Here is a 72089-nt window from a genome sequence, read left to right as displayed (position 1 = left end):
AAGCTCCATCATCATATTTTAAAGATTTCAAAAAAATAATACTTTGTTTTATATGGAATCAGAAAAAACCTCAAATAGCCAAAACATTACTCAGCCATAAAAACAAAGCAGGAGGAATCACGCTACCAGACCTGAGACTGTACTATAAATCCATAGTGATCAAAACAGCATGGTATTGGCACAAAAACAGAAAAGTAGATGTCTGGAACAGAATAGAGAACCAAGAGATGAATCCAGCTTCTTACTGTTATTTGATCTTTGACAAGCCAATTAAAAACATTCAGTGGGGAAAAGATTCTCTATTTAACAAATGGTGCTGGGTAAACTGGCTGGCAACCTGTAGAAGATTGAAACTAGACCCACACCTTTCACCATTAACTAAGATAGACTCTCACTGGATAAAAGATTTAAATTTAAGACATGAAACTATAAAAATATTTGAAGAAAGTGCAGGGAAAACTCTTGAAGGAATAGGCCTGGGTGAATATTTTATGAGGAGGACTCCCCAGGCAATTGAAGCAGTATCAAAAATACACTACTGGGACCTGATCAAACTAAAAAGCTTCTGCACAGCCAAGAACATAGTAGGTAAAGTAAGCAGACAGCCCTCAGAATGGGAGAAAATATTTGCAGGTTATACCTCCGATAAAGGTCAAATAACCAGAATCCACAGAGAACTCAAATGTATTAGCAAGAAAAGAACACGTGATCCCATCTCAGGCTGGGCAAGGAACTTGAAGAGAAACTTCTCTAAAGATAGACGCACCACCTACAAACACATGAAAAAAAGCTCATCATCCTTAATCATCAGAGAAATGCAAATCAAAACTACTTTGAGATATCACCTAAGCTCAGTAAGAGTAACCCACATAACAAAATCCCAAAACCAGAGATGTTGGCATGGATGTGGAGAAAAGGGCACACTTCTACACTGCTGGTGGGAATGCACATTAATACGTTCCTTCTGGAAGGATGTTTGGAGAATACTTAGAGACCTAAAAATAGACCTGCCATTCGATCCTATAATTCCTTTACTAGTTTATACCCAGAAGACCAAAAATCACAATATAACAAAGACGTCTGTACCAGAATGTTTATTGCAGCCCTATTCATAATTGCTAAGTCATGGAAGAAGCCCAAGGGCCTATCGACCCACGAATGGACTAGCTAATTGTGGTACATGTATACCATGGAATATTATGCAGCCTTAAAGAAAGATGGAGACTTTAACCTCTTTTATGTTTACATGGATGGAGCTGGAACATATTCTTCTTAGCAAAGTATCTCAGGAATGGAAGAAAAAGTATCCAATGTACTCAGCCCTACTATGAAGCTAAATTATAGCTTTCACATGAAGGCTATAACCCAACTGTAGCATAAGACTATGAGGAAAGGGCCAAGGAAGGGGAAGGGAGGGGGAGGTTAGGGTGAAGGGAGGGTAATGAGTGGGGCCACACCTACGGGGCATCTTAGAATGGGTACAGGCGAAACTTACTAAAGGCAGAATACAAATGTCTTCATACAATAACCAAGAAAATGCCATGAAGGCTACGTTGAATAGTTTGATGAGAATATTTCAGATTGTGTATGAAACCAGCACATTGTACTAATTGATTGCACTAATGTACACAGCTATGATTTAACAATTAAAATTAAAAAATTTAAAAAAAAAGAAAAGTCTAATGTCACTTAAGCGATGAGTAAGGTTGAGGAGTACTAGACGTGGCTTTTGAAAATCACAAGTCTAATGTAGTAGCCAAATTCTGACACTTCTTTCTTTCTTTTTGAGCACCCTTTCTCATAATTAGATATGCCTCCAGACAGTGAACCAGAAAATGTTATTCTTCTAGGAATCTCAGGTAGGTGCTGAAGGAAAACTAGAAAGTTCACATTTTGGCCCACTCATTTCAATACAGGTTGTGATGGGCTCAGATACCGGTATTCCTTGCATTGTGGCTACTCTCCATCCATCTCTTTTGGCTCCAGTCTAGTCTAGTCTTGCTGGTGCTTCAAGCAATGCTGTACATTCCAGGCCATGATTAGACCTGATCGTCTGTCAGCATAGATGTTTCTCATCCCTGCTTCAGTGATATTATTTAAGTGTTAACATTAATCACACTTTCAACTCTCCATTCCTGAGGGTTCCTTAAGAGAAAAATAATCCTGCAGACAACTTGAATGATTCACTACAGCACCCTGTTTTCCTAAAATAATCCAGTGTCACACAAAAAGACAAAACAAAAACAAGACAACTAAAAAAATGCCTGGACTTTGTCAGTGCCAGAGAAATAATCATAGAGAAAAACACAATTCCATAGAGCTGCCTTAAAACCAAAGAAGACAGGAAAAAACCTAAAGAGAAAATGGCAGAACAGACAGGACTGACTTGGTTTCTGCTTTGTTGCTATAACAAATTTGGCAGCCTTACCTGGAAGGGCCTCCAATTCAACACCTAAAAATGCTGTTCATTTGAGACATTCTCAATGTTAACATTCATGGTCCTGGCTCAGCACCGTGGCTCAAGTGGCTAAAGCACCAGCCACACACACCTGAGCTGGCGGGTTTGAATCCAGCCTGGGCCTGCCAAACAACAATGATGGCTGCAACCAAAAAAATAGCAGGGCATTGTGGTGGGTGCCTGTAGTCCTAGCTACTTGGGAGGCAGAGGCAGGAAAATCGCTTGAGCCCAAGAGTTGGAGGTTGCTGTGAGCTGTGATGCCACAGCACTCTACCCAGGACAACAGTTTGAGGCTCTGTCAAAAAAAAAAAACAGATTCATGGTCCACCCCAAGGCACCAAAAGAGAACAGGACACTAACTCTTCAATAATGTTGCTACACAATCTTCCATGGGGCTTCAAAAAGCCATCTTAAGAACTTAACCAATGAAACTTATTAATTCAGAGCACTTACTAACTTATGAAACTTATTAATTCATAGAAGTATTATAAAGCACCATCTCTTAGTATGATAATTAGATCCTTGGATTTGTTGTGCTCCTATAATTTATTTTATTATCCAATAGGTTTCCACTTGCCTTTTGTCAGAACACAGCTTTTCTGCATATTTAATGTCTCTTCTAAGGCACATTTTCATGTCACTTTCAGGTTACCAGAGAGCATGATCCTCCATTCATTGCTTTGTTCTTTTCTAGTAATTACCGGACACTGAGCATGAACCAGGCACTGCTTTAAGCTTCTCATATGCTCTCCCTCTGACTCTGGTGATCACAAGCTGCAGGAACACCAGGAGAGTTGAACAGTATTCAAGCTCAAGATCACACAACACAGTACCACACCTGGATTCAAACATCGGTCTTCCTGCCTCTAAAACCATTCTCTCTCTGGATATCCCTCCCTAGAGTCATTTTCTCAATATGGAAATATTTCCCCTCCCACAACCTCTTCTTCCCAGTATTTAAGAAGGAAGGAAGAATCCATTCTAACACAATTCTTTGGGCTGTACTTCAAGTTATCTGCTTTGAGAGCTCCCTGCAGACTAATATCCTGCAGTGTTTTCTCCTGTGCACTAATCACTCTCACAGAATAATATTTACGACCAGTGGAGCCCAGGTTCCAGTGAAGAGGTCACACTTGCCTTGCAACCTTTTCCCACAAGTAGAAAGTGAAGAGCAGCATGGCAGAACAGAAAGGAGAGTAGAGCAATCATTGCCACGGCCCCTAGGCTGGCCCTTCCTGGGTGGTGGAGAAGCCCAAGGGGCAGGTCTCTCCGTGTTACAGAGCCAGGGTCTCTAGGAAGCTTCCCTACACCAACTAGCTCTCTGGTCACCTCCACACACAGCTTGAGTGCTTGCTGCAGGGTAGAATTAACATAAGATATGCCCTCTACTGGATCATATTACCCAAACCAAAAGTCAATACACATTGTTCTCACAAAAGAACATAACGTTTGAAATCAAAATTTCAAAAATCTCAAAAAACTGGGGCTCGGCACCTGTGGCTCAAGTGGCTAAGGCGTCAGCCACATATACCTGAGCTGGCGGGTTCGAATCCAGCCGGGGCCCGCCAAACAACAATGACGGCAGCAACCAAAAAATGGCCAGGCATTGTGGCGGCCACCTGTAGTCCCAGCTACTTGGGAAGCTGAGGCAGGAGAATCACTTGAGCCCAGGAGTTGGAGGTTGCTGTGAGCTGTGATGCCATAGCACTCTACCCAGGGTGACAGCTTGAGGCTCTGTCTCAAAAAAAAAAAAAAAAAAAAATCTGGGACTAGGGTCACCCTATAATTAGTTACCTTCAGTAAACTGCTTGTTACTTATGACCAATATACCTATAACTAAATACATATCTGGTTAACCTTTCCTAAATTTGTTTTATTGCCATAGTAATCTGTATTCATGTATGTACACATAGACTGCATTCTTTATTCTCCCTCATCAACGCTGTTAGCATTGAAGTACATTAAAGAGAATTTGCTGGTATACATTATAATATGTATATTAATAATGTTATTTAATAAATATATTATAAACTACACTTCTATATTATAAAGTATAGTCTTCATCTTTCCAGAAAAAACCCTACTTATTTATGATTAGTCCAAAAACACATTATCAACTCCACCATTTATGGCAGATGGCATATTTTTATACTTGGCTCAAGAGGACATGTGGATGAACATTCTTAAATAGAATGCGACAACTCAAAATCATCTATCGGAAACAGTTCCCAATTCCTCTTGTCAATTATAAACATTGGCTTGCTTAAGCAGAGACCTCAAGCTATGTCTCTCTCTGCTTTGTGATGTAAGAAATACAAGTCTAAATTTCAAAGTATGTGAATCACAAATATAGAGCATTTTACTCACACTACCCAACGTTTGTTCAATAGTCCAAAAGTTTCCATGAATTTTTGTTGTTGTTGTTCTATTTTTTTTCCATGACAGAAAAAAAGCACAGCATGTCCAAACCAAATAGGATCATAAAGACCTCCTCGATGTATTTAACTGCTTTATCAGCATCTGCCTTCTGATTGTGTTGCTTGTTCAAAGACAACACTCTTGTTACGTGCTGTTCCAAATAGTGTGTGTCAGTCAAGATGCTTTCAGCTGCAAGTAACAGAAAACCCAACTAAAAGTGGCTTAAACAATGAGAAAAAATATGTTACCTGATGTAGCAAAAAATCTGAAGGTGGTCAGTTCCCAAGAGTTAGGGATGCTTTGCTATGCTCAGCGGGTTGATAAAGCCTTCTTTTATTTGCAAGTTGGCTGTTGCAACTCCAGATGGTACGTGCAGACCTGACATCCAGCAGAGAAGAAGGCAGTCCTCTAAGGCTTCTCTTTATATATTTCAAGGGACACATTTTCAAGAGACTTCCTGTATATTTGCCACAACTGTTTTACACTAATCGACATTTGCATCCTAGGCTAGGGAAGGGTCTCTGACGTGCCTAGAAATCTAATTTTTAAACATATCCATTGCTCTACTAGGAAGGAGGAGATGGTTTCTCTGATATAAGTAATCAATACTTTCCACCACAAGAGTCCTCCCGAATAATCCATCTTGCCCTAATCATTTTAGTATGAGTTTATATCTGTTCAACCCCTTTAACATTTTCACCTCTACAACGTGCTCCAGCTTCCAGATTCCTAGGAAATATACTAAAATTTTCAATACACTTCTCTTTTTATCCTGAGCCATTTTTCTCCCAGGAATTCTGAAGAGTAACAAGATACAGAATCGTGTTTTATGTATCAGTCCACCCAGTAATTGTACCTCCACAACAATTCAATTCTGGAAGAAAATCTACCCAATTTGGACCTTCAGCGAGGAAACACAACAAGGTACCCACACAGCATGCATCCAGGAATAACGGAGCACTTACCCCTCCTAACCTTCCCAATCACAACATTTCTCCAGAATATATATCCTCACAAAGTGATGAATAACTTTACTGCTCTTCACCTCATTTCTGTGCTCACAGAACCCTACCAAAGAGAACTAGAAAACAAAGATGCCTCTGTTCTTATCTAACCAGACTCCTTTTTTTTTTGAGACAGAGTCTCACTATGTCACCCTCGGTAGAGTGCCATGGCATCACAGCTCACAGCAAACTCCAACTCTTTGGCTTAAGCGCTTTTCTTGCCTCAGCCTCCCAAGTAGTGGGACCTCAGGCACCCACCACAATGCCCGGCTATTGTGTGGTTGCAGTTGTCATTGTTGTTTAGCAGGCCCTACTCACTGAGCTCTGGGCACTGAGCCCAGACTCCTTTTTTCTTTTCTTTTTTTCTTTTTTTTTGAGACACAGTCTTATTTTGTCACCCTCAGTAGAATGCTGTGGCTCTACAACAACCTCAAACTCTTGAGCTTAAGCAATTCACTTGCCTCAGCCTCCCATGTAGCTGGGACTATAGGTGCCCACTGCAACACCCACCTATTTTTTAGAGACAGGGTCTCACTCTTGCTCAGGGTGGTCTCAGACTCCTGAGCTCAAGTGATCCACCCATCTCAGCCTCCCAAAGTGCTAAGATTACAGGTATGAGCCACCGCATCCAGCAAACCAGACTCTTCTAGCCAAATCAAGTGCATCTAGTTCTGACATTCTCCCTCCTCCCCTACACCTGATTCCCTTTGGTCCTGGGGCCTTTGGATCAACATTAATTCTTCTATCAAGATGTGAGTCTGCACCAGGAATTTATGCTTTTTTTTGTTCTTCTTTTAGTCTTGGCCAATATAGGATTTGGCTGGTGAGACCATTATGGATAGCCCGGTGGTCATCAAAGGAAAAACCCAGACCTCAGTGTTGTCATAATCTATAATTTATAAACACTGTCACTATATTAATTGCCTTAGAAATTCATTATTGTCACACACACACCCAGCATTCACTGATGAGACACAGGTCAGCACTCCCTCCAGCTGCCAGAGGAATGAAACATGACCAGGATTGGGGATGTGGGGGACAGTCAAGAGACACCCCTGGGTGCAAGGATTTGAATTTCATTAGCCTTTTCCCTGTGACTATTTTCACATATGAGTGTGCCAGGATTGCATACACCTCAGGAAGTTTGCACCCCAAACTTGAACTGAGAGGCCCAAATAGAATAATGGAGACCAGTAAGGTTGCATAGACAGCCTCCTCCTGGGAGGGTCATGCCACATCATCTGCCTACACCCAGTGACTGTCACGTGGAACCCGTGCATGGGAGCTCTGTAACACATACAGAATGTGCAATCAGGTTTTTTCCGAGCGTTCCTGAGGCGGAGAACGGTGGCCGTACGGAGTGACTGCGGGGCCGAGGTGCTGGCGGGCCGGCGGGCCGAGAGGCACCGCCGAGGCCGGGCTGGGCCAAGCCCAGGAGCGCCGGGGATGTAGCGGGCCACCCTGCCCATGCCACAGCGCCTGGCCGCAGGCAGACCTGGAGCCGGAGCCTGGGGAGGCGGCGGGGGCCCTGAGCGCTGCCCTCGCCCCACCGCGCGGAGCCAGGCCCGCTGCTGTCTCCGCCGCCCGGGCCCCCGGCATGCAGCTCCGGCTGCGGAGGTGACACTGTCGGGCTCGAGTCGCCGCCGCCGCCATCGCCACCATGGACTAGCAGAAGGCATTGAACTCTTATCATGAAGGATCTGGTGGCCCTCCAGATAAGCCGACGTCTCCGGGTGCCTGGATGTGAGACCATGAAGAACAAGGACACGGGTCACCCAAATAGGCAGAATGACGTCAGAATCAAGTTTGAGCACAACGGGGAAAGGCGAATTATAGCATTCACCAGCCCTGTGAGATATGAAGATGTGGAGCACAAGGTGACAACGGTGTTTGGGCACCCTTTTGATCTACATTATATGAACAACGAGCTCTCCATCTTGCTGAAAAAGCAAGATGACCTTGATAAAGCAATTGACATTTTGGATAGAAGCTCAAACATGAAAAGCCTTAGGATATTGCTGCTGTCCCAGGACAGAAACCATAACAGTTCCTCTCCCCACTCTGGGGCATCCCGGCAAGTGCCAATCAAGACTTCCCAGTCCGCAGGGGATATAAATACCATCTACCAGCCCCCTGAGCCCAGAAGTAGGCACCTCTCTGAACCAGAACCCTGGCCGAAGCTCACCTCCCCCTGGATATGTCCCTGAGAGGCAGCGCACATTGCCCGGCAGGGATCTTAAACCAGCATTAATAGTGAAGGGGAGTTCATCCCGGAGACCAGCGAGCAGTGCATGCTGGATCCCCTGAGCAGTGCAGAAAATTCCTTGTCAGTCCTTGGACAGGTCAGCAGACAGCCCTTCCTTCCGGAAATCACGAATGTCCCGAGCCCAGAGCGTCCCTGACAACAGACAGGAGTACTCAGATCGGGAAACTCAGCTATATGGCAAAGGAGTCAAAGGCGGAACTTACCCCCGGCGCTACCATGTGTCTGTGCACCACAAGGACTACAAGGATGGCAGAAGAACATTTCCTTGAATACGGCGTCATCAAGGCAACCTGTTCACCCTGGTGCCTTCTAGTCGCTCCCTGAGCACAAACGGCGAGAACATGGGTCTAAGCTGTGCACTACCTGGACCCCCGTGGTCGTCTACGGAGTGCAGACAGCGAGAACGGCCTGTCTGTGCAGGAGAGGAGTGTGCCAACCAAGTCTCCTAGTGCCCCCATCAATTGGCGCCGGGAAAGCTTCTGGGCCAGGTTGCCTTCGGCAGGGTCTGTTTATGCTATGATGTGACACAGGACGAGAACTTGCTTCCACACAGATCCAGTTTGACCCAGATAGTCCTGAGACAAGCGAGGAGGTGAGTGCTCTGGAATGTGAGCTCCAGCCGCTGAAGAACTTGCTGCACCAGCGCGTCGTGCAGTACTGGGGCTGTCTGCGGGACCGTGCTGAGAAGACGCTAACCGTCTTCATGGAGTACACCGGGGGGCTCGGTGAAGGACCAGTTGAAGGCCTACGGAGCCCTGACAGAGAGTGTGACCCGGAAGTACACCAGGCAGATCCTGGAGGGCCTGTCCTACCTGCACAGCAACGTGATTGTTCACTGAGACATCAAGGGAGCCAACATCCTCCGAGACTCTGCTGGGAATGTGAAGCTGGGGGACTTTGGCGCCAGCAAACGCCTGCAGACCATCTGCATGGCCGGGACAGGCAAGCTTCAGTCACCGGCACACCCTACTGGATGAGCCCTGAGGTGATCAGTGGTGAGAGCTATGGAAGGAAGGCGGATGTGTGGAGCCTGGGCTGTACTGTGGTAGAGATGCTGACAGAGAAACCACCTTGGGCAGAATATGAAGCTATGGCCGCCATTTTCGAGATCCCCACTCAGCCCACCAATCCTCAGCTGCCTTCCCACATCTCTGAACACAGCCGGGACTTCCTGAGACGGATTTTTGTGGAGGCTCGTCAGAGACCTTCAGCTGAGGAGCTGCTTACACACCACTTTGCACAGCTCGTGTACTGAGCTCTCAAGGCCACACTTTTGCTGGCCGTCCTTCACCACATAAGCAAGGGGCTGCTGTGGGGCTCAGCGAGTTGCTGCTTCTCCAGTCAAGGCTGTGGGCCCTGGAGCTGCAGCCCTGCCAGCGTTTGTCTGCGTACCTTTTGTCACTGGACTTAGAGCTAGGTTGGGGTGGCAGCAGCCTCAAGGACTGGGGGTCCCCAGCCTGCCAGACCAAGAGCTCCCAACACTCTGAGCTCCATGTGGAGGGAAGGAGGCACGAACAGTACACTCAGCGGCTGTGTCCTGACACTGCAATCTGCACCGATGCCAGAGGGTCTGGGGCCACAAGACTTGTGCCAGGGTATGAATAGTGTTATTTTCACTCAGAGTGTTACTTTTTTTCTCCTCCCAATGTCTAGAGACCACCAGGATGTCTCGGGCTAGATGAGACCACTCAAAGCCTGAGGTAAAACCCAGCATCCCCCAAGCAATGGCAGGCAGAGGCCCAGGCTGCCCACCCCCACCCCACAGCTCCAGGTCACCTCTGCCAATCCTGTCCATTACCAAAGATGAATGGAGCCAATGTCATGCTGCCTTATTCACGGAAGGAGGAGCCTGTCCTGCCTGTCCCCATGACCCTGCCCCCATGAGCAAGGGGCCTGAGATGTGGAATTGTACCCACTGGTGGTGGTGGGGGGACCCAATTTTGTCAATGCAATTGTCTCTGTTTTACAAGTTGGAGTCACTCTTATGCTATACCCAGTTTCTAAACTGGAGACTTTGTGCCCTCTGGGCCCTGAGTACCCCTGCTGTGGGCCTGGGCCTAGGCTGGCCTGGGAAGAGCTGAGGGTAATGGCTTTGGTGCTCCTGGCCCGGATCAGTCCCCCCACTGGAATGGAAGGGAAGTTGGACAACACAGTGAGGTCATCTGGCCTGGCTGGTATCCTAAGCTCAGAAGCCGGGAGGTGTCTCAGGCTGCCTGAGTCACGACCTGCCAGGCCAGAGCCCCCTCCATCTGACAGAAGGGAAAGCCCACGTGCTGCCACCAACTGTGTCCAAAACCGCCAGCTCTGTTCTTCCTTAGCCGGCCTTGCGCACCCCCAGGAGGTCTCAAACTCTTTCCATTCTTGCTCCTCCCCTGGGGGGAAGAACGGCGGCAGGGGTCTGGGAAACAGCATCTCCGAGCAGCTTAGAGTTGGCCATATTTACCTCAGCCTGGGCGCTGGTCCTTTCTTCCGGCCCCTCCCCTCCAAAATGTGCCTATTGCTCAAGCTCCTCCCTCTCAACGCCTAGTTTCCTTGGGAGTTGTCATTAAAGGGGGGGAAAAAAAGCCAGTGCCCAGGGATGGGCATCTCCAGGGAGCTGGGGGTGAGCACCAGGCAGCCCTGCCAGCCTTGCCTGCATCCCCATGGGCACAGAACAAGCCAAAGCCTTCGTTGTGTGTTGACGATGCACTTTCATGAATGTAGTTTCTATCGCTGTTTTTAGCCTTTTCACATCATGTAATGTGAGGCCTTGTACTTGTTAATTTATATCTCAGATCATATTTGATGGTTTTTATATATATCAATTCTAGACTCTTACAGGTGATGGACGCCTCAAAAGAGAAGAGAAAATGAAAGCAGCTGGTTTTGCAGAACGTGTATCGCATGGTGCCAGTTAGGCCTGGGCCCCTCTGTTTCCATCCCTTTTCCAAGGCCTGTCAGGGCCAGTCCACTCCACACTACCCCTCTGAAGACAGTGAGCACACACTTCTGCCTCCACCTCGCCCCTAGCCCAGGGTGGGTCACAGCGTCTCATCTCGACCAAAGCTGCTATGGCAGCTCAGCCTCTCCACGCCGCCATCCTGCTGGCTGTACACTTTTCTTAGCCCTTAGTCCCAGCCCCCAACCCTGTCCCCCAAGAGGATGCAGAGTGGTGCCGGCTGACTCTGCAGCTGTGTATGTCCCAGGTTCAGGCTCTCACAGAGTCCCACCCCCTGGGGTCTTACCACACAGGGAGTGTGTTTTAAAAATGAATTTGAAAACAAGCCAACAAATCCTGCACTCCAAAAAACCAAAAAAGACCCTGATTTTATTGTGCCAAAAACTGTGGACATGCTAGCTTAGCATCCTCAGGACCAAGCTATTGTTTAATTTTAATTTCTTATTTTTTTAATTAACTAATCCAGATGAAAAGTCTGGGGCTCTAGGATACCATGGGCCCAAAGGTTCTGAAGGGCAGTTTCCTAGCAGCCCGTGGCTTGCTGTGGGATGGGGCCATGCCATCATTTTCTCATCCATGGGGCGTGTGCCTTGGCCAGCCCTGCATGGAGAGGTCAGGGCTGGGGATAGTCCACACTCTGTTCCCCTCCTGCTCTGCCTGCCCCAGCTCTGTGTGTCTGAATTGTGGATCGTGCAGAAGAACCTGCAGCCATAGTTATTTGACTATATCTTGACTGAGGGCTTGCAGTGCAAAGCCAGGCCAGTGTCGTGCATTACTTATAATAAAAGGGATCATTTATAAAAAAAAAAAAAAAAAAAAGAATGTGCAATCAATCAGCTTGGAGGTAACTGCCTCTCCAAAGCTTTCCTGTTTTCAGCCACAGCCACACTAGAGGGCACTTGAACCCCACTTTTATTACAGACCAAGTCGTTGACATGGGTACAAGGTGGTACTTTGGAGGGGGAAGGAGGAATATAAATTTGGAGGGGGGTGATGAGAGGGGTATGTTTGTTCTAACGTATCTTCAATAAACCCATCAGTATTTGAGGAAGCTTCCGAGTCAGACTTTGGGGAGCGTAACCTTAATTATACAATATAATTGTTGTTAATGGAACGTGTACATTTCAACCCAGCAAGATCAGTGGTGTTTAATGCCAGCATGACATATTTCCCAAATCGTTGTCTTTATTTGTATAAATAGAAAAGAAGCAAAAATTGAACCAGCTCTGTGCATAATGAAGAGGGAGGCAACGTGCCGCCTGTACTGCGGTGGCCAGATGCTCTTTTATCTCTTTTCAAATCAGCATGCAGAGCTGGTGGTCCTCAAACAGAAAGCATCTTTCCTAAGGGATGGCAGAACTGTACATTTGGAATGATAACATTCTATAAATAAATAAAAAAAGATTATTAAGAACGCTGTGTAAATTTCCTCGTCAAACACCCCTTCAAGCAACCATCATCAGTAATTCAGTTTGGTCCCTTAATCCCACTGTATACAAATACTGAGCATAAATACAGTATTTAACAAGCACCAGAGAAAAAGCAGCATTCTTGCAGTAAAGACTCGTTCAGGAAGAACAAGCACGCCTTGCCCACAGTCTTGTTGGTCACCCCCAGGTTTCGCTCGTGATTTGACCCTCCCACCTAAACGAGGCATCCCCCTCACATGGATGAATCTCAGGCATAATTGCCTATTTCAATTAAACTTAAAAATATTAACTTGGTTCCTGCATCCTTTTTTGTTTCACCTGGGTGAATTCACAGGGTCTCCATTAGAAACCACATCACATTGGCAAAGATCTACAGATTCCCTGTTGATACTCCAACAGGGAAGCTTTTGGTATCTCGGTAAAAGAACGCCATCGTTCTTTTTCCTTTCTCGCTCAGCCTGAGCAAGAGAAATGAGAGGGCCTTGGTGACTCCACGGCACTCTGCCCGTTGCATATCTTCTGGAGGAGAGGCCATTTCTCCAGGGGGCCACTGCCGTGTTCCACCCACCCTGTTAGCGTCTGTCCATGCTGAGCGGTATGTGAGAGGGCAGAATGGACCTGCAAATTCATTTCTCACCAGGGACACCCACCACTAGGAAACAAACACTCTCAATCTACTTTTCTCTTTCCCTTTAAGAACTTCCATTTCAGTATGGCTCCCCATACTGAGAAGAGAAGAGAAGTTACAGGACAGACTGAGGACAAACCCTGAGGGGACTCCAGGGAGAATCTGAGGCTCCAAGTTCCAACTCTTGAAGCCCAGCCTTGGGCCAACTCAACACCTTACAGCAGTGGTTCTCAACCTTCCTAATGCCGAGACCCCTAAGACAGTTCCTCATGTGGTGGTGACCCCTAACCATAAAATTATTTTCATTGCTACTTATGGTTGGGGGTCACCACCACGTGAGGAACTGTATTAAAGGGTCATGGCATTAGGAAGGTTGGGAACCACTGCCTTGGAGACTCAGCTCACAGGTGAAGGGGCCAATGAGATTGCATATGTGATAAGTTTCTTAACCATGATCTAACACCTGATTTTTCAACTGCTGGTTAGCAAAAGTTGGATTTTAGATGTGTCTTATTTTTACTGTTTTTTGGGGGGGTTGTTACATCCAAATTTTAAATCACATATGGTAGAAGAGGAACAATGTGAGTATATTAGGTAGGCCGTAACAAAATGCCACAGAATGGGTGATATAAACATGGAAATTTGTTTTCTCACAGTTATGGAAGCTGGGGATCAGCTCCCAAGATCAAGGTGCTAGCAGGTTTGGTTTCCCTGAGGCCTCTCTGCTTGGTTAGCAGCTTTCCACTTTCTTACTGTCCTCACATGGGCACATCCGAGTCTCTATGCCTGTCCAAATGTCCTCTTCTTAGAAGGACGCCAGTTAGATTGGATTAGGGCTCACCCACGTGACCTCATTTAACCTTAATCACCTCGTTAAAGGGCCTATTTCCAAATACAGTCACCTGCTGGGACACTAGGGCTTCAACATATGAGTCTCGGGGACACAATTCAGCCTGCAATAGGAACCTTCATATATAGCATCCAAATTCTTGCCAAGCTTTGCCTGAAAAAAAATATGTAGAAGCCCTGTTTTTAATTCGATGTTAATGCCATTGTGTAAAAATGATGTTTCATGAATACCACAGTGATAAAGAAAAAAAAGACTAAATTGCAGCCACAAGTCAATTCCTTAATAAATCTGTTAAGGACTTTCAAAAATGCTCACAAGCCAGGTGTTCTCACCTGCCTTAAAGAAAAAAGAGAGAGGGTGGTGCCTGTGACTCAAGGAGTAGGGTGGCAGGTTCAAACACAGCCCTGGCCAAAAACTACAGAAAAAAAAGAGAGAGAGAGATTTATTACATTCTTTGAGTAAACATTGCTCCTGTCCCATTCTCTACCGGACACCTTGTGAGAACTTGAAAAGTATTAACTGGTAACAGTCTGCTCACGGTTTGAACAGGCAGGTAAGGAGGAAGGAAGAACATATGTGATGACTTTCCTATTTGACAAGATTTCCATGAAGCAGAACCCACGTTTGTTTCTTCATTTATCTTTTCCTTTAATAAAAGTAATGGGGCAGTTGGGAGTGTGTCTGAGCATTGTGGATACATAAGAAAATCCCTGCTTCGGATCTCAATTCATTACACAAAAGTCATCCCAAGAGTCCGTCTCCCCGGTCCCTCTGCCTGGTGTTTGAGCAGCTGCTCACGGGGGAGACAATTCCCTGAGGGCTCTCTGGTCCCAGGCTGCCTGAGCCAGGCAGAGTGATGGATTCTCAGAGGCCAGGAGACCCAGCCGCCCAGCAGAGCTTCCCCTGCGAGGACCTCTGAGACCTGGATATGTGATTTCAGAAAGTCATATATGAAGGTGGGACTTTTGGTCAACTACGGTAACTAGTATTACACATCTGTTCTCCCATTTGCATCCTGACCAAAATGACAATGAAGTAATTAAAAAGATGTAAACTTACAAGTCATCAAGAACTAGGGGGGTGACAGTTGTGAATGAGAACTAGCTAAACACCTGTGGGGGTGGAGAGGGGAATCAATCAAGAAATGGTAATTTTCTAAGCAGAGAAGAGGCTGTAACTGAAAAACATAGTTCACTTACAGGACTGTGGCCAGGCCCGGCACTTGCCCACTGCAGACTCCCCAGGAGGTGGGGCCAGGCAGGGCCTGGAGCGGAAGCCTGTGTATGTAACCCTCACATACCCACGCGTGTGTCTCTCCCATCACCCCACCCAGTCTGCTAAACACACGCCCTCCCCTGCTGCCCTCTGCCAGTCTATCCCCTGCCACATCCTTCCAGGAGCATATAGTCTTTAAAGACCTTGAACCAGGGAATCTCCAGGTTCAGTTAACAACTGCAAGCTGGGCTGAAAACAAGGCACTCAGGTGAAAATCTGTGTTCTAAGTACCTTTCCTGTCTCTGCTTCCAGAAGACCTGTGTCCAGATATATACTGTCCAGGCAGGAGAAAGAAAGATAATTGTCCTAAGAAACTCACTGGCCTGAGGGACAAGATCCCCAGAGACTCATCTGAAATTTTCTTCATCAAGTAAGCCAGCTCCTCTCCTGACAACACTTACTGAGAGACTAGCCACCTCCATGCATACAAAGTCACCTGCCAGATTTTTATTACATTGCTTCTTTTTTATTTTTTATTTAGGGGGTACAAGTGTTTCTGTTATGCGGAGGACTTATATAATGCTGAAGTCAGGGCTTTTGGTGTGCCCATCACTAGAACAGTCTCCATTTTTTTTTAATTTTTTTTATTGTTGGGGATTCATTGAGGGTACAATAAGCCAGGTCGCACTGATTGCATTTGTTAGGTAAAGTCCCTCTTGCAGTCATGTCTTGCCCCCAGAAGGTGTAAACTTTTGTCTCACACCCATCCTCCTGCTCTCCTTGGTTTCTCCCGTCCTTTACACCACTTGGTGCTGGTGTATATTAGCTCCCACTTTTAGTGAGCACAAAGGTGTTTGGTTTTCCATTCCTGAGCTACTCCCCTTAGGATATGCACCACTTCTTAACCACATATGGACATTCAAGGAGCGCCTGACATTGAAGAAGGCATCAAACATTCGCAAAGAGAACTAAACAAAAACAAACTGTTCTGAGGAGCTAAGAGGACACAAAGGCAATAGAGGGAGGAAAAAATGAGGGGGTGCAAACAAAAATAAACCAAAAAACCGTATAATCATTACCATCAAATAGTTTTCAGAAAACATTACTTTCGGGAAATAAGAATAGGATACAATGAAAAAGTATAATCAGAGTGCAAAGAGTTTGGGGAATTAAATATGTAAAAGTCAAAATTTTAAATACTTAGTGAAACACTTGGAAAACAAAGGTAAATGGCTCTCTTCCAAAAGTCAAAGAAATAGAATAAAGGGGAAAAAAGGAAAGCCAGGGGACCAATGTGTCTAACACCTGAAATTTTAGGAAGAGACAACTGAGAAAATAAAGGGGTAGAAATAAACAAATGATTGATTTAATTTCCCAGAGCTGGAAGATATGAGTTACCCAGCATAGTCTATGTTTCAAAAAATAAACAAAAACAAAAAATGCCAAGGCAAATATCAATTTTAGAATACTGATGTTGAGAAAAATCTTGAGGGACGGGACCTTATCACAAAAGACAAGGAATAAAACTGGAACCATGCCTCCTCCTACCACCACTGAGGCCAAATGACAATAGAGCACTTGATATTCTCGGGCAAAAACAATTTCCCATCTACAACTATACCTACCTAGCCAAGCTCTTAAGCAAATATGAGGGTAGAATAAAGAACTTTTCAGACAAAGACTAAGAAAATATCACCTCTTAAATACCCCTTCTCAAGGAGCTAACTGGAGTTAGTGCTTTCCAAAATCCTTTCTCCGTTAACAAGGTAAAACAAAATTGGAATCCCGGAAGGGAAAGATGGGAAAAATAAATCCTGGAATAACTAGAAAGAGGAAATCCCAGGACACCCTTCCAATGGGCTGGAAGAGCAACTCGAGCAGACTGAAGGAGTTTGAGAATTCCAGGAGAAAAGTCTTCAAGTGGGAGTGGGAGTCAGGAGAATTCTAGTTTATTTAGGATATGAGACTTGTGGAAAACCGTATGAGGAATATTCACACAGCTGTCAGAGGATTTGAGGAAAGTTGGCAAAAGTTTCACAGAATACTAAGCAAAGGAAAAACAAAAAAGACAGTTATAATTTCTGGGAGAAAAGTTGTACAATAAAGGTAAATAGAGTATTCATTTGGCTCAGCAGTAAACAATGTTGACAATTTGCAACAATGTAGACCCTGAGTATGAACTATAAATATGAAAATATTTTAGAAATATGTCCAAAGGAAAGGAAGAAGGGAAGACAGTGAATATAGAAAAGCTTCAGCACCGTAATATGCAATAAGGAGATAGTGTCTAAAATAGATAAATCAAGAATTAGCAATATTAGCAAATTGTGAATGTGTAGGTATGGAAGAGTTAGAGGAACTAGAAATAGTTGCCACTGGACAGAATAGGGGTGGGAGAAGTGGAACAGGGGTGCTGCTGGGTTTCATTTTAAGTCTTTAGTGGTATTAAATTTTTAAAATACGTTCACAGAGATTAATCATAAGTATAAAAATGATACTAGAAAGATGAGTATATAGAAATAGAGAGAGAGACAGGAAGATGGATAGGGAAGTCATGTTTCAATAAACAAGCAAGAATCCTTGTGTTGACCCTGGAAGCCACGAGGAGAGACCCAGGCTGAGGTGCTGTTTTGCCAGAAATGGAAGATGGGCATTGGGAAATCGGGCAGAAAGAAATTGCTTTTTATATTATGTAATAAAGATTCTGGCTTGAACTGAGAGAAAAATAACATTGGAACTGAGGAACATGTACTGACTTCTGAGAGAGGCTGGCAGAAATAAACCTGCAATAGTCATGAGCCAACTTCACATTGCCCAACTGCAGGGGGCCCTGTTTCCATCAAACTCCAGGTTACTGGTGTTCCCTGGAGTGATGCAGGTGTTTGCAGCAACCCTGTGGGTAGACACAAAGATGCAAGATCTAAGTTTTATTTCTTAAACTGTACCTCAACTCTTTTAAATTATAGTTGGTCTTTGTAAATACCTGCCTGTATATAACTGTATCTGATAATTCTTCAGATCTTCAGTGGTGAAGATATGTAGCCCTTGAGAATGACATTGGTGCCTTACTCTAGTCTTGAGAAGATTTGCTTCTAAGACAGACAAACCACAGCCCCCAGGAAGACGTTCTTAAGTCCCCAAGTAATAGTAATAGCATAAGTGTCAGCAAAGCAGACAGAGAGGTTTAGTATTGGGCTTTACAGCCATTTCCTAACAAAAGGGAGAGGTCTTAGATCACTTACATAACTTTACCCAAGCATCTAGATGTTTCTTGAGATGAGAAAGTGGACTAAATACATTGTATGGCCCATTCCAGCTCTGAGTGCTCATCTAGGTGGAAATCATACCCTTACAGACAGTCCTCTGCCCCAGCCACTCCCCTGGGTTACCCCCGGGGCTGGGGTTGGGTGCCATTTCACAACGTTTCATGTTCTGCTCGTGCTGTAGAAGCCACTCTACTGAATGTCTGATTTCCTCTTGTGTGTCTTTTCTTCTAATTTTAAGAAATCCATAGTGAAGAACCAGTCCTAATTCTCCACTTCTGGAATAAGTATTTTGGTGGCAACGGCTGCCATGTGTCATCCTTTGGAGTACCCTCTTTGATACCTCATTCCAGCCGGCAGGTGGCTGCAGAGACTTTACATAAGACAAAGCCAGTATATCAGACAATCTTCCATATCGTGGCTAAAAGAAGTGCTGGGGGTGGGGGCATGGACAAAACACATAGGGCTTCTAAGTTAGCCTGAAACTGAAGCTCTAATCTTTCTGGCTCACACACCCTCTGAGTTTATGGAAGCCCACTTACTATCAAAGCAGCAACTCAGTGACAAGCAGCAATTGTCATTCCCACGTTCCTGGATGAGGGTGATCAGTATTTCTAATTCCAAGGGGAGTGGGGGGTTGTTCTTTTTTTCTCAGCCTTTTCTTCTTCTCAAGTGACACAAAATGGCTCCCTAAACACTACTCAGCATTTCTCCTCTTCACCCTTTTCTCAAAATCCCAAATCCCTAGAATGTTTCTCCTTCACTCTATGTCTGGAGTCATTTTTCACCTTTGCAAATTCATTCAGACCCTCACTCACAACCCAGAACACTTTCCCCAAACCTCACTGGCTGCAGCACTGACTCTGCCCACTGAGTTCCAAGGCACTCACCACTTTAGCTATTGGTCCATAGCACACGTGAAATTTCGTGCCTCCTCTACCATCGTCTTGAATATTAGCGATTCCTCTCTCTGCTATTCTCACCTGATTATAAACACCATGAAGGCAGGGTATGCACCTTCAGCTTCTCAGTCCCTTCTCGCAGTTGGCACCCACCTCAATAAATACTCCCTTCTTTATAATTATCATTGTTATTACTGAATAAGGAATGTCTCAACAGGAGACACTAGCGCAGGTCACACTGGACATGATTAACACCTTACCTTGTCCTCAACTCAGATGATTTTTGTTCAACATTAGTAGTCCTGCAGGTCTGATGACCCTCACTACCACAAACCCAGAGTCCTAGAGTCTGCCTGCTTGACCCTGGCCCGGCATTGGCCAAACAGAGAGGCAGTGTGACTATGGACACCTGATGGAGCTTGGTGGTCAACCACATGGGATCTGGAGCCAAACTCCACTTTGAAACTCTGGGCAAGTTATTTCACCTCTTTGGGCCTTCATTTCTTCCTCTGTAAAATTGCCTTCTCTCCCCCACAAAATGTCTTTTTGTAGCTCTTAACCTCTTTTGTGGTTCTGTGATGGTTTACAATTCATCCTTGATGGTAGAGTTCTGCACAGGACTCTGAGTGGGAACCAGAGAGATGGATGCAAACCTCAGTGGGCCTAGGAGCCAACTCCTAGACCTCCTCATTTGCAAGCTCCACGTGAATGGTTTTGGTTTTGGTCTTAGGCATAATAAAATACTTGTAACAGTAAGTGTGAGGTGTGTACAGGAAGAGAATTGTAACAGTGTGATGGATAAAGATAACCTATCTTGTACCAAGCGCTTCTGGCCAGCTTCCCCTCACCCCGTGGGGAAAGGATGGAGCAGACAGGCTACTCCTGGGAGAAACCCAGCCCTTGAGCATCGTAAGGGCTGTAATTTGCACATTGAATAAATTTTCTTTCCTGGGATTAAGATTTATGCATATATTGAGTGATCACACCTCCTCACCCCCGCCACCCGGGGCCTGTGAGCTTCACTGCACACTTGGTACTCAGGGAAAGAGGGAGGCTGGTGAGAATGTGATCAATCTCTCTGCAGGCAGCCCTGTCACTGGGAGCCACTCTTACTGACTTCCATATCAAGGTGACACAAGAGAAGTGGCACTGGAAGATAGCTGTGCACTCCAAAATCACAGTGTTCATCTAAGAGTCTGCCAACCATTTGGTAGGCTGGGTGCGGTGGCTCACACCTATAGATTAGCCTGAGCTCACACCAAGATTAGCCTGAGCAAGAGCAAGACCCCATCTCTACTAAAAGTAGGAAACTAGCTGGGCATTGTGGCAGGAGCCTGGAGTTCCAGCTACTTGGGAGGCTGAGGCCGAGGATCCCTTAAGCCAAGGAGTTTGAGGTTGTTGTGAGCTGGACAGACCGCTGAGGCCATGGGATTCTAGCCTGGGCAACAGTGTGAGACTGTCTCAAAAAAAAAAAAAAAAAATGCTACTTCAATGATATGATCATCAGTTATTTGTTCAACTAGCCCAGAAAGAAGCTTATATTCAGCTCGGGGACAAGGAAAGAGTAGGAGAGGAAGCAGTGACTTCTCTCTCTCACACACGCACAGAATGATAGAGAAAGGAGACGGTGGAAGAGGAGAAAGAAAACGGAGGGACAGAGAGAGAATGAAAATTTAAAGAACTAGAAAGGATACAAAACAGAATACACCCTCGGCAGCCACACCCACCCGTGACAAGCCATGCAGCAGCCGTGTCCGTGGAAGCCATTGATGGCTTTATCCTGCAGCAAGACAGCAGACCCAGACTCTGCCTCTACCCTGCAACCCCACTCTGTCCTGAAGGTGCCCGCGAGGCTATGTTTTCATGAACTGCCTCGGCAATTTAAAAGTCGCTGGTTAGGAAGCCGAGACATTCACAGGTTCGGACGTGAAGCTTGGTCCTTAAAATGAATTGGAAGCATCTGGCTGTTGTGCTGTCCGTAGGTAATGATGCGGCCGCGTCACACACCCAGATGTGATTCTACATTTCTGCAGCTGTTCTGGTGGGAGTTTCAGCGCCCCAGACATCTGCTGCTGGGACTCTGTGGTATAATTCTCACTCCATCTCTCCAGGCTCTTATTCTTTTCTCAGAAAATATACTTTCTTTCCACTCAGAATTTTTCTATTTTCCAAAGGAGTATTCCCAGCAAAAGGGATCCCTACCAAATTCTATGGAACATGGAAGAGAAATTCATATCGTCTTCAAAATCCACAGGCAGAGGGTGTGACGCTAATTAGCAATAAGAGGTTTGATGAGACAGAACATTAGAACCAGGCAAAGAACTCATGGTTTGTTGCAAATTTAGAAGAAATGGTTCTGATGAAGTCATTTCTGTACATTAAACAGAATGGGCACTGTGTTTAACATTAACTTCTGTGTGTTAAACATAAAGGAAATACCTTTAAATTCGAAATGTTTATCTCCAGCATACTTGTTAGCATCATCAAATTGCATGCATAAAGCTCTCTCAGTACTGAGTATTTAGCAGATAAAAAACTCTTCCGAAGTGTGCTTCCCCATACATTTTAGATAATATAAATTCACATAATAGTTTTGAAGATCAACTAGAAATTCAAGGTCATAAAATATTGATGCACTTTGACCCAGTAATTTCTGGGAATATATCCTAAAGAGATTATCTTATTTATGGAAACGGGTTATGTCTAAAGATGCTTATCATGGTATTAATTACAGTGAAACTTGGAATTGATCTGTTGTCCCCCAATACAGAAATAGTTACGTTAATATGGTGTCTCTACTTCCATAGGATACATGGAAAATCAACTGGGGGGACTGACTTGGTCCAGCTGCTCAGGCAGCAATTAAAAAGATATTTACTAAAGCTAATGGCAACATCGAAAATATTTCTGACATATATTAAGTGAAAAAGGCACTTGCAAAGTTGTTTGTACATTATGCTTAGGATCATATCAAAACTTGGCATTTGAAAACAACTTGAAGTAATTGCTCCAAAACAACCATAGCTATTGTGTTTGAGCACTAAATTGATGGGCAATTTTCTTCTTTTGCCTACTTTGCTAATGATTTGTGAAGCAGTTATATTACTTGAATCAATAAAAATTCAAAGAAAAGTGGGTCCTTATAGTATAGGCAAGACATGGAATCCGAGGAGGCAAGGGGTGTTTTAAAAAATAAAAATAAATAAAGCAAGACCCATTGAGTCTCAGGCATGTTATCAAACAAAATCTAGAACTAGCAGACTTCAAATAGAGGCCTGTTTCCCCTTTGCAACTACAGATTTCTCCCTATTTTATCCGGCATTTTAAGGAACCCAAATTGAAATTAACTCAAGATTCTGATTTTTACCTGACAACTGGAAATCTAGTGACCGATTATGAAAAAACTAACCCAGCTTTGCAGGAAGGCTCATGAATAACCACATATGGAGAAAATTATTTCCCTTAATTTCAGTGATTGAAAAAGCTTGGAACAAGGTGCTTCGCTTTGGTTCCGAAATGTAACTTTTCCAAAGCCCACAAAGCAGGTGAAGGGTGAATATAACACGGTGTCTCAATGTACCCAAAGGCCTTTGCCAACTTCTTATTAAACCTGAAAGAAAGCACAGACTCAAGCTAATATTGCTTTGGGCTGGCTTTTTTTTTTTTTTAACCCTCCTCTCAAATTTTAAAATAGTGTAATTGATTTTTTAATATCCAAAAATAAATCGTGCAATTTCTTAGCATTTTGGAGGACAGCTTTAATCTGTAAGGGGAAAGGGATGATTGAGTGATAGTAAACTGATTCATCTCAGGATTTCTCAGGAAACTGCCGACCCAGCATCCCAGCCCTCACGCACACACCATTATAATTCTTTGATTTCCTGTCACTGCGGACAGTTTAAAAACTGAGAGTAAATAGGAGACATGGAAAATCAATGTGAGGTGCTGAATTGTTCCAGCTGCTGCAGCTCTGTTAATTACATCATATTTTTATGGAGACATTCGGCTGGGTCTTGCCAAGTGCCGGCATCTGGAGCCATTGCCTGCCATCCTGCTGGGGGAAGCTCTGCTCCCCAAGCATCTCGGTTAACTGCAAAAGGACAAGCTACCCCAGGAAAGCAGCTTGTACAGACCAACTCTCTGAGGCAAAATCCGGACGATCCTAGTGCCTTCCGTTACCATAGCGATGAGAGGTGCTGGGAGCTGGAGAGGGGCCCCTCCAGGGTAGGAGGCAGGTTAGTCTGCGCGCACAGTGTGCGTCCAAGGAAAATGAAAGTCTGTTCGACTTGGATGGCCGGGCCTGGGTGGGCTAAGTGCGAGAGAGCTGAGAAGAGATGAGCGGCTGCAGGGAGCAGGCAGAGAGAAACTAGGAGAGGACAGGGCTCAATGCTTTGTGAATTGGCGGCCCCGGGGAGCCACAGCGGATTTTCAAGACGAAGTCCTCTGAGCACCAAGCGGCGAGGCAGTCAAGTGACGCACAAACTTCATGCATTGTTTCAAGAAAGACCCTTTCACATTTCCTCATAATTTAGACTTTCCCAAAGTCCTTTCTGGTTTCCCTTCCTCCTTTCCATCCCATTGTCCTGCCTTTTTCTTCTCTTATATCCTTCTGGAAGTTTCCACCGAGTCCCCATGTTTCTTCCCAGCTTTATGGGTGCCAGGGCCAGCTTCTTCATCCAGCGTCTCTGCCTCAGCGCGGCTCACTCTCTTTCCCTCTTTAAGCTTTTCCCCCTTCAGCACCTCACTTTTATTTCTTGCTATTTTTTCTCATAAAGAGCACAAAGAGCTGGATGAAAGAAAACTCCGGGGTTATCAAAGACGCCCTTAGATGTTTCTGACCCTTCAGTCCCTCCGCCACCTCCTGCCAGCGACAAGGGTGTCTGCCTTAGACGTCAGCTCAGCCCAGACCTCTTATTTTCAAATCCTCCGTTCCTCAGAGAGGGTTCAAGGGCTCCATTTCAATTGTAAGACACCTATTCTCCTATTCTCTCCCCACCCCTGAAATAAAACCTTACACTTTTTAATGCAAAATGCAGGTACAGTAGATGAAATAGACACACATGGGATATGTATTACTTAAGTGTAAAACATGTTGACGTGCTGATACTACCGTTTTAACATAAATTTAATATGAAGTGTAAGTTTAAAAACTTATAGATGTTAACACATACAGAACTTGTGCCAACCAAGTAAACTTCTCTGTGCAGATTTCAGGATAAAGATTCCCCTAGTTTGTAGGAACTATATCGTGGAGCAGGAACACGGAAGGCCGACCACACCGTGAACTTGCGCCTGCGCAGGACCGTCCATGGAAAATCACAGGCTGGCACAGGAGTGAAAGGCCTGTTCAGCGCCTGCAGGGACTCCTCTTTCTGCAGGGTGATTACATTAGTGCAATAGTAAGGGCAGCCTGTACTATGGCAGAGATGCTTTTAGCTCTTGTTTTAAGGTCCTGATGTTTTCCTTCAGTGTCTTTTCAATGAGAGGAACTTGAGCACTTCCTAAATATCATGAGTGATGTAAGTTTTCTTCTCTTCATGCAAGAGTCCAGGTCAGTTTGATTAAGGGGGGGGTCTCTTAAAATTGCAAAGCCAGCTTTCAACAAACTCTTATCATTTACAGCTGTTTGAGCAAATCTGCTGATTCCAGAAGCTGCTCTCAGGTTGAAATCGTTATCTGTAACCGCACCCCCAATTCCTAATTTTTGTATTCATTGAAATAGCTTCATTTTCATGATTGACCAACTTTATAGAGATAATTGTTATAAATTTGAAATAAAATATATGCTAGTAAATTCTCATTTACTTGGTTGTATGCACATATACTGAGGTTTCCGTTTAGATTTCATTTGAAAAGAAATGTATAGCTGAGAACCACTGGTTTCCCCACTGCCCCACCCCCCTGCTCCCTATCGCAGATCGAGCCCACACCTGTGCCCTGCCTCCCCACTGATCACTCTTGCTTTTCCAGAATGTTCTCTGCTCCTTTGTCTCCTCATTTCAAACTCAATCCCATGACGCTTTTCCTAAACGGCTGGCCATTCTGCTGTGAGTTGGTGCAATCACACTAAGGCGGTGGTATCTGAAAATGATTGAAGGGAGTTACCACTGGATTGGGGGCCGGATTTACGTCTTGCCCTGAACTCCTCACTCACAGTGAAATTTTAGGTACTTTTCCTTTCAGAAGAGCCTGTCAGAGACAGCCGTGGTCAGTCGCATACCTTTCAAAGTTATTTCCCAAATTCCCATCCGAGGACACCAGCTCCCTTGTAAAGGGCTTCTAAAAAGGCAGATTCCTTGGACCCAATCTGAATGCGCAGGACTCCTCAAACTACGGCCGAGGGACACAGCGGTGGTGTGATTGTATTTGTTCCTGTTTTTTTAATTTCAAAATAAGATATGTGCAGTGTGCATAGGAATTTGTTCATAGTTTTTTTTTTAAACTATAGTCCGGCCCTCCAACCGTCTGAGGGACAGTGAACTGGCCCCCTGTTTTAAAAGTTTGAGGACCCCTGCTGGAGGCTGATGCTGTCTTTTAGCAAGCTCCTCAAATAACTCTGCACCTTGAAGTTCAAGGGTCCCAGCCACCGCCTTACACGTCTGTGTAGAAGGCCAGGACTGAGTAGGGGACCCTGCCTCTGCCTCTGCCTCTGGGGGAAGATGCCAGGTACAGGCAGGCCTGGGGTAGAGCGGTCTACAGGCAAGAGGACAAACACCCAGAGAAAGGACATAATACCTAGTGAGCACTTCAAAAAGGAAAAGAAAAATATGTCATGTTCCCTCTTCTCCAGCTCCAAATTAATCAGTCAGCAGCAGGGGGAGCAGAGGCAGGTTGGGGAAATCTGAACCTCAGAGGCAGCCCAGCTTCTGGCACAGCCTGGAGGGTACAGCTGCAGGAAAGGGAGGGCGGTGCCGGGCAGTAAATGGAGACAGAGCCATCGGCCCTGGGGCCAGGTGGAGGTATCAAACCCTGCTCTGTCTGCCCACGGGAAAAGGATTGTCGAGATTCTCTTCCTTTTCAACACTTCTCCCAGGAAGGCCTGGAATTCCTGAAAGGCCCAGGCAGACAGCGCTTGAGCTGGACAAGCAGGGTCCCTGCACTGACACCACCTCAAGTCTGTTGTCTGTACCTCTGTGCTTCCTTAGTACAAACCCACTCTGCTCTCCAAAAGAGTAACTAGGACACTTCGTTTTTATTCCACTTGCATCTCATTTGTCTTCAGTAGGTTCTTCCATAATCTCATCATTATTACTATGGCCCTCGGAGGACAGCTGACTCGCATTAATCAGCCGAGCCCCTCATCGCTCACCAGATTCTTTACACTTTTACCATGCCCTGGGGCATCCTAACTTACTTGAAAAATTAATAAACCTCCCCCCTCTTATCTTACCTTATTAATGTCTGTCTTTGTAACCCATTATCCCCGCATATCATCAGAGATCACTGGAGGGTGCGATGATCACCAGCTTGCTCCCCTAATTCTGTCCTAAAACTAGAACACGCCCCCTCCCTGAATGGCCAGAAAGAAAATGGCCTTTGTGGGCCAGCAGGGTGTTTGTTTCCCAGCTCAGATGGCACCGTGGACCACAGGCAGGAGAATTCTTATGCTTCAACTAAAGGCTATTAAGGCCCATTAAGTTGTTCTTTCCTCCTTCACATCCCTCTCCCCCTCTCTTGTGCACCCTAGTAAATCTGACTCATTAGCTTTAGATGTTTTGAAATACTGGTACATTAATCACTTGTGTTTGCACACTGTTTATGTGGGTTGTTGGTCATGGTCTGTAGTTATACTGGCTGTCTCCCTTGCTTACTTAAAGGTACAATCCAATTGAAAATAAAGATTTTTGCAGGTTTGCTCATTACAAACAGTGTCGGCAGCTGGTGAGTGTCTTTTGCAATTCATCAGAGGCCTCCCAGACCACCTGCTCTCAGCATCCTGCAAACAGCTGGCTCTGGGTAAGTACCGTGAGCTATTACCTTATACAACAAATAAATAAATAAATGGATGGGTAGACAAATAAATAAATAAATTGAATTGTTGGCCCTAAGTCATTGCTTCTTGATGAGAAAAATCTATTTTATAAAAGGGAAAAAATTGTGTCTACTCCAAACCTTTGTGGTTATATTTAAATGAAAAAAAAAGAAGGAAAGGAGGTGCAACCCCTCAAAACTTGGAGTGCAAATATTTTGTCATTGGAATTAACAAGGCAGTCAAGGAAAGAATGCTGTGACCGGCTGGCAATGCGGTTTGGTATAAAACGTGAGAGGAGAGGGGATTAAATTTTATTTAATTGCCTGCTGGGGATTTTCTTTCTTTGTTTTTTCTTTCTTTCTTTTTGTTTTTTTTTTCCTCTCTCTCTGAAAATGCCATTGGGAAGCTGTGTGGAGCTTCAGCTAAGGCCACCAGATGTCCCAGGATTAAGAAGCCAATCCCTGTGTGTGAGGTTGTCACCATCTTAGTTTGTTTTGGTGGCTTTTGCCCCAATGTGGGGGCCCTGAGAATGACTCTCTGAGTGACTGTGCCTTGATCTGGTCCCTGGAGAAAGGCTGGGAACGGTGAGAGCAGGAACCAGTGGTGGGCACACAGCTGCAGCGTTTACAAGGAGGAAGAACATGGTTAGAGAGTAGATAAGTCCTTGGCTACACTGTGGCAGAACATGACAATACAAAACTAAAAACCAGGTGGAGGTCGGAGGAAATAGATGCTCAGCAGGGTCATTTTTTTTTTTTTTTGTAGAGACAGAATCTCACTGTACCGCCCTCGGGTAGAGTGCCGTGGCGTCACACGGCTCACAGCAACCTCTAACTCTTGGGCTTACGTGATTCTCTTGCCTCAGCCTCCCGAGCAGCTGGGACTACAGGCGCCCGCCACAACGCCCAGCTATTTTTTTGTTGCAGTTTGGCCGGGGCTGGGTTTGAACCCGCCATCCTCGGCATATGGGGCCAGCGCCCTACTCACTGAGCCACAGGCGCCGCCCTCAGCAGGGTCATTTTGAGACACTTCTGAAGTTTTTCACAGACAGCCAGAGACTTCTCCGAGGTCTACTTGGAAGCTTCTTACAATTCGGAGCTGGACCTTATAAATATCACCCAGTACAACTGTTAAAGAAAAAGTTACTCGTGACACTTATTAAAGAATGGCAAGGCAGACTTTATTCAATGGGGCTAATACAACAGGATTTTGCAGTAGAGAAGAGAGATTGGGCTCAACTCTGAATACAAGGACAAGAAGGAATTTATAGCTAAGGAGCAAGGTGGAAGTTAAAGGACAGAAAATTACTTAGAGGAAACCTCAGGGGTCTGAAGGATTCTGCATAAACCGACCTAACAGGATTCTTGCAACTTGGGTTGGGGGGAGGTGATGAGGAATCTGATCAGATACTGAGAGTGATCAGATATCAAGGGTGTGGGATTCTGTCTAACCTGACTTACCAGGATTCTTGCTAAACTTCTTCAGTATATGGAAGGGAATGAATATGGAAGTCCAGAGGTCAGGGCCTAGTTCGATTAAGAACAGCCTGATCAGAGATTGGTCAGGCAGAGAACCTTTATCATCCCCTAGAGCAGTGATTTTTCAACTGGGGTGCCATGAGAGGATCTTAAGCGTGCTGTGAAATTTTTTAAAGACCATTAATTAAATTATTTTTAAAAGAAGTTCAAAGCACAGTAGTATATTCTCTTTTTCACTCTTTTATTTGATCAACATAATTTAAGTATGCCATGGAAGTTTAAATAGGTTCAAGTGTGCTATGAGATAAAAAAAAAAGTTGAAAAACACTACCCTGGAATGATTCATCTGGTCTTCATGGATTGATCAAAATTTAGCTATGTCTTGTTGCCTTGTGTAAACTGGAAGGGAATTCCAGCATCAGACAGGTACTTAACCTGACTCACTGTTTATGAACTTTGTCAGTCACATGCCCCAGGGAAGGGCTCAGAATAGATATTTTTATCTTACAGCTGGTTAACTTATAATAATTGTTGCAACTTTTCTTTTTTACCACTTGTTTTCTTAGTAAAAGTGTTTATGGATTGAGTTAACAGGAGAAAATACGTTACATTTTACTAAATTGAAAAGATGGGAAAATGAAAATAAATCTACATTCCGAAATTGACTTAATTCTTCACAAACCTTGCTATTAACAACCCGGCTACTCTGTGCGGCTGAGAACCTAGCATCGACATCAGCACAGACTCCCAGAATCAGAATCTACATTTTAACATTTAAGATCCCCAGGTGACTTGTTTGCACATTAGGTTGACAAGCTCCTTGCCCTCTTCTGTGCCCTTGATTCTTTAAGGTCAAAAATATCTGATGTAGATTGCCAGCAGCCACATCAATACTAAGGTGTTCATAAGAATTTGAATAAGACCATGCAGACCAAGCGATTTCTTCGCCAGGTCTTTGGAGAGGCAGCACAATGTGGTAGAAAGGAAAGAACAAACTTAGGGGCAGAAAAATCTGGGTTTGACTTTCTGATTCTGCAACTTCGTAGAAGCCTGACTTTGGGCTAGTCACTCTTCTGAGGCTGAGTTTCCTCAGAATGGAGAGAGTAGCAACTCCGATGCCTACCTTCAGGGCGGTTTCAGAAATAAAGCAGATCCTTTATGTATACATACCAACCTCTAAAACGTGTTACACGTGTACAATTAAATTGTAGTAGTGCTAGTAGTAAGTAGGGAGGGATGTTGGAACTGGATTGCCCACCAGCTGAAGGAGAATAAGGACCCACCGGGTGGTAGGTAAAAAGGCCTGGCAAGCTGCAGTGCTGCAGCTTTTATCAAGTTCAATGGTGAGAGTGGATGCACTGGCTGGCGCAATAGCCCTGGCCCTTAACATAAGGGATTTGATAAATAATAAGAATTGAGTTGCTGTTGCTAAGGACCATTGATTTATTAAGGAGAGATTATAGCACTGAATGATTATTTAATAATTCAAGCAAACTACAGGCGATTGCACTAATGTACACAGCTATGATTTAACAATAAAAAAAAGAAAAGAGAAAAAATAATAATAATTCAAGCAAACTTATGGAAGCTAGAGGGCCTTCTGGGCAACATTTAAGGAAATGCTGGTTTCAGGGAGCCAGTGGACAGACAGAATGACCAGGCTCCATAGGTGCTTGTCAGAGCTTCAGAGAAATTCGAATCATCACCCTGGAAGGTTTCCAATGCTGAGAGTCGAGGGCCTAATAGGGAAACTCTAAGACTCTGAGACTTGGAATGAGATATCTGAGGAACCCAGTTGAGAATTTTTAGTTCCCAGATTCCCCTGGGCCCTCCGGGTTTGCAGAAGAGGCCCACTCCCCTTTGTTAGAATAGCGCCCTGCAGCTCCCGGAAGATCATTCAGAGGCCTCTGCCTGAAGCAGATGTCTATACTAGTGTGTCAGAGGTCCCCAGGTTTGATTTCTGACGACGAGGACTCACAAGACTCAGAGCACAGACATACTCGCAGCTGTGATTTATTACAGAAGGATACAGAACAAGATCACAAAGGGAAGGACACTTGGAGTGACATCTTGGGGAAACCAGACACACGCTTCCAAGGATCTTCTCCCGGAGAGGTCACACAAGACACACCTAATTCTCCCAGCAATGAGTTGTGACAAAACGGGGGAAAGAAATATTGCCAAGCAGGGAAACTCATTACAGACTCGGCGCTCAGAGTTTTAATTGGAGATTGGTCCTATAGGCAGCCTCTACCTGGCTTATACCAAAATTCCAGACTCCCAGAAAGAAACCATGTCATTTCAGCATAAACCAGATTGTTTGTACAAACAGTTTTGGCACCCAGAGCCATTTTATCCATTCTAGAATGGTAGGAACTTTCCCAGAATCCAAGTTCCAAAATGCCTGTCAAGGGTCAACCTTATAACCAGGACTTTCAAAGACTTAACGGCCAGGCCTGCTGTATTAAGTCTTTTCCACACTATCAGTTATAATTTTTGTGTAAAAAATCACCTCAAGACTTAATGGCTTAAAACAACAAATATCTATTTGCTCACAATTCTGTGGGTTAGTATTTGTGACTGGGCTGAGCTGGAGCAGTTTGTCAGCACCCCTGGTGCTGTTGGCAGGGTTCTCCCCTGAGCTGGCCATTAACTGGTTCTCAGGCTGGGGTCAGCATGTCCCTGGAGGCCTCCTCGCACATCTGGCATTTGGCTGGGGCTGTCCAGGACATCTCCGCTTTCCTCCACGTGACCTCACCACATGGCAAAGCTCACAGCATGGCCAGTGGGTTCCCAAGAGGGGGAAAATAGAACTTGCATGATCTTTTTGAGGACTCAGTTTACACATCTCACAGCATCACTTCTAGCTCTCCTCTACCCATTGAAGCAAGTTATGTGGTCAGCCCAGGGGCAACAGGGTAGAAAAATAGACTCTCACAGGGTCTTGACAACAAAGAACAAGAGGAATTTGGTGCCGTATTTTGCACGTTATTGCAGTGCTTGTGCTAGTCATCCATGTTTTGCCCCTTGGCTCCAACCTAGCCTCCCTTACTCTGTTTTGTAACCCTGCAGCTAGACTTTGTAACCATCCCTGTCTTTTCCCATGGAATATTTCCCAATATTTTTATCAATAGAGAACAATGGAATGACACTGCAAGGCCACAGCCACAAGAAGGAGCTTCTCTTACTGGTTCCATTGTGTGTGTGCGTGTTTTGCTTTTTGGTTTTGTTTTTTGTTTTTTATTTCTTTTGGTTCTGGCTACCAACAGATCTGCATGCAGGAGGCCTTGAATACTTAACCTCACCAGCTCTTGTGGACCAGCTCCAGCCTTCCTGCACCTTCCAGCAATTTCCTCCACCACCCAGTGGGCTACTTCCTGCAGACCAACTCCATCTGTGCCTTCAAGTAGGTTCCTTCACCACAAACACACTGTGTGTTCCCATGGCAACCACACCCTCTCCAAGGAGGTCTCAGCCTCAAGCAAAGAGGATGGAGGAGATATCCCTGCTGAGTTCTAAGTCCCTTCCTTATACCCTCTTCAGTAGTAGCTGCCTTCCACAGGTGCTGTAGTTATAGTCCTTAAAATCCTTTTTTACCGCTGTTTGTAGTTAAATACATTTTAATTCTCTGAATTAAATTTTCTCTGTTCAAATTACTGATGTGGTTTGTGTCTCCTGATTGGACCCCGATTGATGCCACACCTTAAAAGATAATGCTTGCCAACACTGCCCCTAAGAAACAGACAAATAACAAGGTAAACTTTCAACACACCCTCACTAGGGATGCTAAGAGGACAGGGGCTATACCTCAAAGGAGCTGCTCTAACTAATATGTGCCCACAGGAGTTGGGAAATGGACACTGAGAAGTGGGGCCCTGGGACACAAAGTTGGACAAAGGAGAGTTAATCGGTGTGGGAACATTCTCCCAGGATACACAAGTCTGAGCAAATGCTCAGAGACAGTAGTAAAACACTGCTGGAGTGGCTCTGAGAAACTTAGAAAATAAGATGCCCTCACTAAATGGCTCAATGAATAGAAATGCCAAAACTGATACAGCAAATGCAAATTAGAAGTGCAAAAAATGACAAGACAGTAAATATAAAACAATACCATAGACCAGAGAAATGGTAAAATTCAGTGCCATGATCAAAATTTTAAAGAGTGCAGGGCTAGTGATGGCCATAATATCCCCCATTTAATTCACCACTGTAGCCCCTACTAAAACCTTCTTGATCATGGTGGATGACAGTGGACTGGTAAACATCTAACAACAGGTTTTCCAGGGGTTAGAGGAGGTTTGTTATAGAACAGTCACCAATTTCCAGGGTATGATGCTCCCACAGTGGATTTAACAACCAGTTCACAGGACTCTTGGAAATTTTTTTTTCTTTTTTTTTTTTTTTCACTTTCTCTATACATATACATGTGTTTATTTGGTTTCCACTTTTTGCCTTCACAAAATTAAAAAGGCTTAAAATTTAATAACAATAACAATGTTTAAGATAAGGACTAGAAACAAAAACCTCATAAAGAATGAAGGAAGACAAATACATTCAGAAGGCTTGCTGTCTGTAGCTCAACCAGCTAAGGCGCCAGCCACATACACTAAAGCTGGCGGGTTCGAATACAGTCCAGGCCTGCCAAACAACAATGACAACTACAACCAAAAAATAGGCAGGCGTTGTGGGGGGCACCTGCAGTCCTAGCTACTGGGGAGGCTGAGGCAAGAGAATCGCGTAAGCCCAGGAGTTGGAAGTTGCTGTAAGCTGTCATGCCATGGCACCCTATGCAGGGCAACAGCTTGAGGCTCTGTCTCAAATAATAATAATAATATTAATAACAATAATAAATAAAGATACATTTGGAAAAGAAATCAGATGATTGCTGCAAGGAAATATTGAGCAATAATAATGCAAGAAAGTAACATTCATTTTTAATTGTCAGATAAAGTATGTCTATCATAGTGCTTTGACTCTGAGGTTGTTGTTAGCTGTCTATTTTTTGAGACTTAAAAAAAATAATAAGAAGAGGTTAACTGATGACTCCACACTGAATCTCAGATTCAAAGCATTCTATAATAGACATACTCTTATTTGCCAATGCGAATGTTACTTTCTTTGCACTATTATTATTATTATTGCTTAATATTTTGATGTAGCAATTGTCTGATTCCTTTTCTGAATGTGTTTATGTTCATTCGTTCTTTATGAAGTTTTTGTTTCTAGTCCTTATCTTAAACATTGTTGTTGTTGTTATCAAGTTTTAAGCCTTTTTAATTTTGTGAAGGCAAAAAAATGGAAACCTAATAAACACATGTATATGTAAAAATAAAAAAATAGTAATTATCCGATAAAAGAATGTCTCTCATAGAATGCTTTGACTCTGAGGTTCAATATTAAGTCATCAGTTAACTTCTTTTTTCCCCAAAGTCCCAAAAAATAGACAACTAATATTTATAAATAAAAATAGAAGATCATTTCAAAGCACAGATCATGACAAATCTTATAGACAATAGAAAAACAAGAAATACTTCAAAATCATTCTACTTCATCTGGATACACCTGATATTAAAATTGGAAAAAATATATTATTATAAGGGGAAATGACAAACATTTCAGTTATAAGTGAGGATGCAATATCCTAAACAACATATTAACAAGTTGAATTAAAAATTATTGTTCAAATAATGTACTTTGGTCAAAATTAAATCCAATTTATGTGAGAATTAGTCACTATTTTCTTTTCTTTTCCTTTCCCTCACCCCCTCCCTCCTTCTCTCTCTGTCTGCTCTCCCTTTCCACCACCGTGTCATTAATTGTCATTAATTGTCCTTATATCAAAGTTGAATACATAGGATTCATGCGTCTCCATTCCTATGATGCTTCAATAAGAATGTGTTCCACCTCCATCCAGATTAATACAAATTGTGCAAAATTTCCACTTTTTTTAATGGCTGAATAGTATTCCATGGTATCCATATACTACAGCTTGTCATTCCTGGGTGGAGGGGCATTTAGTCTATTTCCACATTTTAGCAATTGTAAATTGAGCTGTGATAAACAGTCTACTACAAGTGTCTTTATAATAAAAGGTTTTTTTCTTTCTGGATAGATGCCCACTAATGGGATTGCAGGATCAAACCAGAGATCTAGGTTGAATTCTTTGAGGTTTCTCGATACTTCCTTCCAAAAAGGTTGTATTAGTTTGCAGTCCCCCCAGCAGTGTAAAAGTGTTCCTTTTTCTCCACATCTGCACCAGCATCTGCAGTTTTGAGATTTTGTGATATGGGCCATTCTCATTGGGGTTAGATGATATCTCAGGGTGGTTTTCATTTGCATTTCTCTAATAATTAGGGATGATGAGCATTTTTTTATATGTTTTTTGGCCATTCGTCTGTCTTCTTTAGAGAAGGTTCTGTTCATCTCTCTTCCCCATTGATGTATAGGATTGTTGGCCTTTATTATGTGGATTAATTTAAGTTCTCTATGAATCCTAGTTATTAAGCTTTTGTCTGATTCAAAATATGCAAATATCCTTTACCATTGGGTAGGCTGTCTATTTGCTTTGGTTGTTGTCTCCTTGGCTGTACAGAAGCTTTTCAGTTTAATTAAATCCCATTTGTTTATTATTGTTTTTGTTGCAATTGCCATGGCAGTCTTCTTCATGAAGTCTTTCCGCAGGCTTATATCTTCCAGTGTTTTTCCTATGCTTTCTTTGAGGATTTTTATCGTTTCATGCTTTAAATTTAAGTCCTTTATCCATCTTGAATCAACTTTTGTGTGTGGAGAAAGGTGTGGGTCCAGTTTCAGGCTTTTACATGTGGATATCCAGTTGTCCCAGCACCATTTATTGAATAGGGAGTCTTTCCCCCACTGTACATTCTTGTTTGGTTTATCAAAGATTACCCAATGAAGTATTTCCATATCCTGATTCTCTCCCTCCTCCTTTAAATTCTCTGGACTTGCACAAGTTAGCTGTCTCAAAATCTGAAAATCGAAAAGCAACAGTGGAACCTCCAGAAAATTCTATTGAAAACTTGATAACTCATTTACTGGGACTAGAAAGATTACCACATATGACTATACAAAAAGAGAGGCCAAGATTACAAACTACTTTCTGTACTCCAGTAGTTCCTGAATGACCCTCTTCCTCCAAAGCTGTAGCAAAAGTAAGACAGCCAAAACTTTCCAACTCTTTGAGTCTTCAGACGACTTGTGTAGACAAATGTTGAGAAAAAAAGAAAAAATTCTAGTTCTTGCAAGCTGGAACAAAATAGTTCAAAATGGATTTGGAGCAATGCTGGCAAATATAAATGGGATTCTAGACCACCATCTCTAAAAAGTTCATACACAACAAAACAACTGATTGTAACTTATGATGATTTTAAGAATTCCAAAAGTTCCATTTTAAATCCATGCCAAGAACTCTCATCTAAGCCTACTACTGCCCAAACAACTCAATGGCTAGTTAAAATGGTCTTAACAAGATGTCTGCCACCAAGGTCTCCAATGCCAGTTTCACCTGTACCTCTCTTTTCCTGACAATCTAAAGGAAGAAATTAAAATACCAAGGACGAAAAAAAACTCTACCAAAAAAATATAGTATTGAATAGACCATTCTATATTCAGAAATTAAACTGTTTATCACCTTCATTTATTCTAAGGATAAGTACTCAACCATTGAGCAAAAATAACTTCTTTGATACATCTCAGTGTGAGCAACTCCAAGAAGCTCAGCTAAGATATAATTCATTATTCTGAGATAAAAGTATTAAAGAAATCAAAAAGGAATCACACAAAACAATTGCTTGTTGTATATGGGAGTAGAACTTGTGAAAATCACCACTGTTTATAAATCCAAGGGCTGCTATACTGACATGTTTGAAAATCTTTTGCATGTTATGTTTCAAAGAAATGTTTTACTTAGTAAACTATTCAAAAGATTTTTTTTATAGTGTTTCCCAGTATAATTCCATCATTGATAAATGGTGTAACTGGAAAAAAAAAATGACTCCTGGAAATTTAACAGCAGCTCTCACAGGCCAGCATGGGCCTGCTTCAGTCATGAACTGCCACAGTCTCAACCAAGCAGAAGGTTCAATTCAGTTAAGCAGTTGCTGTTCCAGATGTGTCTTTACTAGGCTTGAATGTAGCCCCTCCAAAACTCAGGTGTTACCTATCTAATGGTTTCAAGCAATGGGGCCTTTAAGAGGTAATTAGTCCATGAGGGTGTCTCCCTCATGAATGGGATTAAGGCCCTCATGAAACAGGCTTCACACAATGCTTGGCTGGCTTGTCTTTCTGCAATTCCTTTCCTCCAGAAGATGCTGCGGTAAGACGCCATCTTTGAAGCAAAGAACACCCTTGAGCAGATAATTGATACTGACAATTCCTTGATTTGTCAGCCTCCAGAACTGTGAGAAAATAAAGTTCTATTCTTTATAAGTTGCCCAGTTGGTGGTATATTGTTGTAACAGTACAAAACAGACTAAGACAATAATCTTCAGCATAACCCCAAAGATTGAGTTGGCTAACTTTACATCTCCATTCCTATGACAAGGAAGGGTCAGAATACTGTTCACACGTCCATGGGATGGTTAACAGTATGTGGTTATAACCTGCCCCTTGGGCCTCATAAACTCTCTGTTGACTCCTCTGTGGACCTCTGTCATAACATGGTCCAAAGGGATTTGGACATTCTGGACATTTCTAGATCGTCATATTGGTCCACAATATCAATGACATCTTGTTAATCAGACTGGATTTGTAAAAAGTGGTAAATGCTTCAGAGTATCTTAGTAAGAGACATGAGTTCCAGATGAGAAGATAAGCCCTGAGAAGATTCAGCACCTTTTATATCAAGGAAGATTTTAGGAATTTAGCAGATGAGAGCAAGTTAGGCCATCCCTTCCAAAACAAAAGTCAAATTTTTTGTATCTTATGCCTTTTTAAAAATTATCATTATGCAAGTATAATCAACACTGCAGTGTGGGCCAGAAGATACATCCAAATATGTTTGAGAGGAAATAAAAAACATCACGTATAGTTCTTGACATAGTATGTCCCATTGGGAACTACCTTGTCCATCAGGCAACAGAATAAATCCAATGACTAGCTGATGTAAGGGCGTAAAGGCTTAGCCCTGATTCAATTTGGGATAATTCTGAAAATGCCTCCCCCTCATGCCAGAAATTCTCCTCCAGCAATTCATGGAAAATCAGTGGAGGACCCCAAGGCAAATGCATCACAGGTCAGCCCCTGTTGTACCCATCACTGCCTTCCCCACTTCTGCAGAGATGCATCAGGAGCTCTCCCAATATACTATCTGCTCATAACTCTTCATCTCAGAGTCTCTTTCCAAGGGACTCAGTATGAAACAGCATCCACTGGAACTCTGAAAGTCACTCTGTCCTTTTTTGCTTCTCTGTCTTTATTTCTTGTTGTCAGTATTGTTGTTACTATTCAAAGCTTCCTGCTAAGATTTCTTCTGAAGGGAAAACAATGGCCAAAGCGGAATTAGTCAGTGTCTCGCTGATTGAAAGGATTCCTCAGCCTCATTGCCTTGTAACAAATCATTGCCTGCTAAAGCCCACCTGAAGTTGAGACTTTGCTACAAAGTCCAGGATGGAAAATATGTGATCTTTTCACATGCTTACTGGCAGTACCTTCTAGCTTACTTTTAAGATGTGTTCTAAGGTTACATTCATAAGAAAATGAGAACGATCAAAGAATCATAATTATTTAATCAACTAAATTAGTTAATTAAACAACCAACTAAATAAATAAACTTAATCAATTAATGATGTCAGCCCTGAGTAGAGAGTAAGAAACAGTGGTTTCATGTGTGGTATATATTTGCAGAACTCTTCTGGAAATTATATAAGGCTAAGTAGGAGGGATGAACGTGAGCAGAAAGAAAATCCTGGGGTAAAATCCATAGCTATGACAGAATTGGGGGTTTTAGAGAGGAGAGGCCTTTTTCCCAGAGCACAACTGATGGGTTAGAAGCCAGGCGAAACAGTTCTTTCATAAAAAACATGGTGCTGCACATATTGAATCCATGTGACTGTCCAAATCAGAAGACTTGTGCCTCTTTGACCTCACCACAGGCACTGACCAGGTCAGTATAGAATTCAGACAGAACTGGGATAACCAGATGTAGAGTCTTCTGAGACTGTGGTAACTTATGACTGCCTAGGAGCAGGAAGGCTTACAGGATCACAAACAGAGGAAAATCAATCCTGCTTATGATCCGAGGGAATCAGCTAAAACTGAAAGCACTTAGGACTCTCTGAAAATCCAAAGAGATGACTATTACAAAATAATGTATAAAAGTCTATGACAGTCCCAGACAAGCTATTAAAATATAATATAACATAAAAAGCAGATCTTATACACACTATATGTATATGTGCATGTGGAGGGTAAGTGTAGTTTGGGAAATAACTTTGCAAAAAAAATCTACACATCTGCAGGACGCTCTGTGGGAGGAAAAGCTCTTGCCAGCCGAGAGCCCTCTTGCCAGCACGGGTGCCATCAGATCCATCCCTCACCCTTCCTCTGCTCAGGCCTTAGTTCAAAGGGCTGCCTTTTCTCAGCTCCTCCATCAGCTTCCTTGGGCAGGAGTTAGCCAGTGGGAGGCACTGCTAGGAGATTAAAGAGTAGGAGAAAAAATAAACTGGGGTGGTTTGTCCCCTCCCTCTGTGCCTAAGGCAGATCTCAGTAGAGACTGTGTTTTCTCCATGGGTCCAGTTGCCACTGGAAAAGCCCTTAAGCTTCTGGCTTCTGCCCGATGATGCCAGCTGCTGGCACCGTATCACCATCTCCTGCCTGACCCTCTGTCCTAGGTGGAGGGGATTCCCATTGCTGCTGGCTCTGGGTTGTCTCACATGCCCTGTTGGCCTCTCAGGCTTGTTCACCACCCAAGCACTAAATTCCCTCTGTTTAAAAGATTCAAATGGTTTTATTTCCTCTTTAGACACTAACTATGCCAAAAACCAAAAAAAAAAAAAAATTATGGAAGGATAAAAAAAAAGATTTAATTACTGGAAAGACCCATTGGGCTGCAGCTCCTTCATCTGTACTCCATCCTTCATCTGTACCCTCCTCAAGCAGTTCATGGCTGAGCCAGAAATGTAAACAATGACCATCGGGCCTCCAGGTCAAGATGGATGGGGAGGATTCAGACAATTGCTAGGTCAATAGTAGAGGGAAACACTCCAAAAAGTACGTGTTCCCAACAAGTAGCTGGCTAGGATACAAATGTCCCTATCCGAAGATGACCGACATGATACCTGAACAATAACCCTATAACAATAGCAAAAGCAAAAACAAGAAAGGGAAATACTAGGTAATGAATTAGGAACTCATTATTCAGCCTAAGAAACCAAAGAAGTTTTTAGAGATCAGCTATTCTGCATTCCCAACATAATCAAAGAAAGGAAATGAAAGATGATGGGATAAACACACTGGCATGAAAAGGGAATTATTAACAGAAGAGTTAAGTAAAGAATATCTGAGACAAATAATAGCATAGAATTTAAGATGATATTAAAAGCAGAATTAAATCTATAGAATTATAATGACATAGAGCATTGGTTTGCAAAAATCACCCAGAATGAACAGGGGAAAAATTAAAAGATGAAAGCAGTTGGATGGATGATTGATGTGGCTGACCAGTACTGGAGAGCTAATGCTACATAAATAACTGTGGTGCCTGAAGGAAATGTTAAAAGTAACAAACAGCATTAAAATTCATGATAGAAGAAAATCTCTGTGAAATGAAGTGAGAAAGAAAAGAAACTCCTAATCTAAGGAATGCAAGCCCCTTTTAATTGTCAGCCCCAGGGAGGCATTGCAATGTGACAGCAGTCTAAGTCTCACTCCCCCTTGAGCTAAATAATGACCTCCTGAGGCTACTTGCTACGTGAGCTCTAGCCTACCTGATGCAAAGTAACCATAAAATGCCACACTCTGGACACCATAACTCATACCCTGTAGTTTAACAGTGTGCAAGCCAATTACTAACCAGTGTTATTTCCCTAAACCATTGACAATCCCTGTCAAAAAACTTTGCATCAGCCCCACTCCTTGTCCTCTTTTGTCTTTAAAAATCTGCTCATGGTGGTGCTTGTGGCTCTAAGGAGTAGGGCACCGGCTGCATATGCTGGAGATGGTGGGTTCAAACCCAGCCCTGGCCAAAAACTGCAAAAAAAAAAAAAAATCTGCTTGTAATAAAGGCCAAGGGGCACACTCCCCAAGACGACCTGGGCTTCAGTCCTCAGTTTGGGTCCAAATAAACTCTCTATATTAATTTTGCTTTCGTTTCTTTCTTTGGATCAAAAGAAGGAAGATTTGTTATCTAGAGCTCAGAGGGCTCACTCTGTATCAGCAAAAACCATCATCATCATCTGGAAAAGGAGATTCAGGCAAGTTGTTTAATTTCAAATGTGAAGAAGGCACATACTAAGCATTCAGGCAGAAGTAATCCATTATTGCAGAAGAAAGAAATGAGACACATCTGGGATGTGGGATGGTAAAGAGGAGTGGAGCAAGATCTATAGTGAGCCAGAAAACGAAGTGACCCAAACATGGACATTAGCCAAATGACTATACACGTACAATAGCAGAAAGAAAAGACAGTGCAAAACATTCGAGGATCTGGGAGTGTCATCACCTAAGTGCTTTGCCGGGATCAAAGGCTCCTGGCCCCCCAAAACATTCTCCAAACTGGGGGAGAAAAGGCCCCATCCCCATAAAAGTTCTCTGAAAAGTTCTCTGACACGAGGCAGATTGATTGATTAATAGGAAGAAAAGCATACAGATTTATTTTATGTGTATACACAGTAGACTTCAGAATGAAAACTCAGAGACACAGGAGAAATTGTCTATTTTTATTCTCAGGTTCAACAAAGTATGGACATGAAATCACATGTAGTGAGAATAAGATGGAGTCATTCAGGCTAGGGCGGAGACAACACAGCTGGTCTGGCTGGTATAGGTCTTACCTGACCTTCACCTCATGTCTCCCATTCTTGCTGCAACTTTAGCTTTAACCTGAAAGTCTATATCTTGCGTAGTTTAGGGGAATTGATTTGGGAAGTTAACTTTTGAAATGGAATGTTGTTTTGGGTCATGAGTTATGCAGATTATTATCGTCCAAGATAAACATTAACATGATTTTTTTCCTTTGAATTTTTGTGTATAAAACTGTGATTTTGGAAATAGAAGAATAGAGCAGTCTTGGAGAAGCTACTCTCACTGTTCTCCAAAATCCTGGCCTTCTGACAAATAAAATTAGGTTGACCTATCCCTGTCTCTGCACATTGGCTGACAGTGACAGGAGGCCAGACCCTCTTCTTCTGGTAACAGACAGCTGTGTAGAGAAATATTACTGGACATGAAGAGAATGATCTAATGCTGATGGGCTGAGCAGGGGGACCCAGCCAGGCCTGTCTATCTAGATCCTCCGTGGCCTCTCTGAGCAACATTACTTCCTTTTGGGTGTGCAGCGGGACCCTCTCTGGAATGGGGGTCTTACACACAAACAAGTAGGCCCAATAATTACCACAGAGCCAATGTCTCCATAGAATAACTTTAGGGTTTAAGGCTGGCTATGGGAGTAGGTGTTACCAAAAGCTTGGCACTTGCCCTCGAGGCCACATCTGAAGAATGAGAACAGGTGGTTTTGTTGGGTTTGAAAGCAGCCACCCACCTCCCAAAATGTTGCGGTTATAGACAGCTGCCTAGATCCTCAGTTCTTGGAGTGCTTTTGGTTGAAAAATGACCAGACACCACAAAGTAAGCCAATATGAAACAAAATTTATTGAGGAAGAGAAAGATAGGTTTTGAGAGTAAGAAAGTCTACAAGCCAGGATATGTTCTCTGTAGACAGCAAAGGGGCCTCCATTGCCAGGGCAAGTGGGCAAACAGGCATTGACTATGGCCAGGGGTCCTCTTTTACATCGCCTGGGTTGGGCCTACCTCTTGATTCAAAGGTCACCTTGAAACCAGAGTCTTACTGCACATCGGACATCCCATGAGCCTCTCTGAGAGGTGATGGTGGAGGGTGCAGACCACAATGTAGATTTAAGCTAATGACATGGTAATTAGTCTTAAGGCTATTCTAGGTCACCTTCAAGACTCAGTTGTATCTGTTGTTAGGCAAAAGAATCTTGCACATCCTTTTACAGTTGGCATGCTAAGTTCTGATTGGCAGATTGGTAGAGTGGTCCCTCCTCCCCAGGTGCAAGTAATCATTTGGGCCAAAATCAAGGTGGGCAGCTCCAAGATGGCAGCCTGGGAACTCCGCCTTTGTCTTCCTTCCCCAGAAGAGCTGTTCCTAACTACCTAACAGTTTAAGAAAAAGAGAAGAGAGATTTATTAATTTTCCTGAAAATGAGGAGGATGAAGACTCCTGTCTAAATGCTATTGTCCTCCACCCTCCCAGGGGGGATGGGCAGAGGGAGGGTGATTGGTGGGATTACACCTGCAGTGCATCTTACAAGGGTACATGTGAAACTTAGTAAATGTAGACTGTAATTGTCTTAATACAATAACTAAGAAAATGCCAGGAAGGCTATGTTAACCAGTGTGATGAAAATGTGTCAAACTGTTTATAAAACCAGTGTATGGTGCCCCATGATCGCATTAATGTACACAGCTATGATTTAATATTAATAAAAAAATAATAAAATTTTTAAAAAAAGAAAATGTGTCAAACTGTTTATAAAACCAGTGTATGGTGCCCCATGATTGCATTAATGTACACAGCTATGATTTAATATTAATAAAAATAAAAAATAAAAAAATGCTATTGTCTTGTACATAAGCAAAAATACAGAGCTTTTAAAAGGAGTGCGCTGGGTTCTAGACTATTGTCTCAACCACAGTTAATGATTCTAATAATCCTATCTCCCCAAAGATAAGCTGTGATGCAGGTCTCAGTTCTCAAAAAGAGTGGGGGAAGTTTTAAAGAGAGAAGACATTTTTGCCCTTTTTCAGGCCATTCCCTCTGTTGCATATTCCCCACTCTCACTTGTGTGCTCCCGTATCTATAGAACTGACTACTCTGTTACAACAGGACAGCCCTGAAGAGCTACTCTTGTGTGGGGAGATTTGTATCCATAGAGAAAATAAAGTGAAATAAATAACAGATGCAAACAGGCTTCCTCTTAAGCCTCCCTGTTTGGATCTAGAAATGACTAACCGAGAGTCTAACACCTGGAAGGTCTGCGCGTAACTGACCACAGGCTACCACCAAGTCTTTCTGAGAGCTGCTGCCTGCATAACAAGACCACCTCTGTCTGGCCCATTCCTTTCTTTCTCTCTGCCTCCCATAACCTGCCTTCCCGTGCTCCAAGCCCCTTTTCTTTCTGTAACCTCAGTATGATATAAAAACATCAACTATCTGGCTCTTTCTTTAAGTATTCATATTTTGTTTGACTCCTATGCCCATATGCACATTAACAAAAGTATGTCTTTGTCTTTTTTTTCTTTTAACCTATTACCAGTTTGATATATAAATTTAAAATATCGAACCTTCTGGAAAATGATTTAACTTTCCCTACCTACCCTTCCTAAAACCTACCAAAAATTAAGTCTACTAATTGAGAGAAATAGAATACTGAAGCCAGTTAAACACATTGCTAAATCTAAGAAAGTGGGGTTATCGTGATTCCAAAACAATATATAAATGTTCTAATCCTTGAAAAGCCTGCGTAATACAGGAAAGTAATTCTCAGAGCCTTTTCAAAGAGGCAGAAGAGGATGGAAGTAGAAGGAAGGGTAACTGTACTGATTTTCTTATTTTATCCCCCAAAGTCCACCCATACCGCTTAGATGCTAAAGTAATAAATAGAGAAATATATGTTTATGTTATTAGGAAAAAGAAACAACCTAAAATAGTTATGGAAAAAAAAAAATCAAGAAAGCCAAAAACAGTAGTAAACCAGAAATAAAATAGACATTTAGAAGTCGGGTTTTTAAATTTTTTTTTTTTAAGTGACTGAGACAAAAGTCTTGGCCAATGGAGGTTTATTAAGCCAAAGTTTGAGGACATGCTTGGGGAAAAAAGCATAAATACATCTGTGACTTTTTCAAAATGGGATCTAGTGCTTAAAAGGAAAGACTTCAGCTCCTTCAGCTGTTAAAAGGAAATGTCTTACAGAAAAAAAAAAAAAGAAAGAAAGAAATTGAGAATGAGGTGAGGTAAATGGTTACATTCTTGTGAGGCCCAGGAAATCTATATTTTACATAAAATAGGATGGATATTAAAAGAGAAAAGGGGAGTGGAGGAGGCACCAATTATGTAGATGTCCCTGGATAGCTGGAAAAAAGTTTGATCTCATGTGTCTCTGCTCTTCACCTTGGAAGATTAGTTTGTAATCCACTTTATAAGTGTAGAATGAACAAACCTTAGTTTTAGAACATAGACACAGGCAGAGTTACAATTTGCATGTCCACTTAATGGGAGGCCAGCAAAGAACTTCCTCTGAGTGATCCTGCCAGCTATTTATTTGGAAGGGGCTATGATAGGACTCAGCCTCCAGGCTTGACCTTCCCTTTTCAATAACAAGTTGGGAGGTAGGTCCCTGAGATTTTTATTTTCCTTTACAATAGAAAGTTGTAAGAATAAAATAGTGACCTCCTATATACCCTTTCCCCAACATCCCAAGGAAGCTTTACAATTGTCTTAATAATGTCCTTTTGAAACCACCTTCTATAAAATTAATAAACAACCACAAGTGGGAATTGTGAAGGGGCCTAAATTCCGCAAAAGTATAGGCACAGTCCAAAAATAAATAAATATATAACCAGCCATTATTCCCTAGCTTACTTTCCTATAATTACTTGCTACTCCAGAGTCAGATAAATGATGGTCAAAAAGATTCTAAGCTTTCTTAATTGCTCCCAAATATAACACGACCCTTGTGAAACGTAAGGCTGGTCTTTGAGGCATCTTCCAGGCCCTGTGTGCTCCCGGGGACCAACTGACCCAACCAGACCAGTGGCCTATATTAAGGAACTGACTAAACTGGTTTTACAACCCTAACTCAGGAACTGACTCAGCTGAAGAAGACAATTAAAACACCCCCTATGATTTCAGCCCTAACCTGAATCAGTAATAGTGATTCTCTACCCCCTGCCCACCAAACCATCCTTAAAAACCTTAATCGCCAAATTCTCATGGAGGCAGATCTGAGAAATTCTCCAATCTCCTCACTTAGCACCCTTGTTATTAAACCCTTTCTCTGCAGCAACCCCTGCTGTCTCAGTGCCTTGGCTCACGTCTTTGCAGCAGGCAATACAGCCTAATGGGGCAGTAACACTTTATAGCAAACGATCAAATCCAGAACACTCCCGGCCCTCACCCTAAGTCTGGAGTTTCTTTTGATCTGGAACAATTCCTGTATTTTCTTAACTTTAATGATCTTGACATTTTATAAAGAGTATAGATAAGTGATTTTGTAAAATATCTCTCAATTTGAATTTGATATTTCCTCATGATTAGAGTCAAGTTTTGCATTTTTTCTTGACTATCATAGGTAACATGTTCTTATTGCCCCCTGGTGGGTGCCACACAATATTCATTTGTGCTGTTACAAATTGTGTTAACTCTGATGACTTCACGGAAGAGATTTTTCCACAACAAAAATACTTGTCCCTTCTGTGATTAAGAAATATTTTTCAAGGAAATACTTAGACATTATGTAAAATTGGCTTCTACAGTACACTATTACACAATCACATGCTAAATTTAGCACCCATTGATATTTCTTGCCTGTATTAATTATTACTATGAAAATTGCCATGTAGTGAGCGATTTTCTATTATGATGATTCTTTCTACTATAAGGAAAGTCTATCTCTTCTCCCAACTTATTCATTCATTGATTTATATTAGTATGAACTTAAAGATTTCTACTAATCTTTAGTCATCTTTTGATCACCTAAAGGTCATCAAAATGTCTTCCTTTATATATTTCCTTTATCTTCAGATAAAGAGAAAAGTCACTAGTGGGCAGCTCAGATGAGTAGGGTAGGTATTCCAATAAAGTTATTTTTTACTGGTTTATTATCCTTTATGGAAAGGATAATAGGCAATAACTTTTTTTTGAGACAAAGCATTCTATGACAGATACACTTTTATCTGACAATGTGAATGTTATTTTTTTGCATTATTATTATTATTACTCAATATTTCGTTGCAGCGATGGTCTGTCTTCTTTTCCGAATGTATTTTTTATTTATTATTATTATTATATATTTTTTGAGACAGAGCCTCAAGCTGTTGCCCTGGGTAGAGTGCCATGGCATCACACCTCATAGCAACCTCCAACTCCTGGGCTTAAGCGATTATCTTGCCTCAGCCTCCCAAATAGCTGGGACTACAGGCGCCTGCCACAACACCCAGCTATTTTTTGTTTGTAGTTGTCATTGTTGTTTGGCAGGCCTGGGCTGGATTCGAACTTGTCAGCTCTGGTGTATGTGGCTGGCACCTTAGCCACTCGAGCTACGGGCGCCAAGCCAACTTTTATTATTTAATTGAGTTTAGTCCCAAAGCTGGCTAGCGGGAGCTACCTCCAGCTGGCTTCTGTGCTCTCCCTCATTTGTTAAGCATTTTCTTAAATCTTGGCCCAACATGGTGCTCCAAGCTCATCTTATTTTTAAAAATTTTTCATTTTAATTACTATAAGTATATAAATCAGAGTAATTAAGGTATCCATCCCCTCAGGCATTTATCATTTCTTTGTGTTAGAAACATTCCAATTCCACTTTTTTGGATATTTTAAAGTATATGATAACTTACTGTTGACTATGGTCACCTCATTGTGCTATCAAGTATTATTCATGCTCTCTCTCTAACCATCTTTTTGCACACATTAATCATTCCCACTTTATGCCCCTCTCTCCAACACCCTTCCTAGGCTCTGGAACTCTCTGTCTCCGTGAGATCAATTGTTGTAATATTTAGCTTCCACATATGAGTGAGGACATGGGAGATTTATCTTCCTGTGCTTGGCTTATTTCTCCAGCTCATAGTGTCCTTTGCCCACCCCTGACCCTGGTGAAGGAACCAGGACTCCTGGGAATTTTTGGAAACCAAGGCCTGTATACTAAACGTGCTAATAGCTACCAGAGTGTCCCCATCCCTTTGAGTAAACTGAGTTAGAAAATACATGTATGTATACGGCACACACATGCAGGCCGCTTTTACGTCTATATTTACTTACCCATACATATATATATTAAAATGTGTGAGTTCATGCTGGTGCCTGCAATTCCAATCCAACACTACAGGGCTTACTTTGTCTAAGATTACCAGATAAAACACAGGATGGCCAGTTAAATTAGAATCTCAGGTAAACAATAAATTATCTTTTAATATAAATCTATCCCAAACAGTATCCTATATTTTTTGTTTGCTAAATCTGGAAACCCCAATTCTGGCTATCTCCATTTCCATCTTTCCAATAGTAAGATATTTAACTTCCATTATCCTCCCCACATGAGGTCTGACAATTGAGTTTGCCAACTCATTCTAGAAAAAGTGCTACATTTCTCATAGCCAAATATCACTGTGGTCACCTTCCAAGTACTCCCCTTAGAAAACAATGGACTGATGCCAGTGCCTAGTCTACCCTTCAAAGAAATTTTGGAACTCTTTCTGGAATGGCAATCAGAACTGTTATTATATTACACACATTTGAGACATCCTTGATGTCCTGAAGGTCATCAAAATGTCTTCCTTTAAATATTTCCTTTATCTTCAGATAAAGAGAAAAGTCACTAGTGGGCAGCTCAGATGAGTAGGGTAGGAATTCCAATAAAGTTATTTTTTACTGGCTAAGAACTCCCTCGCAGATAGTGCTGTGTGAACTGGTGCATTGTTGTGATGCAAGAGCCTCAAGTTATTGGTGAAACATTCAGGTCAGCCTTTTCAGCAATTGGTTAAGTAAACTTGGTTAAATGTTTGTCCAGTTGATACAAATTCATAATGAATAATCCCTCTCATATTAAAAAAGTTAGCATTGTTGTTTTAACTCTTGATTTGCAATAAAAGAATTTTTTAAGTTATGGAGAATTAGCTGACTTCCATTATGCATTTAGACACTTTGTTTCAGGGTAGTATTGGTACACCCATTTCATCAGCAATGATAACACAGCCAAAACATCGTCTTGCCTCTCCAAAAGATCTTGGCAAACTGTGGGTCTCCTTTGTTTTTATCAGTGAACTCCTTCAGGACCATTTTTGCACACTCCTTTCTCATGTCAAGATTTTCACTTAAGATTTTCCTAACTGTTTTTTGTCATTGTTTACTTGGTCTTCTGTGCTTTTCAAAAATTTTCATGTACTATTTGATGAATTATTTTTGCAGTGTTTTCATTAGTTCTACTCATTACTGGCCACCCTCACCCTCATGGTAAGCATCCATGATGCTTTCTCTCCCCTGAGAAAAATGTTTAATCCATTTGTACATTGCTGGTTTTTTCATGACTTTATCCCCATAAACTTGGACTAACATGTCCCTGATCTCACTTCCACTCTTACCGAGTTTTAACAAGAAATTTAACATTTGTTTGTTGCTCTAATTCAAGCTCTGACATTCTCATGACAGCACGCAAAAATACAAAACAATCATAATAAACACCATTCAGCAAGACACTGCCACAGGTTGACATGAACACAGCCATGAGACATTAATATGTCAAGGTTATGAAATCTTACCATGTTGTGTGTACACTGCTACCAACATAAGTGTGTGGCGGCAAGTTTGAGAACTTAATTGTTTTGTATTTCTCAATTTCCCCAGACACAACCAATCTCTTAGCCCTACACAGCCCCTGTCCCCTCCCCTTGCACACAGGCCCTGATCCCCTGGTGGTTGGCCTTCTTCGTTCTAGCCTGCTAATAGCATTTTGATGATGAGTGGTTGAAGGGAAGGGAGGAAAAAAATAATTTTAAAGAATGAACGGGAAAAGAGAAAGAAACATGGTAACCATGGTAACAAACAACTCAAAATCTCAACAAGCATGCAGGTCTCCAGGTGAGCTGTGGCTCTGATGGGCTCCTCTGTCTTCTCACTTCATGTCCCAAGCTTGGGGGCAGCCACTGTCTGGGGCTATACCAGGGAATAGAGCTCAAGGGACAGATCAAATGCACAGTGCTTCTTAAAGCCTCTGCTCAAAACCAGCCACTATCCCTTCCCCCATTGCATTGGTCAAAGCAATTCCATAACAAAGGCCAAAGTCTAGAGGGCAGGAGAGGAAAGTGCACTATGCCCACTATAAAGTACAGCTAAGGAGGGGAGTGGATAAGACACTAACTAAAAACAAGTAATGCACCTACTACCAATGCAAATTAAGTAAAAAACAAATGCAACCAACATAATAGCCACACCTAAGAATAAAGCCATCAATGGGGGAGGGAGGGAACCTCATACCGAATCAAAACACTAAACTCAACTAAATGAGAAACATCTACAACAAAACAAATCAGGAAAGGATGCTTGAAAGGAAAAAATAGTTATAAAAAGAGCAAAAGGAACATGTTATTATTATCTGAAAATGCACCTCCAATTCCCTGTGCAGAACTCTCTAGTGAAAAACAATTACTTAATCTAAAAATCAAAAGGGTCTCCTTCCGCCAACAAACCAAGTCCCAAACTTAAAATCCCTCTATAAAAAAAGTTTAGACCCACACCTAATACTAATAAAGGCTGGGTGTGGTGGCTCACACCTGTAATCCCAGCACTATGGGAGGCCAAGGCACATGGATTGCCTGAGCTTGGTAGTTCGAGACCAGCCTAAGCAAGATTGAGATTCTGTCTCTACTAAAAATGAAAAACTGAGGCAAGAGAATCTCTTGAGCCCAAGAGTTTGAGGTTGCTGTGAGCTATGAAGCCCAGGGCAACAAAGTGAGACTCTGTCTCAGCAAATAAATAAATAAATAAATAGTAAATAAAAGAGTTTAGACCCACACCTAACAGTAATAGAAATTACAGATAAGAGACAGAAAAGACAGAGGTATATACCATATACAGAGTGTATCTTTTTGTCAATATTTATGAAAATTAACCATATTATACTACAGAGAAAATGTCAATAAATTTCAGCTAATCTGTATGGTTCACTAGACACTGCAGAACAAAAACAAACAGATGTAAGTAGGTCAATGTCATAGAAAGACCAGGAATGAACCCATACCTGAGGGATTAGACCATACTAAATTTCACTGGTAAAGTAAAAAAAAGAAAAATAACTGTAGAATATTCTAGAGAATAACTATAATGGGAACACTACATATATATGCTAAGGCTGGCATTACTAATTAAAGAGAAAAAGATGTTAGAACAATTAGCTGGCCTTCTGGGGGAAAGTAAGTAAATTTGGTTCCTTGCCGCAAATTCCTTACACTAGATGAATTCCAGATGGACTAGAAATTAAAATACAAAAAGAGAATTCATACTTAGCCATATTTTTTTTAATAGTTTAAGAGTGGCTAAAGCTTTTGTTTTGTTTTGTTTTATAACATTAAACCAAAGGCAGAAACTAACAAGATCACACGGGTATATTGCATTCCATTAAAATTTAAAGTTCTAAAGAAAAAAAAGAGAATGGCTAAAAGAAATTAAATTCTGAGGGAAATATTGCTAAAATTTTAAAACAAAATGATTAATAGCCCTAATATGTTAAAATGAGCATGTAAGTCTGTATGAAAAATTGAAACACAACTAGGAAAAAATGCAAATAAACACTTTAGAAATGTAGTATTCAAATTGCCAGTATCTAAAGTGATCTGGGGCCAGGTGAAGTGTGGCTCAGGCCTGTAATCCCAGCAATCGGGGAGGTTTCTATTTTTGAGTATACATAAATAGTATTTGAATCATTTCATTATGATCTCTGAGACCCCCCCATTGGTATGCAGCCTATAACATGGAGTATGAGAATTACAGTGTATTGGTGGTTATGAGATTCTGTTTGAGCTTCAGAGTCAAACTGATGCAGCTCGAAACGCTGGCTGCAATCACCAGATGTGACCTTGAGCAGGTACATGAATCTTGAATCTCAGTTTTTGCATCTGTAGAGCACCAGGTGTGGGGTGAGGAGCTTCCTATTTGAATAAAATGAAATATTGCACACGAGTCAATGTATATAATGTCTGACACAACACAATTATTAAGTATGCCCTCCATAGAAGTGTTATTTTGGCCAGGTTAAACCTAACATCATTGTAAACCTAAAATTGTGCTGAAAGTAAATTAAATTTAATTTTAAAGGTACCAGGTGATACTGAGGCCATGTGTTTAAGGCCAATTGGGCAACATAGCAAGACCCTGTTTCTACAAAAAAAATAATAACTAGCTGAGCATGGTGGTGTGTACCTGAAGTCCCAGGTACTCGGGAGGTTAAGGCAGGGGGATTGCCTGAGCACAGGAATTCAAAGTTACAGTGAGCTATAATCAAGCCACCGCATGGATGGCAGAGTAAGAATATGTCTCCAAAAAAATAAATAAGTAAAAATAAATAAAGAGATGTTCAGCCTTGAGCTTCTGCATGTATGAGCACATCCACTGGTGCTCAGGGAAATGTCTGGGAAGACAGACACTACAGTGTTAATAAGATTATCTTAGTAGAGGCATGATATTCAGGGTGAGTTTTCTTCTCTCCCTTTTTTTTTTTTTTTTTTTTTTTTTTTTCTTTTTTTTTTATTGTTGGGGATTCATTGAGGGTACAATAAGCCAGTTACACTGATTGCAATTGTTAGGTAAAGTCCCTCTTGCAATCATGTCTTGCCCCCATAAAGTGTGACACACACTAAGGCCCCACCCCCCTCCCTCCCTCTCTCTTTCTGCTTCCCCCCCCATAACCTTAATTGTCATTAATTGTCCTCATATCAAGATTGAGTACATAGGATTCATGCTTCTCCATTCTTGTGATGCTTTACTAAGAATAATGTCTTCCACTTCCATCCAGGTTAATACGAAGGATGTAAAGTCTCCATTTTTTTTAATGGCTGAATAGTATTCCATGGTATACATATACCACAGCTTGTTAATCCATTCCTGGGTTGGTGGGCATTTAGGCTGTTTCCACATTTTGGCGATTGTAAATTGAGCTGCAATAAACAGTCTAGTACAAGTGTCCTTATGATAAAAGGATTTTTTTCCTTCTGGGTATATGCCCAGTAATGGGATTGCAGGATCAAATGGGAGGTCTAGGTTGAGTGCTTTGAGGTTTCTCCATACTTCCTTCCAGAAAGGTTGTACTAGTTTGCAGTCCCACCAGCAGTGTAAAAGTGTTCCCTTCTCTCCACATCCACGCCAGCATCTGCAGTTTTGAGATTTTGTGATGTGGGCCATTCTCACTGGGGTTAGATGATATCTCAGGGATGTTTTGATTTGCATTTCTCTAATATATAGAGATGATGAACATTTTTTCATGTGTTTGTTAGCCATTCGTCTGTCGTCTTTAGAGAAAGTTCTATTCATGTCACTTGCCCATTGATATAAGGGATTGTTGGCTTTTTTCGTGTGGATTAATTTGAGTTCTCTATAGATCCTGGTTATCAAGCTTTTGTCTGATTGAAAATATGCAAATATCCTTTCCCATTGTGTGGGTTGTCTCTTTGCTTTGGTTATCGTCACCTTAGCTGTACAGAAGCTTTTCAGTTTAATGAAGTCCCATTTGTTTATTTTTGTTGTTGTTGCAATTGCCATGGCAGTCTTCTTCATGAAGTCTTCCCCCAGGCCAATATCTTCCAGTGTTTTTCCTATGCTTTCTTTGAGTATTTTTATTGTTTCGTGCCTTAAATTTAAGTCCTTTATCCATCTTGAGTCAATTTTTGTGAGTGGGGAAAGGTGTGGGTCCAGTTTCAGTCTTTTACACGCAGACATCCAATTCTCCCAACACCATTTATTGAATAGGGAGTCTTTCCCCCAAGGGAAGTTCTTGTTTGGTTTATCGAAGATTAGGTGGTTGTAAGATGTTAGTTTCATTTCTTGGTGTTCAATTCGATTCCAAGTGTCTATGTCTCTGTTTTTGTGCCAGTACCATGCTGTCTTGAGCACTATGGCTTTGTAGTACAGACTAAAATCTGGTATGCTGATGCCCCCAGCTTTATTTTTGTTACTAAGAACTGCCTTAGCTATACGGGGTTTTTTCCGGTTCCATACAAAACGCAGAATCATTTTTTCCAAATCTTGAAAGTACGATGTAGGTACTTTGATAGGAATGGCATTGAATAGGTAGATTGCTTTGGGAAGTATAGACATTTTAACAATGTTGATTCTTCCCATCCATGAGCATGGTATGTTCTTCCATTTGTTAATATCCTCTGCTATTTCCTTTCTGAGGAGTTCATAGTTTTCTTTATAGAGGTCCTTCCCCTCCTTCGTTAGGTATATTCCTAGGTATTTCATTTTCTTTGAAACTATGGTGAAGGGAGTTGTGTCCTTAATTAGCTTCTCCTCTTGACTGTTATTGGTGTATACAAAAGCTACTGACTTGTGGACATTGATTTTATATCCTGAAACATTACTGTATTTTTTGATGACTTCTAGGAGTCTTGTGGTTGAGTCTTTGGGGTTCTCTAAGTATAAGATCATGTCGTCAGCAAAGAGGGAGAGTTTGACCTCCTCTGCTCCCATTTGGATTCCCTTTATTTCCTTGTCTTGCCTAATTGTATTGGCTAGAACTTCCAGCACTATGTTGAATAGTAAAGGTGACAGAGGACAACCTTGTCTGGTTCCAGTTCTAAGAGGAAAAGCTTTCAGTTTTACTCCATTCAGTAAAATATTGGCTGTGGGTTTGTCATAGATAGCTTCAATCAGTTTTAGAAATGTGCCACCTATGCCTATACTCTTCAGTGTTCTAATTAGAAAAGGATGCTGGATTTTATCAAATGCTTTTTCTGCATCTATTGAGAGGATCATGTGATCTTTATTTTTGCCTCTGTTAATATGGTGGATAACGTTTATGGACTTGCGTATGTTGAACCAGCCTTGCATCCCTGGGATGAAGCCTGCTTGATCATGATGAATGACTTTTTTGATGATAAGCTGTAATCTATTGGCTAGGATTTTGTTGAGAATTTTTCCATCTATATTCATGAGTGAGATTGGTCTGAAATTCTCCTTTTTGTTTGGGTCTTTTCCTGGTTTTGGTATCAGGGTGATGTTTGCTTCATAGAATGTGTTGGGGAAGATTCCTTCTTCCTCAATTTTTTGGAATAATTTCTGCAGTACAGGAATAAGCTCTTCCTTGAAGGTTTGATAGAATTCTGGAGTGAAGCCATCTGGACCAGGGCATTTTTTGGTTGGAAGCTTTTTTATTGTTTCTTTGATCTCAGTGCTTGAAATTGGTCTGTTCAGGAGCTCTATTTCTTCCTGGCCAAGTCTAGAGAGAGGGTGTGATTCCAAATATTGATCCATTTCCTTCACATTGTCAAATTTCTGGGCATACAGTTTCTGGTAGTATTCAGAGATGATCTCTTGTATCTCTGTGGGATCAGTTGTTATTTCCCCTTTATCATTTCTGATTGAGGTTACTAGAGATTTTACTTTTCTATTTCTAGTTAGTCTGGCCAATGGTTTATCTATTTTATTTATTTTTTCAAAAAACCAACTCCTTGTTTCATTAATATTCTGAATGATTCTTTTGTTTTCAATTTCATTGATCTCTGATTTGATTTTGGAGATTTCTTTTCTTCTACTGAGTTTAGGCTTAGATTGTTCTTCTTTTTCCAATTCCATAAGGTCTCTTGTGAGATTGTTGATGTGCTCTCTGTCTGTTTTTCGAATGTAGGCATCTAAAGCGATGAATTTTCCTCTCAAAACTGCTTTTGCAGTATCCCACAGGTTTTGGTAGCTTGTGTCTTCATTGTTGTTATGCTTAAGGAAGTTAGTGATTTCCTGTTTGATTTCTTCCTGCACCCATCTGTTATTCAACAGAAGATTGTTTAATTTCCATGCCTTTGGATGGGGTCGAGCATTTTTGTTAGAGTTGAGTTCCACCTTTAGTGCCTTATGGTCTGAAAAGATACAAGGTAAAATTTCAATTCTTTTGATTCTGTTGATATTTGTTTTGTGTCCCAGGATATAATCAATTTTGGAGAATGTTCCATGGGGTGATGAGAAGAATGTATATTCTTTATCTTTGGGGTGGAGTGTTCTATATGCGTCTATCAAGCATAATTGTTCTAGGGTCTCATTTAAATCTCTTATATCTTTGTTTAATTTCTGTTTAGAGGATCTGTCCAGCTCTGTAAGAGGTGTGTTAAAGTCCCCTGTTATGATGGTATTATCAGATATCATATCGCTCAGACTGAGTAAGGTCTGTTTCAAGAATCTGGGAGCATTTAAATTTGGTGCATAGATATTTAGAATTGAAATGTCTTCTTGTTGTAGTTTTCCCTTGACCAATATAAAGTGACCATCTTTGTCTTTTTTGACTTTAGTTGCTTTAAATCCACATGTATCTGAAAATAAGATTGCAACTCCTCTTTTCTTCTGAATTCCATTTGCCTGAAAAATTGTCTTCCAACCCTTGACTCGGAGCTTTAATTTGTCTTTTGAAGCCAGGTGTGTTTCTTGCAGACAGCAAATGGATGGCTTGTGTTTTTTAATCCAGTCAGCCAATCTATGTCTCTTCAGTGGGGAATTCAAGCCATTAACATTTATGGAGATAATTGATAAGTGTGGTAGTATTCTATTCGTCTTATTTGGTGAGAGTCCATTGCTTAGTTTTATCTTTTGCATCAGTGTGGAGGTTAGGTTCTGTCCTTTGATTTCTGAGTTCTTACTTTGCTGCTGATCCATTGTGGTGGTCCGTGTGCAGAACAGGTTGAAGTATTCCCTGTAGAGCTGGTCTTGTTGTGGTGAATTTCCTCAATGTTTGTATATCCGTAAATGATTTGATTTCTCCATCAATTTTGAAGCTTAGCTTAGCAGGGTACAGAATTCTGGGCTGAAAATTGTTCTGTTTAAGTAGATGAAAGGTAGATGACCATTGTCTTCTTGCTTGGAAAGTTTCATTAGAGAAGTCTGAGGTCACTCTGATGGATTTGCCCCTGTAGGTCAACTGGCGCTTACTCCTGGCAGCTTGCAGAATCTTTTCTTTTGTCTTGACTTTGGACAGGTTCATCACAATGTGTCTTGGAGAAGCTCGGTTAGAGTTGAGGCGACCTGGGGTCCGATATCCCTCTGAAAGCAGTGTGTCAGAATCTTTGGTGATGTTTGGGAAATTTTCTTTTATAATATTCTCTAGTATGGCTTCCATTCCTCTGGGGCATTCTTCTTCCCCTTCTGGAATTCCTATAACTCGTATGTTGGAACGTTTCATAAAGTCCCATAATTCTGACAGTGAACGTTCTGCTTTCTCTCTCTTCTTTTCTGCCTCTTTTACTATCTGAGTTATCTCAAAAACTTTGTCTTCTACCTCTGAAATTCTTTCTTCTGCATGGTCTAACCTGTTGCTGATACTTTCCATTGCATCTTTAAGTTCCCTGATTGACTGTTTCATTTCCTTCAGCTCTGCTATATCCTTTTTATATTCTTCATATCGTTCATCTCTGATTTGATTCTGTTTTTGGATTTCCTTTTGGTTATTTTCCACTTTATTAGCAGTTTCCTTCATTGTTTCCATCATTTCTTTCATTGTTTTCAACATGTGTATTCTAAATTCCCTTTCTGTCATTCCTAACATTTCTGTATAGGTGGAATCCTCTGCAGTAGCTACCTCATGGTCCCTTGGCGGGGTTGTTCTGGACTGGTTCTTCATGTTGCCTGGAGTTTTCTGCTGATTCTTCCTCATGAGTGATTTCTTTTATCTGTTTCCTTGCCCTAATTTTCCTTTCACTTCCTCTTGCTCTTTAAGTTCTTGTGCCTGTGGACTAAGGGTTACAGGACCAGAAAGGTGAGAAGGTTGAAGAGCAAAAAAGGGATGAAAGAAAGGAGGACCGAGTGATAAGAAAAAAAAGAAAGATAGAGAAAGGAGAGGGGGTAGGGATAAGGAATATTGACAAAAAGAAGAGAGGCACAGAAAGAGGGAGACAGGGCAATATAGGTGTACAGTAGGGTACTTTGACACAACCTTAAAAAACCCCACCTTCTGGGGGTTGGGTGCCCAGTTGGGTGGTTCCCTTGAGGTCAGCAGCTCTTTGCTAACCTGGTCAGACACAGTACCCCACCTCCACCAAGTAGAGAGGAAAGACAAAAATGCTATAAATCAAACCAAAACAAGCAAACAGAAAACTTTATGGCGATAAAATTGGGTGAAAAACCAAGTGATAGCGGTAGAAACACTAGCAAAAATGAAGTTGTAGTTATTAAAAAAGGCAGCAATGGGAAATTATAATTAAACTAGAAAAATTGAGAAAGGAAAAGGGATCTGTATGGAAAAGATTGAAATTAAGAAACAAAAGAACATCAACAACGTCAAAATAAACAAACAAAAAAACCCAACCAAACAAAAAAAAAAGAAAAAAAAAAATACACAACCAAAAACAAAGCAGTTTGTATATGTTGTTGAATATTGTCTGGGCAACACGTGGTCTTTTGGGGTATGAGATGTTAGTCACAGTTCTGATACGACTGGAGGCTGCTGATTTCTCAAACCCCAGCAGGTAGACACCCTAAATCTCTCTTCAGCCCACTTAAAAGGCACTTTGAACTTGTAAACTTGCTGAGCAGAAGCTTTCCCAGCTTTCTTGCTGGAATCACTGCTGAAGTGGCTATCCACTTACTCAGTGTGCCAAAACCGGTCTCACTCTGCCCCTGAGGGTTAGGGCTGCAAGGCGGCTCAGACCCCACCCTTAGGCTACTTGGTTGCTGGGTTACCAGCTCCCACCCGTTTCTAGCTCTGCGACCCTGAGGGCGGAGCTTGCCGGGGCAGATCACTGACAATGGATCCGTGTGACCCACCGCCAAACACTATTAGCTCCGTCTGGCTCAGCGGCTCAGACTGGGGCCCTAGACAACGGCCAAAGTTCTCCGCACTCCCACTCAGGCCTTCCCCAAGGCAGTTCAACTCAGTGCCAAGTCCAAGGACATCAAAACAGTTCACAGGTAAGGCCTTTCTGGTTTGCAGTCTCGCTGCTACTGAACTTACAGTTGTGGGCGGGTTTAGACGGGTTGAACACACGCGACCACTTGCCGGTTTTCCACTGTTTTAGTCCTCCTCTTGGGGTCCAGAAGTCTCTCGCTGACTCCCTGTATCCTCATAGGAGTGATGATAGGCAGTTCCCACCAGCCAGAGACGCCTGGAGTCCTATCTCCCCAGACTCACGGTGCCCAGATGCAAGGAAGCTGTTACTCGGCTGCCATCTTGCTCCGCCCCCTCTTCTCTCCCTTTTAAAATGGCCTTAACTATTTTTAATCAGCATATATTCATTTTATATTTCTATAGCTAAATGACTCAGCATAATAAAAATATACAAACAAAATCCAATGAAGTCCCTTTTTACTTTTGTTGTTTTGAAGGCCATTATTGCAGTTATTTATTGACGCGTAAAAGATGGCTCTAAACTGGAGTTGCTTCCAATAGTGGCAATTTATTATTTCTTTTGATTCTGCAGGTTGACTGGGCTCTCCTTGGAAGTTTTGTTCCATGTGGTAGAGCTGAGGATGCACGTGTGGCTACTGGGACATGTTTCAGCTGGGAGCTCTTGAGGGTCTCTCCCCATGTGGCTTCTTGTCCTCCCACTGTCTTGCCTGGACTTCTAGCCTGGGTCTGGCTTTTACAAGGGAGCATCCCAAAAGGACATGACCTTGTGCATAAGAGCTTTTTAGGCCTTTGTTTGCATCATACTTTTTTTTTTTTATTTCAGATTAATACGAGGGTACAAACAATTAGGTTATAGTGTTTGCATTTGTTAGGTAGAGTCCCTCTTGTAGTGTCCCACACCCAGAAAATGTGCCATGTACACTTACATTATGCCCATTAAGTGGAAGAATACGCATCCCCCTCCCGTCCTTCCCTCCTCTCCCTCCTTAGATCCCCTCCCCCCAACTTGAATTAAATTGAGTTTAACTCCTTTATGGGCATGTATTAGATCATCTACTGGCTTCATATTAGTATTGAGTACATTGGATACTTGCTTTTCCATTCTTGTGATACTTTACTAAGAAGAATGTGTTTCAACTCCATCCAGGGTAAAAAAAAAAAGATGTAAAGTCTCTATCATTTTTATGGCTGAATAGTATTCCATGGTGTATGTATACCACTGTTCATTAATCCATTCCCGGGCTGATGGACATTTAGATTGTTTCCACATCTTGGCGATTATAAATTGAGCTGTGATAAATAATCTACTACAATGTCCTTATGATAAAATGATTTTTTTTTTCTTCCGGGTAGATGCCTAGTATTGGGATTGTGGGATCAAATCAAATGGAAGGTGTATTTTAAGTTCTTTGAGAATTCTCCATTTCGACAAAAAGACTTAAAATCCATTTCTAGTTCTGCAACAGAAAAATCCCACTCACAGGGATAAATGTTCCCTTTATATGGGAATATTAAAAACAGGCTATAAAGTGATTTCATTTTTATTTTTAAAAAGAAATGTACTACATCACAGTGACTTTTCTCCAGTGATGGAATTATGCATCATTATATGTTCTTTTGTGGGTTTGGGGTTATCTACAGTAACATTTAGAAAAGAAATCAGTAGTTTATAAATATACAGGTAGCAGTCTCAGACAATGAGGCCCCCATAACTGTTACAAAGGCTGAGATCTCCAGTTTTCTTCTTCAGGGATAAAGCAGGGGCCACATCAGAACTGTAGAATACTGAGATTGTAGAAGGCAGGCATCGAAAGAGACATACTACATAATCTAATTCACACTACATAATCTAATTCTGAATTCTTTAGTTCGGAATCTAAAGAAACCGAACTCATAGAAGTGGAGAGTCGGGTGGTGGTTGGGGAGGGCGGCAGGGAATAGGGAGCTATTGGTCAAAAGGTACAAAATTTCGGTGAGACAGGAGGAATAAGTTTTAGTGCTCTATTGCACACGATGGGAACGATTGTTGATGATGATATATTGCATATTTCAAATTGCTCAGAGTAGATTTTTAAGTGTTCTCACTTCCAAAAATGATGATAATTATGTGAAGTGATGGATATGTTAATTAACTAGATATAATTATTCCACAATAAAAACATACAGCAAATATATACAATTGTAATTTGTCATAAATTTTAAAATAAGAGTAGAGTTATTTATTCAGCACCCAAGCCTTGAGCAGCAACTCAAGCTCAACAAATATTCATGGGGCAACATCCAGTTCCAGGCACGAAGGGAGATGAAGAGGAGCAAGCCAGAAGCCCTGCCTTCACGGAGCCCACAGTCTGGCAGAAAGGCGCAGTGAACGCACAGTGTCAAGTGTGCAACCACAAAAGTATGGGCCCTGAAGGAAAAGAGTGCAGGGAAGGGGACCGAGCAGCCCAGTTTCTCTGGGACAGGAGGGATTCCTGGAACATGGGATTTTAGTGCTAAAACCAGAAAATCCTGCCCAAACCAGGGCAAATTGGTCTCAGATGAATTCTGAGACAGCCTTGAATCAGAGATTCAGCCTAAGTAGGGTTCTGAAGTATAATTAGGCAAATTTGCTGGGGAGAGGGGTCCTGCCCTGTGGTTTCCTCCCTGCCTAGGTCTTTGCCCAGAAGGCAATGGATTGAGTGGGAGAACAGAACTGGCTTTGTGGCAGGTCATTTTCTGCTTTGGGGGGTTACAAAGCCCTTCCAGAAATGGAAGGAAAAGGAATTACATTCTGACAGAGGCGGCAAAGCCTGCCTGCCACAGAGTACAGATGAACCAGGCCACATCCCTGGTGGATAAGCCTGCCGGCCCTCGTGGACAATAGCAGCTGCGAGGCCACCATGCCACAAGGCCACCATGCTTCAAGGCCACCGTGCTGTAAGGCCACCGTGCTGTGAGGCCACTGTGCTGCGAGGCCACCATGCTGCCAGGCCACCGTGCTGCCAGGCCACCGTGCTGCGAGGTCACCATGCTGCGAGGCCACCATGCTGCCAGGCCACTGTGCTGCAAGGCCACCATGCTGCAAGGCCATGCACACTGTGAAGATTTGCTCACACACTGTTGGACTGCCGGGAGCATCATCCACTTAGCAGGCAGCTATCTCTGTTAGGCGGCAGGCAGGATGCCCACTGGGTCCTGTGGGATACTGAGGGCTTCTTGGCTGGTCATCCTGGGGGAGTTTGCTAGGAGAGCCCCTTAAGACAGGACAATGGGCTCTGAGTAATTCATTCATTCTTGCCCAGGGAAGGGTCCTCTCTTTACAGGACTAATAAAAACAAACCAATTCCTCCATTCTATATGTCTATGCCTCTGGAGGAGAAAAGAACAGAGTGATGGGGCCAGAGACACGACTGCTTCAAGGCTGAGCAAATGCCAGGGAGGGGAACAAGCAAGGGTGCGACCGGCTCAATATGTGTCTGGGAGCACAGTCTGGGTGAAGACCGAGTCACAGGAAGGGGGTTTACGGGGACTCCGAGGAAGTTACAAGGGAGCCAGCTCTACAAAAGAGGGCAGGGAAAGACAGCTGGCCACAGGTTGTGAGGGCTCAGCTGCGCTCACAGGACTCCTTGACATCTTTTTGTCCCTGCCCTGCCACCTATACCAGGTGGCTCTGGGACAGAAGCACACCCTACCTGCCTCCTGAAACCTGCTATCAGCCAATCCCGGAATGTGCCACTTCCCTTCTGAAATGTCCTCTGATCAGGGCTTTGCAAGATAGACTCTATGAAGAACTAGTCCCCCGAGATGCCCCAACCACAAAAGGGTCACATATGGTTGGGCAAACACCGCACTGAAGCCCACTGCCCTAAAGGCCTGAGAAGCCCCATTGGGAGCTGGGGCAGCAGCACTGCCCGCCTCTCACGCGCAGCAGGCAGCGATAAGACATTTTTTACCTGAGGAACAGTAAGGATCTTTGTACATTTCCTGAAAACATGCCCAGGAAAGGGCCCAGCAAGAAATATCCAACTCAGAAGATGTGGGGGCTTTAACAATTGGTGGAGTGAGAACATATGCAGGAAGGGGAGGTCCCCAGAGCTCAGTAGCACATGAGCCCTGGCCACCGTAGGTTGAAGGACGGTGGAGAAGACAGCCCTGGCAGGCAGCGAGGGCAGGAGCCAAAGGCAAGGCTGCCATGGGAGGTGGGTTGTGGAGGGACAAGACTCTTCCAGCCACACAACTCCCAGGAGAGAGGAGCAGGAGGGAAGTGTGCTACTCTCTCTCCTCCACACGGGGAGTTAGAGGAGAAGGGGGTGCAAGTGGAGACATCCGCAGGGGGGACACTCTTGGGCCAGATCACAGGCCTGGGCATAGCAGGTTCTAGGCTGGAACAGCCAGCATAGAATAACCAGCGTGGAGCTCATGCATCAACAGCAGAGACGGAGCGGGAAAAGCTTGCCCTTTGCCTGTGTAATGTCTCTTGCTGTTTAACAGTTACGCTCTTTCTAATGTTTGACTAAGTGTCCTAAATGAGGAAAGAATGTTGAGTTTTCATCACTGGCCCACAATGTCTGCCCTGGGGAAAGCAGTCAGACAGATTAAGACCATGTTTCCCGGGGTGGCGCCTGTGGCTCAAGGAGCAGGGCACGGGTCCCATATGCCGGAGGTGGTGGGTTCAAACCCAGCCCCGGCCAAAAACCACAAAAAAAAAAAAAAAAAAAAAAGACCATGTTTCCCCATTTAGAATGGTTGCCCTTTCTGGGCTGGCAGGGGCAGGCTGCAGGCACAGTCATCTCTCTGTCTTCCTCCCCCAGTGACAGAGTGAACTGCCACAGTTCTGGGCCCTGAACACTTCTGAAAGCCAAAGGTTTTCACCTTCAGGCAGAGGCAAGTAATGTCCAGGCAGTGTTTACCATTGCATTGTGCAGAAAATGCAAAGACAGACTCTGATGTCCTGAAATTTAAATTTCAATGTAATAAAAAGGAAATCAAAGGAGGGCCTGACCCAGAAGGAAGAGTTGTCCCTCATTCTGATGAATCGTACAATACTGCTTCTTGAAAATCTACATCGTACATTATTTAAATCTCCAAGTAGTTCTCCAGAAAGAAACCCTTTTAAACTTAATCCAGGGTTTCCCATACTTGTATGAAAATAGAATCTATTTTTTCTTTTTTATCCAGCAATCCTTTGGAAAGTACTATAGTCTTCTGTAAGCTGTATTTCTATGGTCTATGTTTAGTAATAGACTTAGCTTAGCTGTGCAATAATTCTTTCAGACAGCAGAACAGTAGGCCTAAATGGGTCATGTTCAATGCAGGAGGGAAAAATCAAAATCTCAAGGAAAATATGGGAAAGGGTGTGCCTCTCTAAAGCCAACTTACCAAAAGGGATTAGACTGGTTTCACAGCCTATCAGAAAGGGTTTGGTAACCTCCATGCAATCCATCTGCATTTCAGGTGGTGACGACACACCCACCCATACCAAGAAGTAGTTTACCTGATCCTAATAAAACCTCTAAGGAAAAAGAAATCTGACTCAAGAGTGGGAGAGAGGAACAAAAATGTGATCTTTTAGCAAGAAGGACTGGTGCCTGCAACCTCCCAGAAGCGGCCGCAGTACATTGTGTGGAGTACAGCAAGACCACTTACTATCAAGAGAAAATGCGTGTGAGCCACAGGTGGCAAGGACGCCAGAAGGCAGCAATGACCAAGGGAGAGCCCGAAAGGCCAGGATTAGAATTTCAAACTTCATTCCAAGCAAATGAAAGCCACTGAGACATTGGAGAATCCTGAAAATGAAAATTTTGTGTCCTGCAGAGTACAGGACAGCTTGGAACAGGACCAGATAGAGTTCAGAGGGCCAGTGAGCAGATTATACGGGTCCTCATTAAAGAAGCCAGGCCTCAAACCTCTCTGAAGTTAGAGAGAGATGGATCTGAGAACAAAGCTAGAAACTTTATGTCTTCCTAGTAAATTGTTCCAAAGGATGAAAGAGACAAGGGAGTTGAAAGTGAACTCAGTTTATGAGCCTCACATGGAATTTGAGCCATCAGACTATAATTGAGCCCAGCATGAATGTCTTGGCCATTCATCTTCCTCTTAAGGGCTTCATCATACTCCAGGTCAGCTGCTTCTCCACCTCAACACCTTCTGTGCCCATCAGCTCCGATGCCAGAAACAAAGGCAGCTAGGTGAAGAAAATACAGCCACAAATAATAGAAACCCAATAAGAAAGGAAGGCTGGAATGTATTCTTTGGAGCTAAAAGAAAATAAAAAGGGCCCAGAAGATAACACAGTTTCATCCCATCATCTGGGCCCCAGAATCCTTCCAGGGCCTCAGAACTGAGCTTCCCAACACTGTCTCCTCCCTGAAGACAGAAAGGTCAGGGTCATCCTAAATGACTCCAAAGCATATTGATGCCCACATGGGTGATGTGTAAGTAATCTTCCACATGTGCCTGAAGAATATCTCATTCTATGTCAATTTGTCTTATCTCAGGAGCGCATTCTTTTAGCACTTAAACCCAGTATTATCACAGGATCTAAGAAGCACTAACCCAAGTTCATCTTCATGCTGAAAAAGAAGGCTGACCTCACGTGGGTGAAAGAGAAGCACCTGTCCAGCTGCAACAATCATTATGCTCCCACACATCGTCATCGTTTTCCCAGAGCTCCTTCACCCACCTAACTGTTGACATTCATCTCCCAGGAAACCAAACTCAAAAGTCCGTGGTCGTCTATGACCTCTTCCTCTTCTCCATTCATGTTTTATTAGCTCTGTAACCACAATGTTTCTGTTTTCACAAAGCACCTCCCATCCCTCCATCATGTTCTATCATTTTTATGATCTGCTCTTTGTCCTCCAAGTCCTCTATGCAGCTACGGTAACTTCCTAAAGCACAATTAAGGCTGAGCATAACTGCCTAACTCCAAAATGCCCAAAGCCGCCTTTGCACGGATATACGTGCACAGCGTTACCTGCCTCGGTTTCCTGTGCTGGCATAGCTTTCTCAGCACATCACCGAAGACACGCCTCCTCTGCATTCTCTTTGACTACACTCTTCACCACAAATAAGCCTGCACTGTTTCCTACTTGCTTTGGTGACATTATTCATACGCCACACAGCTTTCTCAAAACTTTTAAGAACTCACAAGCAGAGAAGTATTATTATCTCTACCTGTGGAAATCTTGCCGACATCAAAATCAAAGCCCTTGTCTCAGATGTTGTGTATCCTCACGCTCCTGCTAGACCCCTCGTTTCTCCCTCTTTTGCCCTCCATGGAAGGTTTTGACACGATCTGCCTTGTATTAGCACTAGTTGCCTTCCTATCATAACTCCCCTCTTTGAACATCAGCCCCATGAGGGTCAGAGCAATGCCTGACTCACCGTCACACCCTTGTGGCTCCTCGCTTAGCGCTCTGCTCCACAAATGTTTACTGTTCAGTGATCTGATAGATAAACAGTCACAGTTAGAACCCACACCCCCTTAACAAACTGGAAATAAATGGAGAATATGGAATATCAATGGGAGGCATTGCTCCAGCTGCTGCTACAACACTGTTAATTACACAATACTTTTATTGAGCCATTTGGTGGTAATTCTTGCCGTCGTTCCTCCTTAATAAGATCCATTGTGCACCATAAAATAGTAACTGGGATGCAGTTTGTATTCCACATGCATCACATTTCTTTTTAGCAGGTTCTTCCATATCCATAATCTCATCATTATTACTATTACCCTCAGAAGACAGTTGACTTGCATTAATCAGGCCTGCTGCCATTCCCTTGCCAGATTTTCCACAGTTTTATTGTGCTTTTGGACATTTTAATTAACTTGAAAAATTAATTTTAAAATCTTACCTTATTAATGCTCTGCTCCCTTGGAAATCCCTCCCTCTTGTTTATTATCACTGACCATTGGAAGATGAGGTCGTGAGTGATTAAAGTTCCAGACAACTTCCACGCCAGCTTACCAGGACTCTGTGCTACTTTTAAATGGAATGAGAATAATCATCCAAACTCTTAGGTGAGGGGAGGAGGTTCTGTTGTTAGGGGAGTAAAAAGACTTACAATTTCAATGATGCCATAACATTTACTCCTCAACTACTGCTCTCTACAGAAGCTCAACAATGTTATAGTGTATTAATACCATCTACAGAGGTGTGGTTTTTTTTACCCAGTTGACAAACTGAAAGAAAGAAGGCACCAGATTTGGTGACTCAAGAAGATTGACACATAGCCAAACAAGCAAGACACATCTGATAAAACTAACCTCTTGATCCTCGATGCTCTACCTAGGACCCTAGGAAATACAATGGGAGGGTCATTGTGAGTTATTCATTTTCTAAAGGAGAAATGGAGAAATCTCAGAGGTCAACTCCAATTGGTGGGTAGTGCCTTTCTGACCACTAATAACAAGACTGTGAGGCTGTATTGGAATCTGCCAGAAAGAGAGTCTTTATCAGCGAGAGCAGCCTGCCAGGTGTCAAATTCGTGAAGGACAGCAGGACACCTGCCTGCCTTGTTATAAAGACTCAGTGGCCCTTTGGTATAATTTACAATAGCTATTCTCAACTTCTGATTATGAAAATCTCTTCTAAATTTTATTAAAAGGGCAGATTCATTAATTCCTCATATATTGTCTCTATTACTATAGAAAATAAATGACAAAAAGTTAGCACGGATTCAGTAACTGCCTTATAGGAATCCCTATTTTATGGGTATCACCTACTTCTCCATTTAGAGCACGCAGTCCATAAGTGTGCAGGGTATACAGATGATGCTTAGTGTGGCCATGCATCTGTGCGCTCCTCGCCTTAACTCTGTCACCTGCCTCTACCCACTCCTATCCTCTGGGCAGGGCCCAGCTGTTCAAAGAGAAGAAGCCACTAATTTGAGTCATCCAACTCAAGAAATGACTATTCAAACCCAAACTCCAGCATGGATGTCTAACTTTGAACATTTTTAAGAAAGGGCTTATTTTGCTATGAGTCTATTTAAAATACCTGCAATTTTATGGAACAATAGAAAGAGAACTACTCTATCTCACCACCAGTCTGAGCTATTAATACATTAGCAAGCTGCCTAAGGAACATGTTGGTTGTAAGGAACAAAGCTAGTTTATTGTAAGGCTATTTTAAGGACACAGAGGAATATGATGGGACCCTTTTGCAAAGACTACAGCCTAATTCAGGTTGCTGTTAGGTCACTTACTAGCCAGTGTCCTTAAGTAAATAAGCCTTGGTTTATTTACTTATAAAATGGAAATGACATGAGTGTCTAGATCATAAGGTTACTGAGACTATTAAATGCACATCAAGAAAGTAAACCTAGTTCTTAGAACATGATAAGTACTTAATAAACGTCAGCCAGTAACAGCAGCAACAATAGCAATAGAGGTCCTGTTAGCTGAGCCCCGTGGGAACTAAATGAGCTCAAATCTTCAAATCTCCAAGTCTGTCTTTTGGGGGGCTGCAGAATTTTGTGTTGATCTGCTCAATGAGTTCTCTTTGCTGCAGATTATCTCTCTCTTAGCTTCCTAGTTTCTGTTTTTCCATGATTCTGCATGAATAAGGCAAAAATGAGACCTCATCAGTAGAAAAAGAAGGTCATGAGGCCAGACTTTTTGGTTGAGTCTGTTCCCTATTGCCTCATTCAATGATGGTCACTTGTCCGGCCTTCAGTCAATCAATATCTGTGGGATGTGTGGGTTGCCATGGCACCCACTCTGGATACAGCCCCACATGATCTTACAAGTTCCAGTAACCCAATCCCATCTGGATGACTCAGTCTCCGCTTTCAGTTACAGATCCCAAGGAAAAGGATATGACTGGCCTAAACATGGGTTAGGTGTCAATTGTAGACAACTCAGCAAGGCAAAGTCATATATGGCTGCCCGTTCTAAAAAAAAAAACTCTCTGAGAAAGGAATAGAAGTGAATAGAGTATTAGAGCTTTTTTTGTTTATATAACAGGAAAGTCCAGAGGAGAGACAATCTGGGGCTGGCAAGAGGAATTAAGGATGTCTTCATGAACTAAGCAGTATTTCAGGTAGACTTTGAAGGATGGGTAAGGGTTTGACGGAAGATTGTTTTATATTTGCAATGTTCATTAAAGTTGGCCCAATACTTTGCTGTGAGCAAAGGTACACCATCATCCTCATGTAATATCTGTTTAATTTTTACTAATGTACAAATTTCTGTAGTAAACAGTTAGATAAGTAAAGACATATAAGCATTCAGGGTGGGGAACCTGTGGCCCTCCAGATCCCCAAGTGTGGCCCCTCAACCAAAGCCAGACTTCACAGAGCAAATCTTTTTAATAAATAATATGAGATTCACTAAAAGGATTTGTTCTGTAAAATTTGGATTCAGTAAAAAGGCCACAGTCAAAGATCCAGAAGGCCACACATTCCCCACCAAATATGTTTTCAGAGGGTGAAGAGAACCGGTGACGATGAAGCAAAAGTAGATTTCAGCTTCCTGGAGGAAGAGAGACCTGAACTAAGCACTGAGCTCAGCATAAGGCGACCAAAAGAAGGGGGAGGACAGCGTCGCAGGTGCTTGTCAAGACATGCAGAATCTCCAGTCCCCATGCTCTTCTCACCTCCTGCCTCCCTTATGGAGATTGGAAAAGCGACACACTCACTCTCAAGCCCCCCCCACCCCTGGAGCTCAGGGGACATAGGACTTCCAGTCAATGAGACATAGTTGGAAGGCGACATGGATTTTGCTCTCCTGTAGAGAAACAGGCATCGCAGAGCTTCTCCCTGGCCCCAGCAAGGACATGCTGCCCAGGCCTGCAGTGATGGTCCTGCAGCAGGGAGGCTCTTTGCACAAGAGAAGTGAGCTCCTGCAAACAGGCCCAAGCACACACATGGGAGGAAGCCTCCCTCTCACCCTTTACTGCTCTCTTTTGATAATATGTCCCAAAAAAACTTTCCTTATGATCCTAAATGCTTAATTGTTTCATTTCCAGACTTTTCTCTACTTTCTTGGATGAGTTAATATAATCCTTCAACCGTCACTTGGTATTTTATTCATGATTTACTGGAAATGGATTCAGGCTTCTCAAAGCCTCTCCCTCACCAAGTCAACTCACCTTCCTCCTCTAGGCTTAGTTGCAAGCACTCTTCGGGGATAAGAACTTTATGCTCATGACTCATTAACTTTTTTCTAAGTATGAAAGATTTTTTAAGGAAGAAACGAATAGGTGGTAATGCCTTATTAACTTTGAAGAGGAGACACAAGAATGTCGAAATCTGGTTCAATATGTGGAAAATCAGCCATCAGTTCAATATTCAATGCTACCCCTCATGTTCATACACCAACTTCATCTTTGTCTTCAGATTCAATGAACTGAGGAAAGTGAGAATTTTGATAGAAACCAAAGCTGTCTCCACAGCTAGCAGCCCTGTGCTTTTTTTTTTTTTTTTTTATTGTTGGGGATTCATTGAGGGTACAAAGAACCAAAGAACCATTGAGGGTAAAAAGAACCAATTGATTGCATTTGTTAGGTAAAGTCCCTCTTATAATTGTGTCAATTATATACAACCACCCCCAAAAGGTGTGTCACACACCATGACCCCCCATCCCCTCCTTCCTTCCCTGTCTCTGCTCTCCCCTTCCCCCACCTCGCACCATGTACTAGATCATTAATTGTCATCATATCAGATTGAGCACATAGGATTCTTGCTTCTCTATTCTTGTGATGCTTTACTAAGAATAATGTGTTCTACTTCCATCCGGGTTAATACAAAAGATGTAAAGTCTCCATCTTTTTTAATGGCTAAATAATATTCCATGATATACATGTACCACAACTTGTTAATCCATTCCTGGATTGGTGGGCATTTAGGCTGTTTCCATATTTTGGCAATTATAAATTGAGCTGCAATAACAGTCTAGTGCAAGTGTCCTTATGGTAAAAGAATTTTTTTTCTCTCAGGTAGATGCCCAGTAATGGGATTGCAGGATCAAATGGGAGGTCTAGCTTGAGTTCTTTGGGGGTTCTCCATACTTTCTTCCAGAAAGGTTGTACCCTGTTTCCCTGAAAATAAGGCAGTGTCTTATATTAAGGTGTGCTCCCAAAGATGCGCTAGATCTTATTTTTAGGGGACGTCTTATCTTTCCTGTAAGTAGGTCTTATTTTCAGGGAAACGGGGTAATAGTTTGCAGTCCCACCAGCAGTGTAAAAGTGTTCCCTTCTCTCCACATCCACGCCAGCATCTGCATTTTTGAGAGTTTGTGATGTGGGCCATTCTCACTGGGGTTTGATGATATCTCAGTGTGGTTTTGATTTGCATTTCTCTAATAATTAAGAACAATGAGCATTTTTTTCATGTTTGTTAGCCATTCGTCTGTCTTCTTTAGAGAAGGTTCTTTTCATCTTTGTTGCCCAGAGATGTATGGGATTGTTGGCTCTTTTTATGTTGATTAATTTGAGTTCTCTGTAGATCCTAGTTATCAAGCTTTTGTCTGATTCAAAATATGCAAACGAATATCCTTTCCCATTGTGTAGGTTGTCTATTTACTTTGGTTGTTGTCTCCTTAGCTGTACAGAAGCTTTTCAGTCCCATTTGTTTATTTTTGTTGCAATTGCCATGGAAGTCTTCTTCATAAAGTCTTTCCCCATGCTTTCTTTGAGGATGTTTTACCATTTCATACCTTAAATTTAGGTCTTTTATCCATTCTGAATCAATTTTTGTGAGTGGAGAAAGGTGTGGATTTAGTTTCAGTCTTTTACATGTGGATATACAGTTCTCCCAGCACCATTTATTGAATAGGGATTCTTCCCACCCACCCACCCCTGTGTATGTTCTTGTTTGGTTTATAAATGATTGGGTGGCTGTTAAGATGTTAATTTCATCTCCTGGTTTTCTATTTGGTTCCAGATGTCTATGTTTCTATTTTTATGCCAATACCACGCTGTTTTGATCCCTATGGCCTGGTAGTATAGCCTAAAGTCTGATGCCCCCAGCTTTATTTTTATTATTAACAATTGCCTTAGCTATACAGAGTTTTTCTGGTCCCATACAAAATGAAGAACTATTTTTTCCACGTCTTAAAAGTAGCCCTGTGTGGGGCAGCGCCTGTGGCTCAGTGAGTAGGACGCCGTCCCCATATGCCAAGGGTGACGGGTTCAAACCCAGCCCCGGCCAAACTGCAACAAAAAATAGCCGGACGTTGTGGCGGGCGCCTGTAGTCCCAGCTGCTTGGGAGGCTGAGGCAAGAGAATCGCATAAGCCCAAGAGTTAGAGGTTGCCGTGAGCCATGTGACGCAACG

General features: G+C 42.4%; 2 pseudogenes; both read left to right on the top strand.

Annotated features, from left to right (window-relative positions):
• The first annotated feature begins 7282 nt into the window (after nucleotides 1-7282).
• LOC128572058 (mitogen-activated protein kinase kinase kinase 3-like) lies at nucleotides 7283-9680 on the top strand (annotated as a pseudogene).
• Nucleotides 9681-23296: 13616 nt separating this feature from the next.
• LOC128571675 (protein FAM217A-like) lies at nucleotides 23297-36583 on the top strand (annotated as a pseudogene).
• Nucleotides 36584-72089: the final 35506 nt, after the last annotated feature.

The sequence above is a fragment of the Nycticebus coucang genome, chromosome 19, assembly GCF_027406575.1.
Source record: "Nycticebus coucang isolate mNycCou1 chromosome 19, mNycCou1.pri, whole genome shotgun sequence".
NCBI classification, from domain to species: domain Eukaryota; kingdom Metazoa; phylum Chordata; class Mammalia; order Primates; family Lorisidae; genus Nycticebus; species Nycticebus coucang.
Note: the sequence above shows the minus strand (reverse complement) of the source record. Positions and strands in the feature narration are given on the sequence as shown.